This window comes from Phyllobates terribilis, unplaced genomic scaffold (assembly GCF_046119375.1).
Source record: "Phyllobates terribilis strain yellow unplaced genomic scaffold, ASM4611937v1 Scaffold_4__5_contigs__length_816908805, whole genome shotgun sequence".
NCBI lineage: Eukaryota > Metazoa > Chordata > Amphibia > Anura > Dendrobatidae > Phyllobates > Phyllobates terribilis.
Genome location: NW_027362764.1, coordinates 103,220,660 through 103,292,748, shown reverse-complemented (window position 1 = coordinate 103,292,748; position 72,089 = coordinate 103,220,660).

Here is a 72,089-nt window from a genome sequence, read left to right as displayed (position 1 = left end):
AGATCTCTATACTGTCCCCTAACATATTTGTACACATTTATTATGTCCCCCCCTCAACCTTCTCTTTTCCAAGCTGAATAGTCCTAGTTTTGCCAACCTCTCTGGGTATTGCAGTCCCTCCATTCCCTTTATTAATTTTGTTGCCCTCCTTTGTACCTTTTCAAGCTCATTTATATCCTTTCTATATATTGGGCCCATAACTGAGCACAGTATTCCAAGTGTGGTCTGACCAGTGCTTTGTACAGTGGAAGAACAATGTTCTCATCCTTTGCAGCTATACCTCTTCTGATACATCCCATTACCCTGTTTGCCCTTACAGCAGCGGCCTGACTTTGGGCACTCCAATTTAGTTTGCTATCAATCAAGATGCCCAAGTCCTTCTCCATCTCTGAATTCCCCAATGATTTCCCATTCAGTGAGTACTGGTGACTTCCATTTTTCCTTCCCATATGTATGACCTTACATTTCTCCTCGTTAAACCTCATTTGCCATTTAATGCTCCACCTACCCAGCTTATCCAAATCCCTCTGTAGGTCTGCACTGTCCTCTTTTGTATTAATTGTTTTACATAACTTTGTGTCATCTGCAAATATTGATATTTTACTATTTATCCCGTTGACTATGTCGTTAATAAAGATATTAAATAACATTGGGCCTAGTACAGACCCCTGTGGTACCCCACTAGTGACGCTTACCCAATCTGAGTATATTCCATTTATAACCACCCTCTGCCTTCTATCCTTTAGCCAGTTAGCTACCCACTTGCAGACATTTTCCCCCAGCCCCATCATTCTCATTTTGTATACCAACCTATTATGTGCCACGCTATCGAACGCTTTTGAGAAGTCGAGATACACGACATCCACTGGTTCCCCCTGATCTACTCGAGAGCTAACCTCCTCGTAGAAGTCAATCAGGTTTGTTTGGCAGGAGCGATTCCTCATGAATCCATGTTGGTTCGGGATTAAAAGATTATTAGCATCAAGATGCTCCGTAATTGCCTCTTTAATGAAGCTTTCAAAAATTTTGCCCACAACGGACGTCAGACTCACCGGCCGATAGTTTCCGGCGTCACTTTTCGCTCCCTTTTTGAATATTGGCACTACATTCGCCTGTCGCCAATCAAGTGGCACAGACCCAGTCTCAACAGAGTCCTTAAATATAAGATATAACGGTCTGTCTATCACATTACTTAGTTCCCTTAGTACCCGTGGGTGTATGCCATCAGGTCCTGGTGATTTGTTTATTTTAATGTTACTGGGGCGTTTCTGTACCCCAGCTTGGGTTAGATTTGTCATACTTAGTGGAGGATTAAGTTTGTCACTTCTCATTTCTCCTGTTAGTTCGATTTCCTTTGTGAAAGTTGTCTAAAAAAATTATTTAATAGATTAGCTTTATCCTCATCTTTCTCTATGATTTTGCCTTCCTCACTTTTTATCGGTCCAATATTATCCGATTCAATCCTTTTACTATTTATATACGTAAAGAACATTTTGGGATTTGATCTACTTTCCCTAGCAATACGTCTCTCTGTTTCCTCCTTCGCTATTTTTATTTGTTTTTTACAGGTTCTCGTTTTTTCCTTGTAACACATTAGTGCTTCCTTACTGACCGCTGATTCCTCACATTAGGCTTCAGTTTTCTGATTAGAATTAAATACACATCAAAACCATTTAAAGGGAATCTGTCAGCAGGTTTTTGCTATGTAATCTGAAGACAGCAGGAGATAGAGGTTGAAACACAGAATTCAGGGATGTATCATCTGTCAAAGTATGTGCAGTTTTTTACTAACTGTGAAGGATTTATCACTAAGAGATTAACATTGCTGGACTCGCCTGTCAACACCCCCTCATGTGATAAGTACCTCACTGTCTATGGACTTTGTACATGGAGAACCTGATGTGGGCAGAAAGCTTTCTCAGCTCTGCTTCATGTTAAATCTTAAAGCTCTGATTGTGTCAGAATGGTTGAACCCTGAAAACTAAGGAATAGATTGTTGGATTCAGCTTCTCTTTGCCTACATCATGCGGCTCTCAGATAAGGTAGAAAAACCTGCTGACAGATTCCTTTTAAGTTCTTCTGATGGTGAGGATGATGATTAAAATAGTTTTATTCCCTCAAATCCAATAATTTTAAGGATACAGCCAGGTGGTGTGATAGCAGTGCTGCTCCATCCAACTGTAGCAAGTCAATGACCACATGAATGTGAAACAAAATTGTGCGGCAACTTGGCATCATGGTGGCTGGTAGTTCCCTTTCAAACTCTACATCGTTTTACATTATGGATAGTGTTGAGCATTCCGATACTGAAATATCGGGTATCGGCCGATATTCACTGTATCGGAATTCCGATACTTAATTCCGATACTTTTATAATATCGAATACCGGAATCGGAAGTTCCCATAATGCCTGCGCTCTGCAGTGTCTCTGAAGGATGACAAGCAGGATGGCAGAGCTCAGCTGCGATCCAGCTTGTCATCAGAATGCCATCCCAGCGTGGGAGAATTCTCCTGATTGTTTAAAAGCCGGCGCGCGGTAAAAAGCCGCCGGCTTTTAAACAATCACGCAGCCCCATACTCGCTTCCCCGCAGCCTCCCACCCCGATCCTCCGCTCCCCTCGCCACCTCCCATCCCGATCGTAAATTAGGACCGGGCGGGGAGCGCAGCACCAAGGAGCGAAGGACCCGGGCGGGGAAGCCGGCAGTGAAAAGACTTCACCGCCGGCTTTCCCGTTCTGTGCTGCGCTTTCCCGCCGGTTATTTCAAATGAACAGCTGAGGTATCAGGTGATGCCGATCAGCTGTTCATTTGAAGTAGCCGCGGTGCCCTCAGAGGGTTCATGTGAGTTCATGCTTGACTGCATGAACTCACATGAACTTTCCCACGGCCGCACAGGTCAGCCTCACCTCCCGGACCCGTCATGATTAGTGTGTGCGGGGTGTGTGTGTGTGCGGGGTGTGTGTGCGGGGTGTGTGTGCGGGTGTGTGTGCGGGGTGTGTGTGTGCGGGTGTGTGTGCGGGTGTGTGTGCGGGCAGACATAGGCCGATGTGACACTACTACTCCCATCGGCCTATGTCTGTCCCCCGTCCACTCCTGCCAGCAGGATCAGCTCGATGGGAGCAGTAGTTCCCATCAGCCTGATCCTGCTATTTAAATTGCCCTACTGTGTCCCCAATAAATGTTAAATACATGTCATTGGTGGCCAGTGGTTACCTAAAAGAAATTAGTTCATACATTACCTGTCCCCGCCGATCGCCACCTAAAATAAAGTAAAAAATAAAAAACTACACCTATACTCACCAAGACACCTAATTCCCCGAAGCCATCGATCTCCTGTAATAAAATATAAAATAATAAACCACAACCTTATCCTTACCCCTCCGTAGTAGTCCACGAGTGTCCCACGAAGATCTCCAGTTCAGAGCAGCCACATAGAATGTGACCGCTCTGAACCGCTGCCGCCGCTAGAATGACGGGGCCGTAAGGGTTCACCGGAGTTCAGGCAGCGCTGCTCCGGTTAGCTCCTTTACGGCACTGCTGTATCGTGAGAAATTCCCACGGTACAGCACTGCCGTAAAGGAGGTCTCCGGAGCTGCGCTGCCTGAATGCACTCCGGTGACCTCAGTCAGTGGCTCCCGCTGCCGGGAGCGGACGTGTTCCCGGCAGCGTGAGCTTACAGCAGCCATGCACAGCTGTCACCATCTCCAGATGTGACAGCTGTGCATGGGAGATCAGCGCAGGAACGTGGACAGGTAACTATTTTTTTTTTAGTAAACTAAGAATTAAATAAAATGGTGTTTTATTTCAAATAAATTATTTTTTTCTGGGTGTAGTGTGTTTTTTCTTTTTAACACTTTGTAGGTTAGTAATGGGGGTGTCATATAGACGGCCATCATTACTAACCTGGGCTTCATGGCAGCTGGCGCTGACATGAACCCCACCACTATTACCCCCTGCCACCGCACCAGGGCAGCGTGGAAGAGCGAGGCTAAGTGCCAGAATTGGCGCATCCTATGGATGCGCCATTTCTGGGGCGGCTGACGGCTGGTGTTTCTAGCCTGGGAGGGGGCCAATATTCATGGCACCCTTCCTGAGCTATTAATATCAGCCCCCAGCTGTCTGCCTAGCCTTTGCTAGCTATTAAAATAGAGGGGACCCCACGTCATTTTTTTTTGGGGGGTCCCCCATTTTAATAGCTAGTAAAGGCTAGGTATTCAGCTGGGGGCTGATATTAGTAGCCTGGGAAGCTCCGTGGGTTTTACCCCCTTCCCAGGCTTCAAACATCTGCCCCAGCCGTCTGCTTAACCTCCGCTAGAGACTAAAATTATGGGGGATCCCACGCCATTTTTTTTTTAAATAAATCCTTTATTTTAACACTAAATGACATGTGAGGACTTAATAAAGATGCAGTCCCTAAATTATTATTTATTTTTTAATAAATTTTTCCCAAAACTTTTGACGTGGGCTTCGCCATATTTTTGTATGCCAGCCAGGTACAGCATCCAGCTTCTATGAACGCGCCATTTTCCGGGGCGGCCGCGGACTGCAATTTTCAGCGGGGGGGGGGAGGGCAAAAAGCTTGGGCCTCCCTGCGCTGCAGATTCCATCCCCCAGCTGCCTAGTTGTACCTGGCTGGACACAAAAATAGGGAGAAGCTCCACGTTTTTTTTTTTTTAATTATTTCATGAAATTCATGGAATAATTAAGAAAAAAAGGGCTTCCCTATATTGTTGTGTCCGGCTAGGTACAAATAGGCAGCTGGTGGTTGGGGGCAGCCCGTTCCTGCCTGCTGTACCTGGCTGGACACAAATATAGTGTGAAGCCCCACGTCAATTTTTTTTTAATTATTTCAGGAAATTCATGAAATAATTAAAAAAAAATTATGTGGGGCTTCGCCCTATAATTGTGTCCAGCCAGGTACAGCAGGCAGGAACGGGCTGCCCCCAACCACCAGCTGCCTATTTGTACCTAGCCGGACACAACAATATAGGGAAGCCCTTTTTTTCTTAATTATTCCATGAATTTCATGAAATAATTAAAAAAAAAAATTTGTGGCGCTTCGCCCTATTTTTGTGTCCAGCCAGGTACAACTAGGCAGCTGGGGGCTGGAATCTGCAGCGCAGGGAGACCCAAGCTTTCTGGGTCCCACCCGCTGCAAATTGCAGTCCGCAGCCGCCCCGGAAAATGGCGCGTTCATAGAAGCGCCATCTTCTGGCGCTGTACCCAACTCATCCAGGGCCCTGGTGCGGTGGCTCACTGGGTAATAAAGGGGTTAAGGCCAGCTTGGCATTATCAGCTGGCCCTAAGCCCGAAATTCATGGGGTCACGCCAATATTAGACATGACCGCCATGAATTTCTAGTAAAGTATTTAAAAAAAACACAAACACCCAGAAAAAAGTCCTTTAATTGAAATAAAGACACAATTCTTTATTGTTCTAAATTAAACCATACTTACCGCCACACCCATTCCAGCTGAAGCCAACGATCTCCTGCAATAAAAGTAAAATAATAAAGCAACCTCATCCTTACCTTTCCATGGTTCCCAGGACAGCTTCAGCTCTGCTACATCGAGATGACAGGCTGGACCGCAGCAGAACGCTGCCATCCAGCCTGTCATCCCGCGGACACTGAGAAGCGCAGGCATGCTTGCGCTCCTCAGTGTCTTTCTGTGACGTCATCCAGATGAGCCGAGGTCATGTCCAATGAACTCAGCTCACCTCATGCACGTCACTGACAGCGTGGGAAAATTCTCCTGCACTCAGCGCTTCAGCGTGAGAATTCTCCCACGCTGTCAGTGACGTGCATGAGGTGCGCCGAGTTCATGGGACATGACCTCACCTCATGCACGTCACTGACAGCGTGGGAAAATTCTCACGCTGAAGCGCTGAGTGCAGGAGAATTCTCCCACGCTGTCAGTGACGTACATGAGGTGAGCCGAGTTCATTGTCGGCTCATCTGGATGCCGTCACAGCCAGACACTGAGGAGTGGAAGTATGCCTGCGCTTCTCAGTGTCTGCGGGATGACAGGCTGGATGGCAGCGTTCTGCTGCGGTCCAGCCTGTCATCTCGATGTAGCAGAGCTGGAGCCGTCGTGGGAGCCATGGAAAGGTAAGGATGAGGTTGCTTTATTATTTTTCTTTTATTGCAGGAGATCGTTGGCTTCAGCTGGAATGGGCGTGATGGTAAGTATGGTTTAATTTAGAACAATAAAGAATTGTGTGTTTATTTCAATTAAAGGACTTTTTTCTGGGTGTTTGTGTTTTTTTTAAATACTTTACTAGAAATTCATGGTGGTCATGTCTAATATTGGAGTGACCCCATGAATTTCGGGCTTAGGGCCAGCTGATAATGCCAAGCTGGCCTTAACCCCTTTATTACCCAGTGAGCCACCGCATCAGGGCCCTGGATGAGTTGGGTACAGCGCCAGAAGATGGCGCTTCTATGAACGCGCCATTTTCCGGGGCGGCTGCGGACTGCAATTTGCAGCGGGTGGGGCCCAGAAAGCTTGGGCCTCCCTGCGCTGCAGATTCCAGCCCCCAGCTGCCTAGTTGTACCTGGCTGGACACAAAAATAGGGCGAGGCTCCACGTTTTTTTTTTTTTAAATTCATGAAATTCATGGAATAATTCAGAAAAAAAGGGCTTCCCTATATTGTTGTGTCCGGCTAGGTACAAATAGGCTGCTGGTGGTTGGGGGCAGCCCGTTCCTGCCTGCTGTACCTGACTGGACACAAATATAGGGCGAAGCCCCACATCAATTTTTTTAAATTATTTCATGAATTTCCTGAAATGATTTAAAAAAAATTGACGTGGGGCTTCGCACTATATTTGTGTCCAGCCAGGTACAGCAGGCAGGAACGGGCTGCCCCCAACCACCAGCTGCCTATTTGTACCTGGTTGGACACAACAATATAGGGAAGCCCTTTTTTTCTTAATTATTTCATGAATTTCATGAAATAATTAAAAAAAAAAAATACGTGAAGCTTCTCCCTATTTTTGTGTCCAGCCAGGTACAACTAGGCAGCTGGGGGATGGAATCTGCAGCGCAGGGAGGCCCAAGCTTTCTGCCCCCCCCCCTCCCCCCGCTGAAAATTGCAGTGCGCAGCCACCCCGGAAAATGGCGCGTTCATAGAAGCTGGATGCTGTACCTGGCTGGCATACAAAAATATGGCGAAGCCCACGTCAAAAGTTTTGGGAAAAATTAATTAAAAAATAAATAATAATTTAGGGACTGCATCTTTATTAACTCCTCAAATGTCATTTAGTGTTAAAATAAAGGACTTATTTTAAAAAAAATTGACGTGGGGCTTCGCCCTATATTTGTGTCCAGCCAGGTACAGCAGGCAGGAACAGGCTGCCCCCAACCACCAGCTGCCTATTTGTACCTGGCCGGACACAACAATATAGGGAAGCCCTTTTTTAAAAAAATTATTTCATGAAATAATTAAAAAAAAATTGACGTGGGGCTTCGCACTATATTTGTGTCCAGCCAGGTACAGCAGGCAGGAATGGGCTGCCCCCAACCACCAGCTGCCTATTTGTACCTGGTTGGACACAACAATATAGGGAAGCCCTTTTTTTCTTAATTATTCCATGAATTTCATGAAATAATTTTAAAAAAAAATGCGTGGGGCTTCGCCCTATTTTTGTGCCCAGCCAGATACAACTAGGCAGCTGGGGGCTGGAATCCGCAGCGCAGGGAGACCCAAGCTTTCTGGGCCACCCCCGCTGCAAATTGCAGTCCGCAGCCGCCCCAGAAAATGGCGCGTTCATAGAAGCGCCATCTTCTGGCGCTGTACCCAACTCATCCAGGGCCCTGGTGCGGTGGCTCACTGGGTAATAAAGGGGTTAAGGCCAGCTTGGCATTATCAGCTGGCCCTAAGCCCAAAATTCATGGGGTCACGCCAATATTAGACATGACCACCATGAATTTCTAGTAAAGTATTTAAAAAAACACAACACCCAGAAAAAAGTCCTTTAATTGAAATAAAGACACAATTCTTTATTGTTCTAAATTAAACCATACTTACCACCACGCCCATTCCAGCTGAAGCCAACGATCTCCTGCAATAAAAGTAAAATAATAAAGCAACCTCATCCTTACCTTTCCATGGTTCCCATGACAGCTTCAGCTCTGCTACATCGAGATGACAGGCTGGACCGCAGCAGAACGCTGCCATCCATCCTGTCATCCCGCAGACACTGAGAAGCGCAGGCATACTTCCACTCCTCAGTGTCTGGCTGTGACGGCATCCAGATGAGCCGAGGTCATGTCCAATGAACTCCGCTCACTTCATGTACGTCACTGACAGCGTGGGAAAATTCTCCTGCACTCAGCACTTCAGCGTGAGAATTTTCCCACGCTGTCAGTGACGTGCATGAGGTGAGCTGAGTTCATTGGACATGACCTCACCTCATGTATGTCACTGACAGCGTGGGAGAATTCTCACGCTGAAGCGCTGAGTGCAGGAGAATTTTCCCACGCTGTCAGTGACGTGCATGAGGTGAGCTGAGTTCATTGGACATGAACTCGGCTCATCTGGATGACGTCACAGAGAGACACTGAGGAGCGCAAGCATGCCTGCGCTTCTCAGTGTCTGCGGGATGACAGGCTGGATGGCAGCTTTCTGCTGCGGTCCAGCCTGTCATCTCGATGTAGCAGAGCTGGAGCTGTCCTGGGAACCATCGAAAGGTAAGGATGAGGTTGCTTTATTATTTTTCTTTTATTGCAGGAGATCGTTGGCTTCAGCTGGAATGGGCGTGATGGTAAGTATGGTTTAATTTAGAACAATAAAGAATTGTGTCTTTATTTCAATTAAAGGACTTTACTCTGGGTGTTTGTGTTTTCTTTTAACTTTGACTATGGGGTTAGTAATGGGGGTGTCTTATAGACGCCTCTTCATTACTAACCTGGGCTTGATGTCAGCTGGCATTATAAGCTGACATCAACCCCAACCCTATTACCCCCTGCCACCGCACCAGGGCAGCGTGGAAGAGCGAGGCTAAGTGCCAGAATTGGCGCATCCTATGGATGCGCCATTTCTGGGGCGGCTGACGGCTGGTGTTTCTAGCCTGGGAGGGGGCCAATATTCATGGTTCCCTTCCTGGGCTATTAATATCAGCCCCCAGCTGTCTGCCTAGCCTTTGCTAGCTATTAAATTAGGGGGGACCCCACGTCATTTTTTTGGGGGGTCCCCCATTTTAATAGCTAGTAAAGGCTAGGTATTCAGCTGGGGGCTGATATTAGTAGTCTGGGAAGCTCCGTGGGTATTACCCCCTTCCCAGGCTTCAAACATCTGCCCCAGCTGTCTGCTTAACCTCCGCTAGAGCCTAAAATTAAGGGGAACCCCACGCCAATTTTTTTTTAAATAAATCCTTTATTTTAACACTAAATGACAAGTACAGTAATCAACACTGTCACTGTACTTCATATATATGTGACTGACATGTTTCTATCTATCTAATCTATGTGTGATTCTCTATTCCTTCTATTCTAAATTGTCGGGTACAGATGCTGAATTGCCGGCCGGCTTTCTTAAAGAGACGGTGCATGAAAACACTATTATTTTTTTAAATAAATCCTTTACACTAAATGACAAGTTCTGTAAGCAACACTGTCACAGTACTTCATATATATGTGACTGACATGTTTCTATCTATCTAATCTATGTGTGAAGCTCTATTCTGTCTGTTATAAATTGTCGGGTACAGATGCTGAATTGCCGGCCGGCTTTTTTAAAGAGACGGTGCACGAAAACACTAATATTTTTTTTAATAAATCCTTTACACTAAATGACAAGTACAGTAAGCAACACTGTCACTGTACTTCATATATATGTGACTGACATGTTTCTATCTATCTAATCTATGTGTGAAGCTCTATTCTTTCTGTTGTAAATTGTCGGGTACCGGTGAATGCCGCTGATGAATTGCCGGCTTTTCATGTCATTCTACATTATTCTTAGTTGTTTTACTTCATGTAGAATTAACCTACAAGGAAAGAAAGGGTTTATTTTCATTCCGATATTTGTGTCCCATTGACTTGCATTGGTTTCCGGTATCGGAATCGGCGATATCCGATACTTTTTGGGTATCGGCCCGATCCAATCCGATACGATATTTCCTGATATCGGAAGGTATCGCTCAACACTAATTATGGATTAATATGTAATATAGTAAATTAGCTTTAAATCATATATCACTGAAAGCAGGCAGAAATAGAAATGCTATAATTATTTTTTGTTTAATACATTTCAAGCTTGAGATAATCATCAAATCACTGGCCATTTTAATTAGAGCAGAGGCATGTGAATAATAACCAGTTAAAACATTAAAATAATTACTTTTAATCATAAAGAGGATGGAATATAGCAATTAGTGAGAAAATTAAGAAAGTGAAAATAGATAGGTAGATAGATTATACAATGGTGCTTGATGGTTTGTGAACTATTAAAAAATTTCCATATTTATGCTTAAATTTTACCTAAATCTGCATCAAATTTTCACAAAATATTGGACTTTGTACTTTTTCTATTGAGAAAAATGATTCAGTATCACATGTGTGTGAGTGGATAATGGATTAGCTGATAATTTGAAGGTGAAATTAGACTCAGGTGATTTAATTATAGTTTGTACTTCACAAATCTAAAGCCAGACAGATTAAGTTCAAAGGGAGAACCAATATTACACTCCCCAGGAATGGTTGACCAAAAGGATCACTCTGAGAGCAAGACATATAATAGTCGTCTGATAACAAAGGAACCCAAGAGAATTTCTAAGCAACTAAAGGCTTCTCTCGCATTAGCTAATGTTAATGTTCATGAGTGTACTATCAAGAGGACACTGAACAACAATAATGTTCATGGCAGGATGGCCATGAGAAAGTCACTGCTCTCCAAAAATAACATTACTGCCTGCCTGCAGATTGCTAAAGAAAACCTGAAAAATTCAAAAGGATATTGGAACAATATTTTGTGAATGGATGAGATCAAAATAAAGCTCTTTAGTTTAAATAAGAAGTCTTATGTTTAGAGAAAAAATCCACTGGCTTACAGCAGAAAACTCTCATACGATCTTGAAAGATGGTGGTGGTAGTTTCATGATTTGGGTCTGTGCCAGGATAGATTCCCATTATTAATGGAACAATGAATTTTGAATTATATCAGCAAACTCTAAAGAAATATCAGCACATCTGTCCAAGAGCTGAATTCCAAGAAAACATTGGTTATGCAGCAAGATAATGTCCCAAAGGACACAAGTTATTCAACCAATGGTTAAAGAAGAATGAAGTTAAGGTTTTGGAATGGAGAATTCCAAGCCATGACCTTAATCCTATATAAATGTTGTGGAAAGACCCGAAGCAAGCATTTCATGTGTGAAAACCCACAAACATAAAACAGTTGAAGCTGTTTAAAAGAAGGGGCTAAAATTCCTCAAAGCCAATGTGAAAGACTAATCATTGATCAATAATTACAAAAAATGTTTAGATGCAGTTACTACTAAACAAAAGGGGTCACACAAGATATTGAAGCCAATGGTTTGCATACTTTTGCCATTCTCAGTCAGGTGATATTGGATCAGTTTTTTCAGTAAATAAATACAGAAATATCAAAAATTCTGAAGTGATCACAAACTTTTAAACGCTACTGTAGATAGATAATAGATGGTACTCTGATAATTCAGTCTGACCAAGCATAATCAGCCTTGTTATTAGAGATGAACAAATTGATTCAATGCTATACAAATTCATGTTGAATTTTAGGAAATTTGCCGGACCCATCAAATTTTAATCATACTAATCACCAAAAAAAAGCCAGCAACAATCTTACACAAAGAAGAATATTGCATAAGGCAGATAAGGCTCATTTGTCCTCAGGTATGGCTTTGTGGATTTCCCCATAATGCCTTGCAGTTATTACATCAAATGCTATAGCCCCGCAAATCAGGAGAGAATATTACAGCCTGTATAAAAGCCAAGGCAGAGGAATGCCACAGATATTTTGTAGTGAATCAGGACAGTGAGAATCCATGGCTCACAGTTTATGGCTTAGAAATAGACATTAGGAGAGAAAGTGTTAAAACACTGACTAATCATCATTGCATGGTGGCTCAATGGTTAGAAATGAAGCCTAGCAGTGCTGCGGTCTTGGGCTCAAATCCCACCAAGAATACCATCTGCAAGGTATTTGTTTGTTCTCCCCATGTTTGTATATTCTCCCAATTGGAGACTTTACCGTAATGAGATTCTCAGGGAATTGATTTCCTGCTAATTCAAATATTTCAGAAAAATTTAAAAAAGCTGGTGAATTTGAATTTCAAAATATTTACTCATCTCTACTTTTCATCCAATGGTGTATAAGCATTTCTTATGCTTTCTATTGTTAATCATTCAGACTTATATTTCCATAAACATACAGCTTTTGCCTATTGTAACATCCAATATTAATTGTGAGACTGTATCATCTATATTATCTCATAATTTTGAAACCTATATTCTGATATATATTTTTTGTAATGTTTTCCTACTTTATGTTTGTAAATTTTGAATATTTAGTTTTTTTGTATATGATTATGATCCAACGAAACATTCTTTACAGCAGCCACATGGACTATAGACAGGAATAGACAAGCTTTGACTGCATTATGAGCTGTGCAGAGGTCTTGGTGCAGAGAGGTTGAGGAGGTGACCTGTGACCTTCAACTTCATCTGTTATGAATAGTCGACCCTGTGTTACCTACTGTATATAGAGATGTTAGCTGTTATTGTTGTCCTGCCCGTAATGATAATGAGATGACTGCTGAATGTAAGCTGTAAAGATTAGAGACTACGGAAGTGTGAGCCTAATTTTAAGGATATTTGTCACAGAAAAAAATGACAAGATTTTTGTATATTTTTTATATAATGATATGGAAAATATAAAAAAATACCAAAAATGTTTAAAACATGTTTAACAAAACAAAAAGTATTTAAAACAATAGGTAATGCTCTAATAACACTTTCCCTTTAAAAATAAGCTTTGCCTTTGATGCATCTACAGTGTTTTTTGTTTTTGCAATGTTAAGTATCCCGAACACAGATTGTAAAATAGAGAATCAATTACAAACATGATCACATTTTTTAATCTAGATAAAAATGCCATTACATTTATACAATGTTGTAATTAATCCTTTTCTGTTTTCCTTGTCTGCATAGTACAATATAAATATAGGTTGTCTTTGACAGATTGACTTTTACAGGTGAGCAATTATAATGATAATTGTAGGTTATACAAATTGCCAGAACAGCCTTTCAACGTTGTAAAATAGAAGGCTTGTAGTTTGTATGTGTCTTGTTTTTTTGTTTTACAGCGCATCCAAATGCATTGGAGCGTGACCTAAAAATAATATCTCCACTAAACTAGCCTGCACTGCACTAGATGTAGATGTTCCAGTCACATTTTACCCTAAAGCCCTGGGTAAATAATTATGTCAGATCTCTTGGTATTATTATTTACAATGTAACATTCAGCTAATTATGTGTAAATATGTAAATGCTGTATTTTATGCTATTATAATCATCGAACATTCAGTTGTTAGGAAGACTGTTCTCTAGTTACGTGTAACATCTGTGTCTGAACATACTCTTACTACCTCTACCTTTGGGCCAGGCAGTGCCGCACTGGTACTACGGATGCTGTTGGGTCATGGTGGCGTGTTAGAGTTTAACTTTTAGATGGCTGGTATTTATTGTCCTGCCTCCAGTTCACCTGTGTTTTGCAGCAAAGAGCTGGTTATCAGTGTAATTAGCTTTCTGCCAGGCGTAATGGGCGGGGCGCCTCCCTATTTAAATCACCAGCTGTCTGTCTATGACTGCCAGTTATAGGTATACTTATTCTAGTTCACACCTGCTATTCTGCTCTGACTGCTTATTCTTGTCCTTAACATCAACATGTGTTTTGGATATTTACTTGCATCTCGATTTTGTTCCTGACTTTGACCTTCTGGTTCTGACCCAACATTCTGAATAGTCTCTGCCAGCCTGCTCCACCAGCCTGCAGCCACTCAACAGATTCAACCAAGGAGGCCCTGTGTAAATCCAGATTCCTGTAAAGGGGTTGAAGGATGAAGGCCTTGGTTCTCCAGGAACTGCAGGATGGAGTGTCTTGGGCAAAGCCCACTCGTGGAAGCCCTTTTAAGAGCTGGCTATAAAAGCGGTCTTCCACGGTGCTCCTTTTACATTTAGGCAAATGTGAGTCCTAAATATTTATGTGTATTATAAACTGTGCACAATCCTTTAATTGTCAGCCACTTATGCCGCAAATGTATTTTAATTTTACAGGAAGAAAGAAGTTACTTCCTCTCAGCCATATGCGGTAGCTTTTATGGAGTAATATCTTGGACTCCCAATCTTTCCTCTACACATTAATGGCATTAAAAATTCAAATTAGGGTTATTTATCAATTCATAAAGAGATTTTCCAACTTCCAAATGTTGGGCCAAAGAGAGGAAATGTATAAAACAATTACACATTACTTACAGTATCTCATAAATCTGCCATAGTTCCAGCATTGCTTCTCCAGGTTTGCTGCTATAATGTTGCAGCTCAGGTACTCCCTGCTGGTAAGTTCTGCAGCACTGAGATCCCTGACTAGCAAATGATACAGCCAGTCACTGATCTCAGTGTTACATTTGCTGCAATTTTCTTAGAATTTTGAGACCTTATCAATGTAGAAAAAAACAGCAAGCTGTGCTAGAGTGCTCGACCTTCCACTCTTAGTTGATATATCTGTAAAAGTATTATATATCATTATGTTATATTATTTTAATATTTTTCTTTTATAAATGGGAAAAAAAATTATACTCTGTTATGCTGGGCGGGTGTATACAATTGCATTCAACGCAGTTAGGTGAGTTTACCTGGATTTACAAGTGCACACCATGTTACTTAATAATTGTGTCCCATTTTAACAAATACTGCACATGCAATAGAAATTTGTACAAGTCCAGTATCTACAAGACATTAAATCAATTTACATAGGCCTGGCTAAAGAGCATCCATATAAATGTTCTTTCCTGATCATTGGGATGCCATGCTGGCCATTATGTCATCATTGTCATAGTTGCAAACACTGTCAACAACATGCACACTGTATGAAGACATAACAATTGTCTTAACAGTTATTTTTTACTCATACAGCTTTTGCCAGCCTGTAAGCAGGCCATTATATAAGAGAAAATTAACCTGTATCTATTTTTATTCTATATGGAGCTGCAATACAAAATTATAGACCACTATACGGGTGTCTAAAGGGGCCACAATGGTTTCCCATATACCTCAATGTTTGAGACAACAGAAGGTCTTTATTTCTCTCCAATGTTGAGTCATCACTAGTGATGAGCGAGCACTAAAATGCTCGGGTACTCGTTGCTCGGGTCGAGCAAATTGGAATACTCAGGTGTAGTGTTGAGCCACCCCCGTAGTGTTCGGGTTCGGTTCGGTTCGTCGAACACCGGGATGTTCGAGGAACTGTTCGTCGAACTGTTCGTCGAACACCTTAGAACACCGTCGAACACCGTTAAAACCAATGGCAGGCAAACAAAAACACATAGGAACACATAGAAAACACCTTCAAAGGTGTCCAAAAGCTGACAAACTGCTCAGAAGACGCTTTCTTTAAAAAAGCCGGCCGGCAATTCAGCAGCGGCATACACCGGTACCCGACAATTTAGACATGAAGGAATAGAGCATCACACATAGATTAGATAGATAGAAACATGTCAGTCACATATATATGAAGTACAGTGACAGTGTTGCTTACTGTACTTGTCATTTAGTGTAAAGGATTTATTAAAAAATATAATAGTGTTTTCGTGCACCGTCTCTTTAAAAAAGCCGGCCGGCAATTCAGCAGCGGTACCCGACAATTTATAACAGACAGAATAGAGCTTCACACATAGATTAGATAGATAGAAACATGTCAGTCACATATATATGAAGTACTGTGACAGTGTTGCTTACTGTACTTGTCATTTACTGCAAAGGATTTATTAAAAAAAATAATAGTGTTTTCATGCACCGTCTCTTTAAAAAAGCCGGCTGGCAATTCAGCATCTGTACCCGACAATTTAGAATAGAAGGAATAGAGAATCACACATAGATTAGATAGATAGAAACATGTCAGCCACATACATACGAAGTACAGTGACAGTGTTGCTTACTGTATTTGTCATTTAGTGTAAAGGATTTATTAAAAAATATAATAGTGTTTTCGTGCACCGTCTCTTTAAAAAAGCCGGCCGGCAATTCAGCAGCGGTACCCGACAATTTATAACAGACAGAATAGAGCTTCACACATAGATTAGATAGATAGAAACATGTCAGTCACATATATATGAAGTACTGTGACAGTGTTGCTTACTGTACTTGTCATTTACTGCAAAAGATTTATTTAAAAAAATAATAGTGTTTTCATGCACCGTCTCTTTAAAAAAGCCGGCCGGCAATTCAGCATCTGTACCCGACAATTTATAACAGACAGAATAGAGCTTCACACATAGATTAGATAGATAGAAACATGTCAGTCACATATATAATAAGTACAGTGACAGTGTTGGTTACTGTACTTGTCATTTAGTATTAAAATAAAGGATTTATTATTAAAAAAAAATGGGGTGGGGTTCCCCGTAATTTTAGTCTCTAGCGGAGGTTAAGCAGACAGCTGGGGCAGATGTTTGAAGCCTGGGAAGGGGGTAATACCCACGGAGCTTCCCAGGCTACTAATATCAGCCCCCAGCTGAATACCTAGCCTTTACTAGCTATTAAAATGGAGGACCCCCCCAAAAAAATGACGTGGGGTCCCCCCTAATTTAATATCTAGCAAAGGCTAGGCAGACAGCTGGGGGCTGATATTAATAGCCCAGGAAGGGAGCCATGAATATTGGCCCCCTCCCAGGCTAGAAACACCAGCCGTCAGCCGCCCCAGAAATGGCGCATCCATAGGATGCGCCAATTCTGGCACTTAGCCTCGCTCTTCCACGCTGCCCTGGTGCGGTGGCAGGGGGTAATAGGGTTGGGGTTGATGTCAGCTTATAATGCCAGCTGACATCAAGCCCAGGTTAGTAATGGAGAGGCGTCTATAAGACACCCCCATTACTAACCCCATAGTCAAAGTTAAAAAAAAAACACAAACACCCAGAATAAAGTCCTTTAATTGAAATAAAGACACAATTCTTTATTGTTCTAAATTAAACCATACTTACCATCACGCCCATTCCAGCTGAAGCCAACGATCTCCTGCAATAAAAGAAAAATAATAAAGCAACCTCATCCTTACCTTTCCATGGTTCCCACGACAGCTTGAGCTCTGCTACATCGAGATGACAGGCTGGACCGCAGCAGAACGCTGCCATCCAGCCTGTCATCCCGCAGACACTGAGAAGCGTAAGCATGCTTGCGCTCCTCAGTGTCTGACTGTGACGGCATCCAGATGAGCCGACAATGAACTCGGCTCACCTCATGTACGTCACTGACAGCGTGGGAAAATTCTCCTGCACTCAGCGCTTCAGCGTGAGAGTTTTCCCACGCTGTCAGTGACGTGCATGAGGTGAGCCGAGTTCATTGGACATGACCTCGGCTCATCTGGATGCCGTCACAGCCAGACACTGAGTAGCGCAAGCAAGCCTGCGCTTCTCAGTGTCTGCGGGATGACAGGCTGGATGGCAGCGTTCTGTTGCGGTCCAGCCTGTCATCTCGATGTAGCAGAGCTGAAGCTGTCGTGGGAGCCATGGAAAGGTAAGGATGATGTTGCTTTATTATTTTACTTTTATTGCAGGAGATCGTTGGCTTCAGCTGGAATGGGCGTGACGGTAAGTATGGTTTAATTTAGAACAATAAAGAATTGTGTGTTTATTTCAATTAAAGGACTTTTTTCTGGGTGTTTGTGTTTTTTTTAAATACTTTACTAGAAATTCATGGTGGTCATGTCTAATATTGGCGTGACCCCATGAATTTCGGGCTTAGGGCCAGCTGATAATGCCAAGCTGGCCTTAACCCCTTTATTACCCAGTGAGCCACCGCACCAGGGCCCTGGATGAGTTGGGTACAGCGCCAGAAGATGGCGCTTCTATGAACGCGCCATTTTCCGGGGCGGCTGCGGACTGCAATTTGCAGCGGGTGGGGCCCAGAAAGCTTGGGCCTCCCTGCGCTGCAGATTCCAGCCCCCAGCTGCCTAGTTGTACCTGGCTGGACACAAAAATAGGGCGAAGCTCCACGTATTTTTTTTTTAAATTCATGAAATTCATGGAATAATTAAGAAAAAAAGGGCTTCCCTATATTGTTGTGTCCGGCTAGGTACAAATAGGCAGCTGGTGGTTGGGAGCAGCCCGTTCCTGCCTGCTGTACCTGACTGGACACAAATATAGGGCGAAGCCCCACATCAATTTTTTTTTCATTATTTCATGAATTTCCTGAAATAATTTAAAAAAAATTTACGTGGGGCTTCGCCCTATATTTGTGTCCAGTCAGGTACAGCAGGCAGGAACGGGCTGCCCCCAACCACCAGCTGCCTATTTGTACCTGGCCAGACACAACAATATAGGGAAGCCCTTTTTTAAAAAAATTATTTCATGAAATAATTTAAAAAAAATTGACGTGGGGCTTCGCACTATATTTGTGTCCAGCCAGGTACAGCAGGCAGGGACGGGCTGCCCCCAACCACCAGCTGCCTATTTGTACCTGGTTGGACACAACAATATAGGGAAGCCCTTTTTTTCTTAATTATTCCATGAATTTCATGAAATAATTTAAAAAAAAAATGCGTGGGGCTTCGCCCTATTTTTGTGCCCAGCCAGGTACAACTAGGCAGCTGGGAGCTGGAATCCGCAGCGCAGGGAGGCCCAAGTTTCTGGGCCCCACCCGCTGCAAATTGCAGTCCGCAGCCGCCCCAGAAAATGGCGCGTTCATAGAAGCGCCATCTTCTGGCGCTGTACCCAACTCATCCAGGGCCCTGGTGCGGTGGCTCACTGGGTAATAAAGGGGTTAAGGCCAGCTTGGCATTATCAGCTGGCCCTAAGCCCGAAATTCATGGGGTCACGCCAATATTAGACATGACCACCATGAATTTCTAGTAAAGTATTTAAAAAAACACAACACCCAGAATAAAGTCCTTTAATTGAAATAAACACACAATTCTTTATTGTTCTAAATTAAACCATACTTACCGTCACGCCCATTCCAGCTGAAGCCAATGTCTTCTGCAATAAAAGTAAAATAATTAAGCAACATCATCCTTACCTTTCCATGGTTCCCACGACAGCTTCAGCTCTGCTACATCGAGATGACAGGCTGGACCGCAGCAGAAAGCTGCCATCCAGCCTGTCATCCCGCGGACACTGAGAAGCGCAGGCATGCTTGCGCTCCTCACTGTCTCGCTGTGACGGCATAAAGATGAGACAAGCTCATGTCCAATGAACTCGGCGCACCTCATGCACGTCACTGACAGCGTGGGAGAATTCTCCTGCACTCAGCACTTCAGCGTGAAAATTCTCCCACGCTGTCAGTGACGTACATGAGGTCAGCTGAGTTCATTGGACATGAATGAGCTCACCTCATGCACGTCACTGACAGCGTGGGAAAATTCTCACGCTGAAGCGCTGAGTGCAGGAGAATTTTCCCACGCTGTCAGTGACGTGCATGAGGTGAGCTCATTCATGTCCAATGATCTCAGCTCACCTCATGCACGTCACTGACAGCGTGGGAAAATTCTCCTGCACTCAGCGCTACAGCATGAGAATTCTCCCACGCTGTCAGTGACGTGCATGAGGTGAGCTCATTCATGTCCAATGAACTCAGCTGACCTCATGCACGTCACTGACAGCGTGGGAGAATTCTCACGCTGAAGTGCTGAGTGCAGGAGAATTCTCCCACGCTGTCAGTGACGTGCATGAGGTGCGCCGAGTTCATTGGACATGAACTCGTCTCATCTTTATGCCGTCACAGTCAGACACTGCAGAGCGCAAGCATGCCTGCGCTTCTCAGTGTCTGCGGGATGACAAGCTGGATGGCAGCGTTCTGCTGCGGTCCAGCCTGTCATCTCGATGTAGCAGAGCTGAAGCTGTCCTGGGAACCATGGAAAGGTAAGGATGAGGTTGCTTTATTATTTTTCTTTTATTGCAGGAGATCGTTGGCTTCAGCTGGAATGGGCGTGATGGTAAGTATGGTTTAATTTAGAACAACAAAGGAATGTGTCTTTATTTCAATTAAAGGACTTTATTCTGGGTGTTTGTGTTTTCTTTTAACTTTGACTATGGGGTTAGTAATGGGGGTGTCTTATAGACGCCTCTCCATTACTAACCTGGGCTTGATGTCAGCTGGCATTATAAGCTGACATCAACCCCAACCCTATTACCCCCTGCCACCGCACCAGGGCAGCGTGGAAGAGCGAGGCTAAGTGCCAGAATTGGCGCATCCTATGGATGCGCCATTTCTGGGGCGGCTGACGGCTGGTGTTTCTAGCCTGGGAGGGGGCCAATATTCATGGCTCCCTTCCTGGGCTATTAATATCAGCCCCCAGCTGTCTGCCTAGCCTTTGCTAGCTATTAAATTAGGGGGGACCCCACGTCATTTTTTGGGGGGGGTCCTCCATTTTAATAGCTAGTAAAGGCTAGGTATTCAGCTGGGGGCTGATATTAGTAGCCTGGGAAGCTCCGTGGGTATTACCCCCTTCCCAGGCTTCAAACATCTGCCCCAGCCGTCTGCTTAACCTCCGCTAGAGACTAAAATTACGGGGAACCCCACGCCAATTTTTTTTAATAATAAATCCTTTATTTTAATACTAAATGACAAGTACAGTAACCAACACTGTCACTGTACTTCATATATATGTGACTGACATGTTTCTATCTATCTAATCTATGTGTGAAGCTCTATTCTGTCTGTTATAAATTGTCGGGTACCGCTGCTGAATTGCCGGCCGGCTTTTTTAAAGAGACGGTGCATGAAAACACTATTATTTTTTTTAATAAATCCTTTGCAGTAAATGACAAGTACAGTAAGCAACACTGTCACAGTACTTCATATATATGTGACTGACATGTTTCTATCTACCTAATCTATGTGTGATTCTCTATTCTTTCTGTTATAAATTGTCGGGTACAGATGCTGAATTGCCGGCCGGCTTTTTTAAAGAGACGGTGCACGAAAACACTATTATATTTTTTAATAAATCCTTTACACTAAATGACAAGTACAGTAAGCAACACTGTCACTGTGCTTCGTATATATGTGGCTGACATGTTTCTATCTATCTAATCTATGTGTGATTCTCTATTCCTTCTATTCTAAATTGTCGGGTACAGATGCTGAATTGCCAGCCGGCTTTTTTAAAGAGACAGTGCATGAAAACACTATTATTTTTTTTGATAAATCCTTTACACTAAATGACAAGTACAGCAAGCAACACTGTCACTGTGCTTCTTATATGTGTGACTGACATGTTTCTATCTATCTAATCTATGTGTGAAGCTCTATTCTTTCGGTTCTAAATTGTCGGGTACCGGTGTATGCCGCTGCTGAATTGCCGGCTTTTCATGTTTCACTGTGAGCACTGTTCCCATCGATTTGGGCAATCACTGTAATGCCACAACCACCATGGCTGTGGCATTACAGTGAGTGGCAGACAATCCCTTCATGATTGGTGCTCTAAATAGCGCCAGACATGCAGGACACGCTTTTGGTGCACAAACAGTTATCGAACATAACCTCGAACAGCCGAATTTTTTGCAAATCGTTCGGGTTCGTCGAACAACTCGAACACCACCCAAAACAGCTCGAATTTGAGATTGGCGAACAGTTCTAGTCGAACACCGCTCATCTCTACTCAGGTGCTCGACCCGAGCAACGAGCCGAATGTAAGTCTATGGGAAACTCGAGCATTTTTCAGGCGGCTCCCCCCGGCGGACTGCAGAGGGACTAAAAATTGCCCAAATCAATGGGAACAGTGCTCAAATGACATGGGAACAGCATGGGGAACACACCTGGAAGCATCTCTAACTCCCAGATCACTGCTGTCAGCAACGTGGTCAGAGTATTATGCCACTTTTACGGACTCACAATAAAACATACAAAAATGAAACCAAAATGGATTTTCCTGGGGAATATGTTAAGGAACATCCTTTCCAGGGTAATGACTTGTATATAAGGCAAAATAAATAACCAAAAACAAAAATACTCCTCCACAACTTGGGCTATGTTAACACGTAGCGTTTTTAATGCGTTTTTGCGCTTTTGCATTGCTTTCAACCAAGACAAATGCATTCACCAGTAAATGTCTTTTTAACATTTTACCACCTTATCTGGCCATGTGGTATGTGACACATCATCAGACACATTCATACAGTGCTGAAAAGACATGGGAACAGCATTGGGAAGACCTCTGGAAGCATCTCTGACTCCCATGTCACGGCCTAAAAGTATGCCCATCATAAGTGATCCTTGGCGCATGCGAAGATGCCTCCCGCCATGCACCTGTCATTGCAGACTTGCAACAATCACCGTCCACGTCCTTGTCCCAATGCAGCGTTCAGTTGTCCCTACCCCATTCCTTGGAATGCAAGCGCAAGTATGCAGGCAGCCACCCACCCACCCACAGACTGCAATACTATACTGCCAAATTTTTGACAGCTGCTTGCACTTGAAATGTGGCCTTTTAGGCACCTGGAGGCAGAAGCTTTTCATAACCTCATACCGGCGGCGGCCGGGTGTCCATACTTGGTCCCCAGCCACCACTATATTTCCTGGTATTGGCTTCGCCTTCCACAAGCATGGGTCCCACAACATTACCCGTGCCCTCCCCAGTGCACTTACTGGGAAGGACCGCCTAACCACAAACACATGGACAGGTGTGAATGTGGCCAGGGACGGTACAGAGCCAGTCCACAACTTTTTTTGCTGAGAGTTGTATTTAGCTCGGTGAAAGGACTGGCATAGAGGGAAACCATATCTACCCTGCGTGGTCATTTCTCCCAGGAAGTCCTCTAAAGCAGCTTGCACTTGAAATGTGGCCTGAACATTACTGCTGGTACTTTTCTGTGGGAATTTGCTTGCCTCCTACCAGCCTGGAATATTTCCAGCAAACTATGGTACAACGCCATGGTATTAGCACTGCCCCCAGTACCAGTAGCGAAGCCATCTCCAATTTCCTTCTCAGGAATTTTATTTGGTAGACTGAGTGGCTGCCCAAATACATTTTCTCACAAAGGAGCTGAAGATAGAGTGGCAGTAGGTGCAAGTTTCTCCAGCCTGTTAGATATTAGAGGGTGAACGGCAGCACATTGGATAAGTGGTTAGCACTGAAGCCTTGCAGCGCTGGGATCCTGGGTTCAAATCCCAGCAAGGACAACATCTGCAAGGACTTTGTATGTTCTCCCCGTGTTTGCGTGTGTTTCCTCCTCAGTAAAAATAGAGTGCCCGGGAACCTTCCCACACACTTTTCTTAGCAATTGCTGCTTCTTGGCAGGGTTGAACGGTCCCACCAGAGAATCCTCTGGTGTGCCTTGGCTTCTACCTCAGTAGAGTTCATGATAGCGCTACCTTTGCAGCTGCTATGGGGCTCTTGAGCGGGTGAGAAAGGTTATCGCTCAGAATCAAATCCTCTGGTGGGCACAATGTTTTTCAATCTGAAACAGCTTCTCAGTGGGAGTTGTATTTCACCACAGCCATATTCTTTAGCTCGGTGAAGGGACTGACATAGAGGGAAACCGTATCTACCCCGGCTGTCATTTCTTCCTTACCAGGTTCCGCCCATTGTCACACACGACCATGCCTGGCTGTATGTTCAGCGGTGAGAGCCACAGATCAGTCTGCTGTGTTACAGCTTTCAACAACTCTGCAGCGCTGGGCGGTTTGTCAATTAAGCATTAAGCATGTTATCTTCAGCACAGCCTGTTGCCGCTTGGCCAAGGCAGTGAAGCAGTGCTGTCAGCTTGTGACTGATGTAGTCATTTCGGAGATGGAGGAGGAGGTGCATGAGCTGAACAATGTGATTACATTGAGGTTAAATTGGTGACGCTGTTTTGTATACTAAAGAAAGATCCTATTGTTTTGGTTTTTTTACGTTATTTTTTAAGACAAATGCATTCACCGGGAAATGTAATTTTAACATTTTACAACCTTATCTGGCAATGTGGTGTGTGACACATCATGAGACACATCCTGTTTTATTTATGATGGAGGGACTCTGAAAGTCATAAAGCCTATTTTTATAAGGCCATCAGACAGCCCTTACTATTCTTAAAAGGCCAGCAGTCGGCCCTCGCTATTGTTAGAGAGCCATCAGCCGGCTATGCTTTGCTATTCCCATTATTAACTAGTGGGTCTCCTATACTGTTATTGCGTTTTCCAGTGACTGCAAGGGCTGCCAAAAATTTGGATGCAACCCAATACCCCTTTGAAGAGACATAGAGGAGGGTCTCAGTAAAAAAAACTGTTCCCATTGTAAAGGAGCGGGTGGTAATGCCCATGCTGTGACTGCAAGGGCTGCCAAAATTTGGGAAAAACCCCACTAAGAATTTAAAGACACATAGAGCAGGGCCACAGTAATGACAAATTCCATTTAGAAAGGAGAGAGTCTTCTAAACAGTTATAGGGTATGCAGTGAGTCCAATGGCTGACCAATTTTAGGAAAAACCCCACTAACAAAATTAAAGACACATAGAGCAGGGCCACAGTAACAAGGTACGACATGTTCCCATTAGAAAGGAGAGGGTCTGCTATACAGTTATAGGGTATGCAGTGAGTACAACTACTGACCAATTTTAGGAAAAAAAACAACTAAGAATTTAAAGACACATAGAGCAGGGCCACAGTAACAAAAAATTCCCATTAGAAAGGAGAGAGTCTCCCATGGTGTTGGCCTATGCCGTGAATGCAAGGGCTGCCAAAAATTTGGAGGCACTTCAATGACCCTTGGAAGAGATGTGGAGGAGGACCTCATAAAAAATGTTCCCATTAGAAAGGAGCGGGCCTCCTATACTTGTAATGCCCATGCACTAAGTGTATGGGCTGACAAACATTTACCCCTGGGGGGTATACATGAACATACTGTATAAAAAAAAATTTTTATGGGCATCATAAACACCCTTTAAAAAAATTATGTGGGTGCTGCATCACAGACCACGGTCACCCTGGTGATATGGTGGTGGAGGATGAGGAGAAGGAGGACAAGAGCAAATAGCCAAAATCAGGAAGCGTATACCCATGTGTGGGTGTCAAAAGGTGCATGGGAATACACCTCCCAAGAAAAGACACTGGATTTGAGTTTATCTTACGCTGCTATCATTCGGTGGGGTTGAGAAGTCTGGCCCAATCCAGCCCTTGTTCATTTTTATAAGAGTCAGCCTGTCAGCATTTTCAGTTGACAGGCGGATGCGCTTATCAGTTATAATTCCACCAGTGGCACTAAAAACACGCTCTGATAAAACGCTGGCGGCAGGGCAGGCCAGGACCTCCAAGGCATAGAGAGCCAGTTCATTCCACGTATCCAGCTTGGGTACCCAATAATTATAAGGCACAGTGGAATCACGGAGGACGTTGGTACGGTCTGCAAGGTACTCCCTCAGCATCTTCCCAAACTTTGCACTCCTTGTGAGAGTACCCCACGCCCCAGGGCCTGTGCGATGCGAGGGTCTGAGAAAACTCTCCCAGAACTTTGACAGTGTTCCCCTGCCTCTGCTGGATTGAAGCTGTGTCTCTCTCGCCTGTACTCCTTGGTTGTCCAACGAAGTGTGCCCTCTGCCAACAGCGTTTTCAGATGGGAATTTTTTTAATAGTTCCGCAACAAGGGCCTTCTGGTACAGCCCCATTTTTGTAGACCTGTCCACCTCAGGAATAAGAGATATAAAGTTCACCTTGTAGTGTGGGTCTAGAAGTGTCACCAACCAGTAATGACTGTCACACAAAATTTTGAGAACGCGAGGGTCATGGGAAAGGCAGCGTAACATAAACTCTGCCATGCGTGCCAGACTACTAACAGGCAAGACTTCCTTGTCCTCACCAAGAGGATGACTGACCATGCTCTCCTTCTCCTCCTCCTCCTCTCTGTCCTCTGGCCCTCCGCGCTGAACAGACGGTATGACAGCTGTGCAGGTTGCACCGTCTATAGTGCATGAAACTAGCTCCTGTCCTTCCTCCTCCTCCTCTTCCTCATTGTCACCCAATCCACGTTGGGATGAGATGAGGCTTGGCTGTGTGTAATCATCTGTATGGTTCCTTGCTCCATCTCATCGTGCTCCGCCTGCAATGCATCCTCTTTGATTGTGAACAGAGAGCGTTTCAGAAGACAGAGAAGCGGGATGGCGATGCTAATGATGGCGTCATCGCCGCTCACCGTCTTGGTGGAGTCCTCAAAGTTTTGGAGGATGGTACATATGTCTGACATCCATGTCCACTCCTGAGGTCTTATGTGTGGAGTCTGAACTGAATACCGTCGGCCTTGTTGATGCTGGTACTCAACAACTGCACTCTTCTGCTCACAAATCCTTCCCAACATCTGCAGTGTAGAGTTCCAACGCGTGGGGACATCACACACCAGTCTGTGAGCCGGATGCTGCAAACGCTGCTGAAGCACGGCAAGGGCGGCGGAAGCTATAGCTAACTTTCTAAAGTGGGCACATAGGCAGCGTACTTTAACAAGCAGATCCGGCAGCTCCGGGTAGGATTTGAGAAACCGCTGAACCATGAGGTTAAGCACATGGGCCAGGCATGGTACGTGTGTGAGCTCGCCTCACCTGAGAGCCGCCACAATTGTCACACACGACCATGCCTGGCTGTAGGTTCAGTGGTGTGAGCCACATATCTGCCTGCTCTTTCAGAGCTGTCCACAACTCTTCAGCATTGTGCGGTTTTTCAGCTAAGCATATTAGCTTCAGCACAGCCTGTTGCCGGTTGGCCGAGGCAGTGCTGCAGTGCTTCCAGATTGTGACTGATGTGGTCATTTCGGAGATGGAGGCTGAAGAGGAGGAGGAGGCTGAGGAGGATGAGGTGCAGGAGCTGTAGACCGTGGGGGCAATCCCGGATTGACCTAGTGCCCGCAATCCTTTGCGTCGGGAGGACGTGTTCCATCCCAAGGTCCGACTGGGTCCCAGCTTCCACTAAGTTAACCCAGTGTGAAGTCAGTGATATGTACTGTACCTGCCCACAAGCACTTGTCCACGTGTCCGTGGTTAGGTGGACTTTACCAGTAACTGCGTTGTTGAGAGCATGGCTAATGTTTTGGGACACGTGCTTGTGTAATGCGGGGATGGCACACCGGGAGAAATAGTGGCGGCTGGGGACCGAGTACCGAGGGATGGCCGCCGCCATCAGGTTGCAGAATGCTTCCGTCTCCACGAGCCTAGAAGGCAACATTTCAAGCGCAAGCAGTCGTGAAATGTGAGAATTTAGTAGTGTGGCCTGTGGGGAATTGGCTGCATATTTGCGCTTCAGTTCCAAGGACTGGGGTATGGACAACTGAACGCTGCACTGGGACAAGGACAAGGAAGTGCTTCCTGATGCTGCTACTTGAGAGTGTGCAACGACAGGTGCAGGGCAGGAGGCGTCTTTGCATGCACCATGGACAGGGGATTGGCTTGCATGCACAACAGCAGAAGAAGCAATGGTGCCACCCATAGACACTGTTCCTGGACCCTGGGGTTCGGCCCACAAAGTCGGGTGCTTTGCTGCCATGTGCCTGATCATACTGGTGGTGGTCAGGCTGGTCGTTTTGCCACCCCTGCTAATGCTAGCCTAACAGGTGGTGCAAATGGCCTTTTTGGGGTTATCGGCAGATTCTTTAAAAAACAACCTGACTCGGGAAGACCTAACAGTTGTACTGGCAACTTACTTCCTGTTGGTGTTACAGGGAACGGTTGCCTGCCTTCTGTCTGCGGCCACCACACTGCTTCTTCCTGCCTGTTGGGGTGCTCTTCCTCCCTCCCCCTGTGTGCTGCTGTCCTCGCTCTGCATGTCCTCCTGCCAGGTTGGATCAGTTACTATATCATCCACCACCTCGTCTTCCACTTCAGCACCCTGGTCCTCCTCCTGACTTTCTGGCAATTGTGTCTCATCATCGTCCACCTCTTGTGACACTTTCCCACTGTCGCCTTCGTGTGACCGTGGCTGCTCAAATATTTGGGCATTGCTAGACGCGATCTCCTCTTGCCCCGCTTCAAGTGGACCGGGCGAGAGGCCCGAATCTATAAATGGGAAAGTGAACAGCTCTTCAGAATGTCCAAGTGTGGGATCAGTTGTCTCTGGGTACTCGGCATGGTGGGAGGAAGGAGGATCAGAGTGAGGAATATGCGGTCCAGACTCACGGCTACTGAGACTTGACCGTGTGGAAGACAGGTGGTGGTGGTGGTGGCTAAGTGACTGGAAGCATTATCCGCTATCCAATCAACAAGGTTTTGACACTGCTCTGGGTTCAATAGTGGTGTGCTGCGGTCCCCTAGAAATTGGAACAGGAAGGTCAGGCGAGAAGATGGGGGTGTTTGTTGTGGCACAATTTCGGCTTGCCCACGGCATTGTCCTCGGCCTCTGCATGCACCATTACCATCACGTCCAGTTCCCCGTCCCTTGCCACGTGCCTTGCCCGTTTTAAATGGAGGACAGTATCTTCCACGGTCACCACAAATGACTGAGTTTGGAGCAAACTTATATGTGATCCATGTGATGAAGAAAACAGACTTTTTAAATACCTGGCCTGTAGGTAAGTAGTTTGACCAGCAAACTGCTGTGAATTGCTTCACTGACACACTGAAAGAAATTTTTAATGGAGGCCAGAAATGGCAATATTTTCTGACAACGTATATGTGATCCATGTGACGGAGAAAACACAGTTTTAAATACTTGGCCTGTAGGTAAGTAGTTTGAACAGCAAACTGCGGTGAATTGCTTCAATGACACACTAAAGGAAATTTTTAATGGAGGCCAGAAATGGCAGTATTTTCTGACAATGTATATGTGATCCGTTTGACGGAGAAAACACAGTTTTAAATAGCTGGATTTCTAGCACTCTAATATGGAAAGGACCTGGCTGTATTCTGCAGTGCCAACAAGCAAATGGCACAGAAAAAATGGTGCTCTCTGGATTGCTTTTTAAGCAAATAATGAGGATTAAGATCCAAAGAAATGTATTCCTGGCCCCTGAGACCTGGGCCTTTGTATAGAAATATCTAATACCTGGCCTGTAGGTAAGTAGTTTGAACAGCAGACTGCGGTGAATTGTTTCACTGACACACTAAAGGAAATTTTTAATGGAGGCGAGAAATGGCAGTATTTTCTGACAACGTATATGTGATCCGTGTGACGGAGAAAACAGAGTTTTAAATACCTGGCGTGTAGGTAAGTAGTTTGAACAGCAAACTGGTGTGAATTGCTTCACTGACACACTAAAGGAAATTTTTAATGGAGGGCAGAAATGGCAGTATTTTCTGACAACGTGTATGTGATCCGTGTGATGGAGAAAATAGAGTTTCAAATACCTGTCCTGTAGGTAAGTAGTTTGAACAGCAAACTGGTGTGAATTGCTTCACTGACACACTAAAGGAAATTTTTAATGGAGGCCAGAAATGGCAATATTTTCTGACAACGTATATGTGATCCGCGTGACGGAGAAAACAGAGTTTTAAATACCTGGCCTGTAGGTAAGTAGTTTGAACAGCAAACTGTGGTGAATTGCTTCAATGACACACTAAAGGAAATATCTAATGGAGGCCCGAAATGGCAGTATTTTCTGACAACGTATATGTGATCCGTTTGACAGAGAAAACACAGTTTTAATAGCTGGATTTCTAGCACTCTAATGTGGAAAGGACCTGGCTGTATTCTGCAGTGCCAACAAGCAAATGGCGCAGAAAAAATGTTGTTCTCTGGATTGCTTTTTAAGCAAATAATGAGGATTAAGATCCAAAGAAAGGTATTCCTGGCCCCTGAGACCTGGGCCTTTGTATAGAAATATCTAACAGCAGCAGAAGGCAGAATTGGAATGGAGCCTCTTGTGCTATATGAATTGCAGTCTGCTATATACACTGCCTGCCTATACACCCTGCCTGCCTGATATCTCTGCTGATGAATTAGTCCTCAGAAGGACTGTTTGTTAAGATGGATATGTGTAATGTATGGTTTTTCTCCCTACACTACCTAATACACAAGCAAATCTGTCCTTGACACAGCAGCACCTCTCCTTACCCAAGCAAATGGCGCAGAAAAACGGTGTTCTCTGGATTGCTTTTTAAGCAAATAATTATTATTATTATTATTTATTATTATAGCGCCATTTATTCCATGGCGCTTTCCATGTGAAAAAGGGGTATAATATAAGAAAAATTACAATAATTGGGGGGGTTGAATGAGATGGCGGAAAGATGATGAATTCTGTTTTGTCCATGTTAAGTTTTAGAAATCTGGCAGAGAAGAAGGATGAAATAGCAGACAGACATTGTGGGATTTTTGTTAGTAAGGAGGTGATATACGGTCCAGAGAGGTAGATCTGTGTGTCATCAGCATAGAGGTGATAATGAAAGCCATGAGATTCTATGAGCTGTCCCAGGCCTAAGTTTTGATGTAGAAGAGCAGGGGTCCTAGAACTGAACCTTGGGGGACACCGACAGATAGGGGGTGAGATGAGGAGGTGGTGTGTGAGTGGGAGACACTGAATGTCCTGTCTGTTAGGTATGAGGAGATCCAGGATAGGGCCAAGTCTGTGATGCCGAGAGATGAGAGAGTCTTTGGTAATATGGAATGGTCCACTGTGTCAAAGGCAGATGACTGGTCTAGGAGGAGGAGGACAGAGTAGTGTCGCTTAGATTTGGTGGTTAGTAGGTCGTTGGTGACTTTAGTCAGTGCAGTTTCAGTAGAATGGTGCGGTCGGAAACCAGATTGTAGGCGGTCGAAGAGGGAGCAGGAGAAGAGGTGGGAGGACAGCTCAGAGTGGACATGTTGTTCCAGTAGTTTTGAGGCATAGGGGAGAAGTGATATGGGGCGATAGCTAGACACAGAGGATGGGTCAAGGGAGGGCTTTTTGAGGATGGGTGTGATTGAGGCATGTTTGAAGCATGAGGGGAAGACACCAGTTGTTAGAGACAGGTTGAAGAGGTGGGCTAGGGTTGGGATGAAGATAGTGGTAAGGTTTGGGATGAGGTGGGACGGGATTGGGTTAAGTTTACAGGTGGTGAGGTGTGATTTGGAGAGTAAAGAGGAAAGTTGATCTTCAGAAATGGTAGAGAAGGTGGTTTTGGAGGAAGAGGGTTGAGTAGGTGTGGGGAGGGGCTGTGGTGGCTTTAGGCAAAGCTTTGTCTGATGGTGTCAATCTTCTGCTTGAAGAATGAGGCAAAGTTTTCGGCTGAAATAAGAGGAGAGGGAGGAGGCACTGGGGGACGGAGGAGAGAATTGAAGGTGTTGAATAGTTGTTTGGGGTTGTTAGACAGGGAGGATATGAGAGATGCGAAGTATGTTTGTTTTGCTGCAGTGAGTGTGGACTTGAAGGTTGTGAGGGACTGTTTGAAAGCGATGAAGTGCTCATTGGAGTGGGACCTGTTCCATCTACGCTCAGCAACCCTGGATGCCCGTCGCAGTCCTTTAGTTAGGCTGGTGTGCCAGGGTTGTCTGCTGATTGTGCGAGCCTTGGTATGTGTGAGGGGGGCAACTGAATCGAGAGCTGCAGCGGTTGTGGTGTCGTATAAAGTGGCAGCAACATCTGCATCATGTAAGAAACTAATGTCTGTAAGAGGGAGGAGGGATTCAGAGAGTGAGTGTAGGTCAAGGTGTTTGAGATTTCTGCGAGGGTATGCAAGTTTGTGAAGTGGGGATTGTTGCCCTGGAGAGGAGAGAGAAGAGAATGTGAGTAGGTTGTGGTCAGAAAGAGGGAGAGGTGAGTTAGAGAGGTTAGATAGGGAACAGAGGCGGGTGAAGATGAGGTCCAGTGTGTGGCCATCTTTGTGGGTCGGTGTGGAAGACCACTGAGTAAGACCGAAGGATGAAGTGAGGGATAGAAGCTTAGAGGCAGCTGAGAGGGAAGTGTCAATGGGGATGTTAAAGTCGCCCATGAGGATAGTGGGGATGTCAGCGGAGAGGAAATGAAGTAGCCAAGTGGTGAAGTGGTCAAAGAACGTGGTGGTTGATCCTGGGGGGCGGTAGATGACAGCCAGTTGGAGGTTGGAGGGGGAGTATATACGAACACAGTGCACTTCAAAAGAGGGGAGAGTATATGAGCACGGCAGTGGGATATGGGTGAAGGAGCAGTTATCTGAGAGGAGGAAACCTATTCCTCCACCGTGTATGGGAGAGGTGGAATCCGCCATACGAAAGTGCAGCAGGAGAGGCCGTGTCAGAGGGGGTGAGCCAGATTTCAGTGATGCCGAGGAAGGAAAGTTTGTTAGTGATGAAGAGATCGTGAATGTAGGAAAGTTTGTTGCAGACGGAGCGAGCATTCCATAGAGCTCCTGTTAGGGGGACTGGGGAAGCAGGTGCTGGGCGGATGGGTACAAGGTTAGAAGGGGTACGGGAGTTTGGGATAGATCGTGGTTAGGAGGTGGAAGTGATTGCAGGGATGTGGTGAGTAGAGATGAGCGTTGTTCTACTCGAACTGTTCGCCAATCTCAAATTCGAGCTGTTTTGGGCGGTGTTCGAGCCGTTCGGCGAACACGAACAATTTGAGAAAAATTTGGCTGTTCGAGGTTATGTTCGATAACTGTTCGTGCACCAAAATCATAACTGGATTTTTTCTCAGTAATGATGAAAATTAATGTTAATACGCAGTTTGAGTGTACAGCGGGGTGGGGGGAGGGTCAGGGGATGGATCTCTGCAGGAACAATGAAGATCTCCATTTTTTTTTTCTCTTTCCCGCATTTACAGTGGGGAGGTGCAATCTGTCAGCCTATCAGCAGCGCACACACGGAGCGAAGTGCTTTTTTTCACACAAGCAAGGGCATGTGTCATTGGAAGTGTATGTCACATGTCCTTGCCCTATAAGACCAAGCCATTTTCCCCGTCGCCACCATTTTCTCACTGCTGCAGCTGCGTGTTAGACGGCACCGCTGTTGCTGTGTGCGCTATACCTTGTTAATTTCAAGCCAATTTTCGCACAAATCTACAGATAGCTTGGGAGTAGGGAATAGTTGTGATTGCAGTCCTTTTAAGGACTAGGTTACAGCATTTCCTACGACTTTTATCAGGCAGGTCTGTGCTCTTAAATAGATAGATTGTGGGAGTAAAGACTAATTGTAATTGGAGTCCTTTTCAGGACTAGGTTACATCAGTTCCTATCAGTTTTTGCCAGGCAGGTCTGTGCCAGTGCTGTGCAAGTTTTTTTCACAGCATTTGGCTGAATCTAGCAAAGCTAATCCTTTTTGGCCTATTGCAGAGTGTGTTAGTCAGTGGAGTAGCCTATCTGTGTTGCAAGATATACCACCTGTGTATAGAATACCAATTTTTTTACTGCACCTAGTGAAGTAAAATCTTTTGGGCATAGCATCATTCTATTAGTCCATCTATACTGACCTCCATCAGGTTGCAAATTGAATATAATTTTTTTCTACATCTAGCTCTGAAAAAATATTGGGCTTCTAGCTGTGTGTGGGACTTGTTGTATTAGTCCATCTATACTGACCTCCATCAGGTTGCAAACTGCATATATTTTTTTCTTCATCTACCTCTGAAAAAATATTGGGCTTCTAGCTGTGTGTGGGACTTGTTCTATTAATCCATCTATACAGACCTCCATCAGGTTGCAAACTGAATATATTTTTTTCTGCATCTACCTCTGAAAAAATATTGGGCTTCTAGCTGTGTGTGGGACTTGTTGTATTAGTCCATCTATACTGACCTCCATCAGGTTGCAAACTGAATATATTTTTTTCTGCATCTACCTCTGAAAAAATATTGGGCTTCTAGCTGTGTGTGGGACTTGTTCTATTAATCCATCTATACAGACCTCCATCAGGTTGCAAACTGAATATATTTTTTTCTGCATCTACCTCTGAAAAAATATTGGGCTTCTAGCTGTGTGTGGGACTTGTTGTATTAGTCCATCTATACTGACCTCCATCAGGTTGCAAACTGAATATATTTTTTTCTGCATCTACCTCTGAAAAAATATTGGGCTTCTAGCTGTGTGTGGGACTTGTTCTATTAATCCATCTATACAGACCTCCATCAGGTTGCAAACTGAATATATTTTTTCTGCATCTACCTCTGAAAAAATATTGGGCTTCTAGCTGTGTGTGGGACTTGTTCTATTAATCCATCTATACAGACCTCCATCAGGTTGCAAACTGAATATATTTTTTTCTGCATCTAGCTCTGAAAAAATATTTGGCCTTCTAGCAGTGTGTGGGACTTTCTCTATTAGTCCATCTATACTGACCTCCATCAGGTTGCAAATTGAATATAATTTTTTTCTGCATCTAACCCAGCCAATAGTTTTGGCCTAATACCACGCCACTCAGCTCTGCTCGGTTCCCATCCATTGATTTTTTGTGCAAACAACTCCAGAGTTGTTAATTAGTTAACCACCAAAATGAGTGGAAAAAGGCCTGCTGCTGGTGGAAAGGGGAATAGGCGTGTTGGGAAGGGGAAAAAAGGTTGTGTCCGTGGGGTAGGTGTTAAAGCAACAGTAACATCTGCAGAAGAAAGACCATCTTCCAGCCAAACTAAAATGTCTACTTCTTTTATCGGACAATGTGATAAGATCCCTTTCTTACGGCCACGCCAATCGCTACAAATTCCAGATGAGGCACAAAAACAGCAGGTGCTTCAACGGATATCAAGTGCTCCTTTAAGTGGGCTCTCCTCCACATCAACTTCAACATCACAAATACTCCAGTCCTCAAAGGTGTCACCCCAATCGCACTTGCTTCCTCACAGCTCCCAAATCTCCAGCTGCCCATCTCAGTATGAGGTAGAACAGATGGTTGAGTCTGCAGAGCTGTTTACTCATACTATAGCCTGGGAATCAGAGGTCGACTCCAGCGCTTCTGTGAATCCAGACGAGGAAATGATCTGCACTGATGCCCAGAATCTTTATGAGTCGGATCCAGGACCAGACGCAGAAGGTTCTGACCATAATGTAGACCCTCATTCCCAAACTGTAACTCCTGTTGGTGGAGACAATGAGGAAGACGATGATAAGACTCAAATACCTGATTGGAGCGACAACTTTAGTTTTTTGTCAGGGCAGGAACAGGTTGGCTCTGAGGACGACGGGTGTGATAACGCACAGGGTGATGATGATGAGGTTGGAGATCCCACTTACTGTCAACCCACAGTCAGCCAAGAGATGAGGTCAGCAGAGGAGGTGGAGGAAGATGCTAGTGACGACGAGGTCAGGTTGCGCCTTCCTGGACAGAGACGTAGTACTGGAAGCACGTCAACAACTGCATCCTCAAACACAACTCTGCCTCACACCACAAGTCGTGGTGGCTCTTCAGGTCGCATGGGTGCTAAGCCTTGCATAGCCTGGGCATTTTTTCAGATCGATAAAGATGACCCAACTCGTGTTATCTGTAACATTTGTCAGCAAAAGCTAAGTAGAGGCCAAAAAATACATAGTTTGAGTACTTCATGCATGAACCGGCACATGGACATGAAGCATAAGTTGCAGTGGGAAGCTCAGTGTGCTACAATGCGGCCTAGCCAGCCGGGCCAACCACCGTCTGCCATATCTTGTGCATCCGCGGCCTCTTCATCCTCTGTGACTGGGGGGACAGCAGTCACACCTGTTTTGGGGCGCAGACCTACCACCTCTTTACCCGCAACAGCCAGCGTGATTGGCAGGTCATCATTTTCTTTGGAGGTGGTAACACCAGCTGGTGTTGAGCGCTGTCCGACATCGATAGCACCACCTTTGGATCAAGGCAACCTAACATGTCCGCCTGCATCTTCCTCACAGACCGGCAGTTTGCCGGGGACACCCTTATCAACCCCGTCTAAGCACAATAGCCAGCCCTCGGTCCCTCAGATGTGGACAAGTAAAAGACCATTTCCTCCTAGCCATGAGAAAGCTAATAGGTTGAATTTCACCATCTGCAAGTTCTTGGCTACAGAAATGCTGCCTTTCCGCCTGGTGGACACAGAGGATTTTCGAGACCTTATGTCCGTCGCAGTGCCCCAGTACCAGATGCCCAGTCGGCACTACTTCTCAAAGAAAGGTGTGCCTGCGCTCCACCAGCATGTCGCACACAACATCACCGCTTCTTTGAGAAACTCTGTGTGTGACAGGGTGCATTTCACCACAGACACTTGGACGAGTAGGCATGGACAAGGGCGTTACATGTCGCTGACTGGGCACTGGGTAACTATGGTGACAGCAGGACAAGGGGCTGCTGTCCAAGTCTTGCCGTCCCCACGAGTTGTGCGTCAATCCTCTTTATGTCAAAGTTCCTCCACTGCTTCTGCCTCCTCAACCTCCTCTCGGTCTTCCACCTGCACCCAAAGCCTGTCTGGTCATGCCACAAGCTTTCTAACTGCGCAGAAGGGATCCTGCACACCTCCTTACTATGCTGGCAGTAGGGCTCAACGTCATCAGGCGGTTTTTACATTGAAATGTCTGGGAAATGTGAGTCACACAGCTGAGGAGTTGTGGTCAGCTCTGGAGAACCAATTTCATGAATGGTTGTCTCCACTGGACCTGAAACCAGGGAAGGCCGTGTGCGACAATGCTGCAAACCTGGGTGCGGCCCTTCGCCGGGGCAATGTCACATACGTGCCTTGCATGGCTCACGTGTTGAACCTGGTTGTCCAGCAATTTTTAGCCCACTATCCCAGACTAGATGGCCTTCTGCAGAGGGCATGGTCGCTGTGTGCTCACTTTCGCCGTTCGCATCACGCAGCTCAGCGACTTACATCTCTACAGAAGTCGTTGGGCCTGCCACTTCACCGGCTAAAATGCGATGTGCCTACCCGGTGGAATTCAACTCTGCACATGTTGCAGCGACTGTGGCAGCACCGACAAGCCCTGGTGCAATAGGTTCTGACGTATAGCCTGGGCCAACGAGATACAGAGGTGGGGCAAATCACGCTGGAGGAGTGGTCTCAGATCAGGGACCTATGCACCCTTCTGCACAGTTTTGAAATGGCGACGAAGATGTTTAGTGCTGACGATGCCATTATCAGCATGACTATTCCGGTGATTTACATGCTGGAGCACATGTTAAACAGAATTCGGAGTCAGGTGGTGGCACAAGAGGAGGTGGAGGAAGTAGAGGAGGAGGAGTTGTATGCGGAAGGGCTAACATCTGCAAGGTCCAGACGGTCGGCAGCACCAAGGCGGCAGGCATGTGAGGGTGGGGGAGATGGTTTTACCAGGGCGCATGGTAGCAGCCAAACTAGTGAGGAAGGTGCAGGAGCCCAGGAAGAAGTGGAGGACGAACTGATGGAAGACTCATCAGATGAGGGAGACCTTGATCACATTTCTGTTGTGCGAGGTTGGGGGGAGAGGACAGAGGAAGGAAGCATGATTGTTACCTCGCCACCAACACAACAGGGACTTGGTGCTCCTGGATGCGCAACACACATGAGTGCCTTCTTGCTGCACTACCTGCAACATGACCCTCGAATTGTGAGAATTAGAAATAATCTTGACTACTGGGTTGCCACACTGTTAGATCCCCGTTACAAAAGTAAATTTGCAGAAATTATTCCTGCCATAGAAAGGGATGCACGCATGCAGGAGTATCAGCAGAGACTGTTGCAGAATCTTACATGTGCTTTTCCACAAAATACCAGTGGTGCACGTAGTGAATCTCACAGTTCCAAATTGCCAACCGTGGGACCGTCAAGTGTACAGCACTCAAACCGTAACAGAACCACAGTATCTGCTGGTAACATCAATTTTGCGGAATCATTTCACCACTTTTTTAGCCCATCCTTTGCAAGGCCACAGGAGACAAGAAGTCTGACACATAGTCAACGCCTAGAGACGATGGTACAGGAGTATCTCCAAGTAAACATTGAAGCCACGACTGTGTCACTGGACCCTTGCTCTTTTTGGGCTTCCAATCTGGATAAATGGCCGGAGCTAGCCACTTACGCCTTGGAGATCTTGTCATGCCCCGCAGCCAGCGTTCTGTCTGAACGTGTGTTCAGTGCTGCTGGTGGTGTGCTGACAGATAAGCGCACGCGGCTCTCCACTGATAATGTAGACAGACTCACGTTCATAAAGATGAACAAATCATGGATCCGAAACGACATTTCTACCCCTGTGTCTTCCTGGGGAGAGTAAAAGCTTGATGATTGGTTAAAATCACCCTACCAACCGTTTTAAGCTTTCAAATTACTAATCATGTTTATCTGTATCTTGGCTGGAAAATAATTTGGGCTTTGTAGCAGTGTGCAGCACTGATTCTATTAGGCCATCTATAATAAGCTACACCAGATTTAAAATTACTAATCATGTTTATCTGTATCTTGACTGGAAAATAATTTGGGCTTTGTAGCAGTGTGCAGCACTGATCCTATTAGGCCATCTATACTAAAGCTTCACCAGATTTAAAATTAATAATAATTTTTAGCTGCATCTAGCCCGGAAAATAATTTTGGGGCTCCGAGATGCGCAAGACACATAAGTGCCTTCTTGCTGCACTACCTGCAGCATGACCCTCATATTGTCAGAATTCAAAGTAATCATGACTACTGGGTTGCCACACTCTTAGATCCCCCAAACTTTTCGATCAACCTTTTCATTTTAATAAAGACCAAAAAAATGGTCATTTTTGAAATTATAAGCATTAGCAGGTTGTTAGAAACTGAAATCAAACAGTTTTCAACTCAAAACTTTATTCTAGGTGATGTTACATTTTCACATAGGACCCCTTGTTCGAAAGGAGCTTCTGAACTCTCTCGTCCATTGAATTTGTCAGGTTTTGGATGGTTTCTGCTTCAATTGTTTTGCATGAGGACAGAATACCCTCCCAGAGCTGTTGCTTAGATGTGAACTGCCTCCCGCCATCATAGACACTCCTTTTAATGATGCTCCAAAGGTTCTGAATGGGGTAGAGGTCAGGGGAGCATGGGGGTCACACCATAAGTTTGTCCCCTTTTATGCCCATATCAGCCAGAGATGCAGATGTTTTATGTGCAGCATGAGATGGTGCATTATCATGCAGAAAAATGATCTTGCTGTGAAATACACGGTTCTTCTTCTTGAACCATGGCAGGAAGTGCTGTTTGAGAAAATCCACATACATTATGGAGTTCATCTTTAGCGCCTTCAGGGACCCTAAAGGGGCCGACAATCTCTCTCCCCATGATTCCAGCCCAAAACATTACTCCACCTCCTCCTTGTTGGCGCTGTAGCCGTGTTTGCGTGGGGTGTCCATCAACCAGCCATCCTCCACTCCATCCATCTGGACCATCAAGCGCTGCACGGCACTCATCCGTGAACAAAACAGTTTTGAAATCAGTCTTCATGTAATGTTTGGCCCACTGGAGCCGTTTCTGCTTGTGTGAAGTGGATAGAGGAGGTCGACAGGATGGCGTATGCACAGCTGCAAACCTCTGAAGGACCTTGCATCTTGTTGTTCGGGGGACGTTGGAGGCACAAGCAGCTTCAAAAACTTGTCTGCTGCTATGACAAGGCTTTTTTGCCGCTGCTCTTTCAACCTGACGTAATTGCCTGTAGGAAAGAGTCCTCAATTTGCCCTTATCAGCACGCACACGTGTGTACTGTGAATCAGCTACATACTTCTTGATTGCCAAGACACTTCATCCTGATTAGTGTTGAGCCACCCCCGTAGTGTTCGAGTTCGGTTCGGTTCGTCGAACACCCGTGTGTTCGCCGAACTGTTCGTCGAACTGTTCGTCGAACACCTTCGAACACCGTTAAAACCAATGGCAGGCAAACAAAAACACATAGAAACACATAGAAAACACCTTCAAAGGTGTCCAAAAGCTGACAAACTGCTCAGAAGACACAACTAACACATGGAAAAGTGACAAGTACATATAGTCATGCGAAAAGAAAAGAGGTGGAGGAGTAAAAGGAGGGGGAGACACAGATATAGGCATGTCATGCCCTTCTAAAATCCAAAAAGTGAGAAGCCGAGACGGCCAGTCCGCTCCTGCCCGTGCCACCTCCGTGTCGCCGGGTTTGTGCCAGAGCCGCGGTGAACCCTGACGGCCAGCCCCCCTCTCCCAATACTGGTGCCTGTCCGCTGGTGGGTCGAGAGAGCCCTCCTGTGGTGGAGGCAGCTCTAAGCTTTTTAATTTAAATTGTCCCTCTAATTTGAATGAATACACTTTAAATCCATTTACAAGGATCTATTGGAGGGCAAGTCTCATGCCAGCAGCCGCGTAATTCCAGCTCCAGTAGCGTCCACTAAAGCTGCTGCAGCTAAAAAGCTTTTATAAGGATCGAGCTCGGCTGTCCACCGCAAGGCATCCTACTGCCAGTCCCAGCCCCTATGCCTTGGGGTGCCTCCTGATGCTCTTCACTGAGTATCCCGTGGTCCCGAAGCATTTCCTTTGAAAAAATTAAGTGTCCAAACTACAGGTGGTGTAGCTTGCTTAACAGCCGGGATAATCCGCTGACTAGCAGACACTGCTACTAGGCACAAAGTATTTCCTGGGCTAGATGCAGTTAAAAATTTGTAAGTAGATACTCTCGTTGGATGCTGAGAAAGCATTCCATAGAGTCTCCTGGCACGCCATATATGATTCTCTTAAAAAGCTTGGGGTAGGGGTCTAGGGGACCCTTTTATAGCCAAAATCACGGCCCTGTATCACAATACGTCACCTAGGCTGAAGATAAATGGAACTGTAGCACCGAGGGCTCGGTTGCTACAGAGGTATTGCACCTCACCCAGAGGTGTGATATCTCACTCTCAGATAAGGATGGAGTGTGGATCAGGACCCGACACCTGCATGCATTACACCACATTGCCGTGGGGCAGGGCGACCAATATGCCCCTGAGATGGGCACGACAGTCCCTGTCCCTGGCTGGAGTGGGGGGAGGGAACACTGAGGAAGGGGAACCCTGCAGTGCAGGAGCAGGGAGGAAGCAGTTCCTGGGTGCATTGAGAAGGGAGTATAAAAGGTGGGCACCATCTTAGTTCAGTACAGAGAAGTCTGAGCAGAAGTGGCAGGGAGCAGGGGCTCTGCATGAGCTCTGCTCCGGAGGCGGGCCTAGTAACAGAGGCCCAGGCCTGCAAGAGGGAGAAGGAAGGAAGAGGAGCGGAGAAGGCTCCAGGAACGAGGAATGAAGGGATCCCAGGGGTGCGGACGGGCGAGTCGCCACCGCACGCCCGAATCCACCTGCGTGGAGGGGTCAGGCCAAAGGGGGAGACCGGTCCCCGAACTAGTGGAGGCATCAAACGACCCTCAGCTAGAAACCGGAGGCTCTGACATTTTATGTGGCGCAACCCCTTGCTCCACCCGCTAGGAAGGCACCACATAGGGTCAGGGAAACTGGCGCCAAGTTTACCAAGAGGAGGCCCGAGGCAGCCGGACAGAAGTGTTGGTAAGAAAGGCCAGACAAAGGACACACAAAGGGGGTCCTGTGAAGCGCTCCAAAGTTATCTGGGAGTTGTCTGAGCCCCTCACCTGGTGAGCACAGTAAGACGTGGGCAGCCGTTACCTGCAGACGTGGTCTGGATAATAAGAACTGTGAGTAAAGGCCCTGAACTGCATCACTTACTCCGTGTCGTTACTGCTGCTGCCCTGCACCATCACCCCCATCCTCCGCATACACTGCCCTGAGGCTATACTCCTCCCGTGGGGAGTTATGCTACGCTCTGCTGCACCCACAACACCAGCCTTAGCGGTCTGCCCTGTAGCGGCGGTTCACTCTGACCGCAATCCACGGGTGGCGTAGTCGGACATTTAAACATCAAAACCACATAAATAGTTCCGCCACTGGTTTGACCGCCCTGAGCCACGGAACCGGATCGCCGCCACGAAGACTACAACCACCAGCATCCACCAAAAAGGGTCCGGCTCCGGGTGTCCCAAGGCCCAGGGGGTGCGTCAGAACATTTTCATCACCTTTCACAATCACCAATGGGACAAGGCAGGGATGTCCTCTGTCCCCTCTCTTATACATCCTAGTGACGGAGCACCTGCTCTCATCAATTCGCCATAACCCCAATATTAGGTGGATTGAGGTGGGAGGCACCGAGTACAAGTGCTCTCTATTTGCTGATGATATCCTAGTATATATCACTCAATCACATATATCCATCCCTGCTGTTATGGCTGAAATAGATCACTTTGTTACATGGTAAAATTTTAAAATCAATGCAGCGAAGTCTGAGGCCCTCGATGTCTCCCTCCCTAAATCCATATAGGATTCCATCCAGTCCAACTTTCCCTTTGCCTGGCCCTCACAGGGTATCAAATACTTAGGAATTCCTATTCATAGAGACCTCTCCCATCTATGTTATCTTAATTTTGGGCCCTTTATTGAACAATTCCATACAGACCACGGTTGGCAAGTTAGAACTGTAAGATTCACTACGTGAACCACTGGTGTTTTGTGGAAAAGCACATGTACACCGCGTTCCAAATTATTATGCAAAAAGTGTTTAGGAGTGATAAGGGAAGAATTTATTTGTTTGTCAGTTAAACTCATTGATGGTGATGTGTGTCAGGGCTCTTTATATCACTGTAAGCAATTGCAGACACCTGTGCTAATTAGTTTGGCAGGTGTGTCCAATGAAAGGCAAGACTACTTAAGAAGGCTCTCTCACATTATTAAGCAGCCTACATTTTCTGCCAAAATGGGAAAGAAAAAGGATGTGTCGGCTGCTGAGAAGCAACAAATTGTGGAGTGTTTAGGTCAAGGCATGACTACAATCAACATTGTGCGATGATCAGGATGAAGTGTCTTGGCAATCAAGAAGTATGTAGCTGATTCACAGTACACACGTGTGCGTGCTGATAAGGGCAAATTGATGACTCTTTCCTACAGGCAATTACGTCAGGTTGAAAGAGCAGCGGCAAAAAAGCCTTGTCATAGCAGCAGACAAGTTTTTGAAGCTGCTTGTGCCTCCAACGTCCCCCGAACAACAAGATGCAGGGTCCTTCAGAGGTTTGCAGCTGTGCATACGCCATCCTGTCGACCTCCTCTATCCACTTCACACAAGCAGAAACGGCTCCAGTGGGCCAAACATTACATGAAGACTGATTTCAAAACTGTTTTGTTCACGGATGAGTGCCGTGCAGCGCTCGATGGTCCAGATGAATGGAGTGGAGGATGGCTGGTTGATGGACACCCCACGCAAACACGGCTACAGCGCCAACAAGGAGGAGGTGGAGTAATGTTTTGGGCTGGAATCATGGGGAGAGAGATTGTCGGCCCCTTTAGGATCCCTGAAGGCGCTAAAGATGAACTCCATAATGTATGTGGATTTTCTCAAACAGCACTTCCTGCCATGGTTCAAGAAGAAGAACCGTGTATTTCACAGCAAGATCATTTTTCTGCATGATAATGCACCATCTCATGCTGCACATAAAACATCTGCATCTCTGGCTGATATGGGCATAAAAGGGGACAAACTTATGGTGTGACCCCCATGCTCCCCTGACCTCTACCCCATTCAGAACCTTTGGAGCATCATTAAAAGGAGTGTCTATGATGGCGGGAGGCAGTTCACATCTAAGCAACAGCTCTGGGAGGGTATTCTGTCCTCATGCAAAACAATTGAAGCAGAAACCATCCAAAACCTGACAAATTCAATGGACGAGAGAGTTCAGAAGCTCCTTTCGAACAAGGGGTCCTATGTGAAAATGTAACATCACCTAGAATAAAGTTTTGAGTTGAAAACTGTTTGATTTCAGTTTCTAACAACCTGCTAATGCTTATAATTTCAAAAATGACCATTTTTTTGGTCTTTATTAAAATGAAAAGGTTGATCGAAAAGTTTGGGGGATCTAAGAGTGTGGCAACCCAGTAGTCATGATTACTTCGAATTCTGACAATATGAGGGTCATGCTGCAGGTAGTGCAGCAAGAAGGCACTTATGTGTCTTGCGCATCTCGGAGCCCCAAAATTATTTTCCGGGCTAGATGCAGCTAAAAATTATTTTTAATTTTAAATCTGGTGAAGCTTATTATAGATGGCCTAATAGGATCAGTGCTGCACACTGCTACAAAGCCCAAATTATTTTCCAGTCAAGATACAGATAAACATGATTAGTAATTTGAAAGCTTAAAACGGTTGGTAGGGTGATTTTAACCAATCATCAAGCTTTTACTCTCCCCAGGATGACACAGGGGTAGAAAAGTTGTTTCGGATCCATGATTTGTTCATCTTTATGAACGTGAGTCTGTCTACATTATCAGTGGAGAGCCGCGTGCGCTTATCTGTCAGCACACCACCAGCAGCGCTGAACACACGTTCAGACAGAACGCTGGCTGCGGGGCATTACAAGATCTCCAAGGCGTAAGTGGCTAGCTCCGGCCATTTATCCAGATTGGAAGCCCAAAAAGAGCAAGGGTCCAGTGACACAGTCGTGGCTTCAATGTTTACTTGGAGATACTCCTGTACCATCGTCTCTAGGCGTTGACTATGTGTCAGACTTCTTATCTCCTGTGGCCTTGCAAAGGATGGGCTAAAAAAGTGGTGAAATGATTCCGCAAAATTGATGTTACCAGCAGATACTGTGGTTCTGTTACGGTTTGAGTGCTGAACACTTGACGGTCCCACGGTTGACAAGTTGGAACTGTGAGATTCACTACGTGCACCACTGGTATTTTGTGGAAAAGCACATGTAAGATTCTGCAACAGTCTCTGCTGATACTCCTGCATGCGTGCATCCCTTTCTATGGCAGGAATAATTTCTGCAAATTTACTTTTGTACCGGGGATCTAACAGTGTGGCAACCCAGTAGTCAGGATTATTTCTAATTCTCACAATTCGAGGGTCATGTTGCAGGTAGTGCAGCAAGAAGGCACTCATGTGTGTTGCGCATCCAGGAGCACCAAGTCCCTGTTGTGTTGGTGGCGAGGTAACAATCATGCTTCCTTCCTCTGTCCTCTCCCCCCAACCTCGCACAACAGAAATGTGATCAAGGTCTCCCTCATCTGATGAGTCTTCCATCAGTTCGTCCTCCACTTCTTCCTGGGCTCCTGCACCTTCCTCACTAGTTTGGCTGCTACCATGCGCCCTGGTAAAATCATCTCCCCCACCCTCACATGCCTGCCGCCTTGGTGCTGCCGACCGTCTGGACCTTGCAGATGTTAGCCCTTCCGCATACAACTCCTCCTCCTCTACTTCCTCCACCTCCTCTTGTGCCACCACCTGACTCCGAATTCTGTTTAACATGTGCTCCAGCATGTAAATCACCGGAATAGTCATGCTGATAATGGCATCGTCAGCACTAAACATCTTCGTCGCCATTTCAAAACTGTGCAGAAGGGTGCATAGGTCCCTGATCTGAGACCACTCCTCCAGCGTGATTTGCCCCACCTCTGAATCTCGTTGGCCCAGGCTATACGTCAGAACGTATTGCACCAGGGCTTGTCAGTGCTGCCACAGTCGCTGCAACATGTGCAGAGTTGAATTCCACCGGGTAGGCACATCGCATTTTAGCCGGTGAAGTGGCAGGCCCAACGACTTCTGTAGAGATGTAAGTCGCTGAGCTGCGGGATGCGAACGGCGGAAGTGAGCACACAGCGACCGTGCCCTCTGCAGAAGGCCATCTAGTCTGGGATAGTGGGCTAAAAATTGCTGGACAACCAGGTTCAACACGTGAGCCATACAAGGCACGTGTGTGACATTGCCCCGGCGAAGGGCCGCACCCAGGTTTGCAGCATTGTCGCACACGGCCTTCCCTGGTTTCAGGTCCAGTGGAGACAACCATTCATGAAATTGGTTCTCCAGAGCTGACCACAACTCCTCAGCTGTGTGACTCACATTTCCCAGACATTTCAATGTAAAAACCGCCTGATGACGTTGAGCCCTACTGCCAGCATAGTAAGGAGGTGTGCAGGATCCCTTCTGCGCAGTTAGAAAGCTTGTGGCATGACCAGACAGGCTTTGGGTGCAGGTGGAAGACCGAGAGGAGGTTGAGGAGGCAGAAGCAGTGGAGGAACTTTGACATAAAGAGGATTGACGCACAACTCGTGGGGACGGCAAGACTTGGACAGCGGCCCTTTGTCCTGCTGTCACCATAGTTACCCAGTGCCCAGTCAGCGACATGTAACGCCCCTGTCCATGCCTACTCGTCCAAGTGTCTGTGGTGAAATGCACCCTGTCACACACAGAGTTTCTCAAAGAAGCGGTGATGTTGTGTGCGACATGCTGGTGGAGCGCAGGCACACCTTTCTTTGAGAAGTAGTGCCGACTGGGCATCTGGTACTGGGGCACTGCGACGGACATAAGGTCTCGAAAATCCTCTGTGTCCACCAGGCGGAAAGGCAGCATTTCTGTAGCCAAGAGCTTGCAGATGGTGAAATTCAACCTCTTAGCTTTCTCATGGCTAGGAGGAAATGGTCTTTTACTTGTCCACATCTGAGGGACCGAGGGCTGGCTATTGTGCTTAGACGGGGTTGATAAGGGTTTCCCCGGCAAACTGCCGGTCTGTGAGGAAGATGCAGGCGGACATGTTAGGTTGCCTTGATCCAAAGGTGGTGCTATCGATGTCGGACAGCGCTCAAGACCAGCTGGTGTTACCACCTCCAAAGAAAATGATGACCTGCCAATCACGCTGGCTGTTGCGGGTAAAGAGGTGGCAGGTCTGCGCCCCAAAACAGGTGTGACTGCTGTCCCCCCAGTCACAGAGGATGAAGAGGCCGCGGATGCACAAGATATGGCAGACGGTGGTTGGCCCGGCCGGCTAGGCCGCATTGTAGCACACTGAGCTTCCCACTGCAACTTATGCTTCATGTCCATGTGCCGGTTCATGCATGAAGTACTCAAACTATGTATTTTTTGGCCTCTACTTAGCTTTTGCTGACAAATGTTACAGATAACACGAGTTGGGTCATCTTTATCGATCTGAAAAAATGCCCAGGCTATGCAAGGCTTAGCACCCATGCGACCTGAAGAGCCACCACGACTTGTGGTGAGAGGCAGAGTTGTGTTTGAGGATGCAGTTGTTGACGTGCTTCCAGTACTACGTCTCTGTCCAGGAAGGCGCAACCTGACCTCGTCGTCACTAGCATCTTCCTCCACCTCCTCTGCTGACCTCATCTCTTGGCTGACTGTGGGTTGACAGTAAGTGGGATCTCCGACCTCATCATCATCACCCTGTGCGTTATCACACCCGTCGTCCTCAGAGCCAACCTGTTCCTGCCCTGACAAAAAACTAAAGTTGTCGCTCCAATCAGGTATTTGAGTCTTATCATCGTCTTCCTCATTGTCTCCACCAACAGGAGTTACAGTTTGGGAATGAGGGTCTACATTATGGTCAGAACCTTCTGCGTCTGGTCCTGGATCCGACTCATAAAGATTCTGGGCATCAGTGCAGATCATTTCCTCGTCTGGATTCACAGAAGCGCTGGAGTCGACCTCTGATTCCCAGGCTATAGTATGAGTAAACAGCTCTGCAGACTCAACCATCTGTTCTACCTCATACTCAGACGGGCAGCTGGAGATTTGGGAGCTGTGAGGAAGCAAGTGCGATTTGGGTGACACCTTTGAGGACTGGAGTATTTGTGATGTTGAAGTTGATGTGGAGGAGAGCCCACTTAAAGGAGCACTTGATATCCGTTGAAGCACCTGCTGTTTTTGTGCCTCATCTGGAATTTGTAGCGATTGGCGTGGCCGTAAGAAAGGGATCTTATCACATTGTCCGCTAAAAGAAGTAGACATTTTAGTTTGGCTGGAAGATGGTCTTTCTTCTGCACCTACCCCACGGACACAACCTTTTTTCCCCTTCCCAACACGCCTATTCCCCTTTCCACCAGCAGCAGGCCTTTTTCCACTCATTTTGGTGGTTAACTAATTCACAACTCTGGAGTTGTTTGCACAAAAAAACAATGGATGGTAACCGAGCAGAGCTGAGTGGCCAAACTGTGGTATTAGGCCAAAACTATTGGCTGGGTTAGATGCAGAAAAAAATTATTTTTAATTTGCAACCTGATGGAGGTCAGTATAGATGGACTAATAGACCAAGTCCCACACACTGCTAGAAGCCCAAATATTTTTTCAGAGCTAGATGCAGAAAATTTTTTTATTCAATTTGCAACCTGATGGAGGTCAGTATAGATGGACTAATAGACCAAGTCCCACACACTGCTAGAAGCCCAAATATTTTTTCAGAGCTAGATGCAGAAAAAAATTATTTTTAATTTGCAACCTGATGGAGGTCAGTATAGATGGACTAATAGACCAAGTCCCACACACCGCTAGAAGCCCAAATATTTTTTCAGAGCTAGATGCAGAAAAAAATTATATTCAATTTGCAACCTGCTGGAGGTCAGTATAGAAGGACTAATAGAACAAGTCCCACACACTGCTAGAAGCCCAAATATTTTTTCAGAGCTAAATGAAGAAAAAAATTATTTTTAATTTGCAACCTGATGGAGGTCAGTATAGATGGACTAATAGACCAAGTCCCACACACTGCTAGAAGCCCAAATATTTTTTCAGAGCTAGATGCAGAAAAATATTATTTTTAATTTGCAACCTGATGGAGGTCAGTATAGATGGACTAATAGAACAAGTCCCACACGCTGCTAGAAGCCCAAATATTTTTTCAGAGATAAATGAAGAAAAAAATTATTTTTAATTTGCAACCTGATGGAGGTCAGTATAGATGGACTAATAGACCAAGTCCCACACACTGCTAGAAGCCCAAATATTTTTTCAGAGCTAGATGCAGAAAAAAATTATTTTTAATTTGCAACCTGATGGAGGTCAGTATAGATGGACTAATAGAACAAGTCCCACACGCTGCTAGAAGCCCAAATATTTTTTCAGAGATAAATGAAGAAAAAAATTATTTTTAATTTGCAACCTGATGGAGGTCAGTATAGATGGACTAATAGACCAAGTCCCACACACTGCTAGAAGCCCAAATATTTTTTCAGAGCTAGATGCAGAAAAAAATTATTTTTAATTTGCAACCTGATGGAGGTCAGTAGAGATGGACTAATAGACCAAGTCCCACACACCGCTAGAAGCCCAAATATTTTTTCAGAGCTAGATGCAGAAAAAAATTATATTCAATTTGCAACCTGCTGGAGGTCAGTATAGAAGGACTAATAGAACAAGTCCCACACACTGCTAGAAGCCCAAATATTTTTTCAGAGCTAAATGAAGAAAAAAATTATTTTTAATTTGCAACCTGATGGAGGTCAGTATAGATGGACTAATAGACCAAGTCCCACACACTGCTAGAAGCCCAAATATTTTTTCAGAGCTAGATGCAGAAAAAAATTATTTTTAATTTGCAACCTGATGGAGGTCAGTATAGATGGACTAATAGACCAAGTCCCACACACCGCTAGAAGCCCAAATATTTTTTCAGAGCTAGATGCAGAAAATTTTTTTATTCAATTTGCAACCTGATGGAGGTCAGTATAGATGGACTAATAGACCAAGTCCCACACACTGCTAGAAGCCCAAATATTTTTTCAGAGCTAGATGCAGAAAAAAATTATTTTTAATTTGCAACCTGATGGAGGTCAGTATAGATGGACTAATAGACCAAGTCCCACACACTGCTAGAAGCCCAAATATTTTTTCAGAGCTAGATGCAGAAAAAAAATATTTTTAATTTGCAACCTGATGGAGGTCAGTATAGATGGACTAATAGAACAAGTCCCACACGCTGCTAGAAGCCCAAATATTTTTTCAGAGATAAATGAAGAAAAAAATTATTTTTAATTTGCAACCTGATGGAGGTCAGTATAGATGGACTAATAGACCAAGTCCCACACACTGCTAGAAGCCCAAATATTTTTTCAGAGCTAGATGCAGAAAAAAATTATTTTTAATTTGCAACCTGATGGAGGTCAGTATAGATGGACTAATAGAATGATGCTATGCCCAAAAGATTTTACTTCAATAGGTGCAGTAAAAAAATTGGTATTCTATACACAGGTGGTATATCTTGCAACACAGATAGGCTACTCCACTGACTAACACACTCTGCAATAGGCCAAAAAGGATTAGCTTTGCTAGATTCAGCCAAATGCTGTGAAAAAAACTTGCACAGCACTGGCACAGACCTGCCTGGCAAAAACTGATAGGAACTGATGTAACCTAGTCCTGAAAAGGACTCCAATTACAATTAGTCTTTACTCCCACAATCTATCTATTTAAGAGCACAGACCTGCTTGATAAAAGTCGTAGGAAATGCTGTAACCTAGTCCTTAAAAGGACTGCAATCACAACTATTCCCTACTCCCAAGCTATCTGTATATTTGTGCGATAATTGGCTTGAAATTAACAAGGTATAGCGCACACAGCAACAGCGGTGCCGTCTAACACGCAGCTGCAGCAGTGAGAAAATGGTGGCGACGGGGAAAATGGCTTGGTCTTATAGGGCAAGGACATGTGACATACACTGCCAATCACACATGCCCTTGCTTGTGTGAAAAAAAGCACTTCGCTCCGTGTGTGCGCTGCTGATAGGCTGACAGATTGCACCTCCCCACTGCAAATGCGGGAAAGAGAAAAAAAAATGGAGATCTTCATTGTTCCTGCAGAGATCCATCCCCTGCCCCTCCCCCCGCCCCGCTGTGCACTCAAACTGCGTATTAACATTAATTTTCATCATTACTGAGAAAAAATCCAGTTATGATTTTGGTGCACGAACAGTTATCGAACATAACCTCGAACAGCCGAATTTTTCTCAAATTGTTCGTGTTCGCCGACCGGCTCGAACACCGCCCAAAACAGCTCGAATTTGAGATTGGCGAACAGTTCGAGTAGAACAACGCTCATCTCTAATCCTGATCATCGCACAATGTTGATTGTAGTCATGCCTTGACCTAAACACTCCACAATTTGTTGCTTCTCAGCAGCCGACACATCCTTTTTCTTTCCCATTTTGGCAGAAAATGTAGGCTGCTTATTAATGTGAGACAGCCTTCTTAAGTAGTCTTGCCTTTCATTGGACACACCTGCCAAACTAATTAGCACAGGTGTCTGCAATTGCTTACAGTGATATAAAGAGCCCTGACACACATCACCATCAATGAGTTTAACTGACAAACAAACAAATTCTTCCCTTATCACTCCTAAACACTTTTTGCATAATAATTTGGAACACAGTGTACATGTGCTTTTCCACAAAACACCAGTGGTTCACGTAGTGAATCTTACAGTTCTAACTTGCCAACCGTGGTCTGTATGGAGTTGTTCAATAAAGGGCCCAAAATTAAGATAACATAGATGGGAGAGGTCTCTATGAATAGGAATTCCTAAGTATTTGATACCCTGTGAGGGCCAGGCAAAGGGAAAGTTGGACTGGATGGAATCCTATATGGATTTGGGGAGGGAGACATCGAGGGCCTCAGACTTCGCTGCATTGATTTTAAAATTTGACCATGTAACAAAGTGATCTATTTCAGCCATAACAGCATGGATGGATATATGTGATTGAGTGATATATACTAGGACATCATCAGCAAATAGAGAGCACTTGTACTCGGTGCCTCCCACCTCAATCCACCTAATATTGGGGTTATGGCGAATTGATGAGAGCAGGTGCTCCGTCACTAGGATGTATAAGAGAGGGGACAGAGAACATCCCTGCCTTGTCCCATTGGTGATTGTGAAAGGTGATGAAAATGTTCTGACGCGCCCCCTGGGCCTTGGGACACCCGGAGCCGGACCCTTTTTGGTGGATGCTGGTGGTTGTAGTCTCCGTGGCGGCAACCCGGTTCCGTGGCTCAGGGCGGTCAAACCAGTGGCGGAACTATTTATGTGGTTTTGATGTTTAAATGTCCGACTACGCCACCCGTGGATTGCGGTCAGAGTGAACCGCCGCTCCAGGGCAGACCGCTGAGGCTGGTGTTGTGGGTGCAGCAGAGCGTAGCATAACTCCCCACGGGAGGAGTATAGCCTCAGGGCAGTGTATGCGGAGGATGGGGGTGATGGTGCAGGGCAGCAGCAGTAATGACACGGAGTCAGTGATGCAGTCCAGGGCCTTTACTCACAGTTCTTATTATCCAGACCACGTCTGCAGGTAACGGCTGCCCACGTCGTACTGTGCTCACCAGGTGAGGGGCTCAGACAACTCCCAGATAACTTTGGAGTGCTTCACAGGACCCCCTTTGTGTGTCCTTTGTCTGGCCTTTCTTACCAACCCTTCTGTCCGGCTGCCTCGGGCCTCCTCTTGGTAAACTTGGCGCCAGTTTCCCTGACCCTATGTGGTGCCTTCCTAGCGGGTGTAGCGAGGGGCTGCGCCACATAAAATGTCACAGCCTCCTGTTTCTAGCTGAGGGTCGTTTCCTGCCTCCACTAGTTTCGGGGAACCGGTCTCCCCCTTTGGCCTGACCCCTCCACGCAGGTGGATTCGGGCTTGCGGTGGCGACTCGCCCGTCCGCACCCCTGAGATCCCTTCGTTCCTCATTCCTGGAGCCTTCTCCGCTCCTCTTCCTACCTTCTCCCTCTTCCAGGCCTGGGCCTCTGTTACTAGGCCCGCCTCCGGAGCAGAGCTCATGCAGAGCCCCTGCTCCCTGCCACTTCTGCTCAGACTTCTCTGCACTGAACTAAGATGGTGCCCACCTTTTATACTCCCTTCTCAATGCACCCAGGAACTGCTTCCTCCCTGCTCCTGCACTACAGGGTTCCCCTTCCTCAGTGTTCCCTCCCCCCACTCCAGCCAGGGACAGGGACTGTCGTGCCCATCTCAGGGGCATATTGGTCGCCCTGCCCCACGGCAATGTGGTGTAATGCATGCAGGTGTCGGGTCCTGATCCACACTACATCCTTACCTGAGAGTGAGATATCACACCTCTGGGTGAGGTGCAATACCTCTGTAGCAACCGAGCCCTCAGGGTGCTACACTTCCATTTATCTTCAGCCTAGGTGACGTATTGCGATACAGGGCCGTGATTTTGGCTATAAAAGGGTCCCCTAGACCCCTACCCCAAGCTTTTTAAGAGAATCATATATGGCGTGCCAGGAGACTCTATGGAATGCTTTCTCAGCATCCAACGAGAGTATCTAATTACAAATTTTTAACTGCATCTAGCCCAGGAAATACTTTGTGCCTAGTAGCAGGGTCTGCTAGTCAGCGGATTATCCCGGCTGTTAAGCAAGCTACACCACCTGTAGTTTGGACACTTCATTTTTTCAAAGGAAATGCTTCGGGACCACGGGATACTCAGTGAAGAGCATCAGGAGGCACCCCAAGGCATAAGGGCTCGGACTGGCAGTAGGATGCCTTGCGGTGGACAGCCGAGCTCGATCCTTATAAAAGCTTTTTAACTGCAGCAGCTTTAGTGGACGCTACTGGAGCTGGAATTACGCGGCTGCTGGCATGAGACTTGCCCTCCAATAGATCCTTGTAAAAGGATTTAAAGTGTACTTATTCAAATTAGAGAGACAATTTAAATTAAAAAGCTTAGAGCTGCCTCCACCACAGGGGGGCTCTCTCGACCCACCAGCGGACAGGCACCAGTATTGGGAGAGGGGGGCTGGCCGTCAGGGTTCACCGCGGCTCTGGCACAAACCCGGCGACACGGAGGTGGCACGGGCAGGAGCGGACTGAACGTGTTGGCTTCTCACTTTTTGGATTTTAGAAGGGCATGACATGCCTATATCTGTGTCTCCCCCTCCTTTTACTCCTCCACCTCTTTTCTTTTCGCATGAATATATGTACTTGTCACTTTTCCATGTGTTAGTTGTGTCTTCTGAGCAGTTTGTCAGCTTTTGGACACCTTTGAAGGTGTATTCTATGTGTTTCTATGTGTTTTTGTTTGCCTGCCATTGGTTTTAACGGTGTTCGAAGGTGTTCGACGAACAGTTCGACGAACAGTTCGGCGAACACACGGGTGTTCGACGAACCGAACTCGAACACTACGGGGGTGGCTCAACACTAGTGGTGAGGAGGGCCGGGATGTGGAGAGATGTCGCCGGCAGTAAGGAGGAGCAGAGAAAGCGTTAGTAGGTGGGAGCAGGAGAGGGCATGAGGTGGCTGTCTGTGTTTGGAAACGAAGGATTGTATGTTGAGGAATAGCTCTGAGGAGGAGGTGAGATGGGTGGGGAGAATGGAGGGAGAGATGAAGAGTTCCTTACTAGGTGTATGGATTAGGGGTGGTTGTACGAAGTGAAGGATTAAGGGGGTGAGAGTGAAAACAAAGACAAACATTGTTTACTGTGACAGAGTATCCAGTTACCTTCAGTTCCCTTCAGGTTCAATTCAGGATTAATTCAAATTTCTCACACTTCAGCTAATGGCCACACTTAAGGTAATGGCAACAGACTAAAGTCTGACACAGACTCCTGGCCCACAATATATTTGTAACAGAATGCATTCAGCTGTGAACCAGAGGGGAGTGGTCTGTGCTCATCTTGATCAGCTGATTAAGGCTGAACCAGATGCTGGATAGTCAAAAGTTAAGTAAACAAGGTCATAAATGAAAGTGGGGGCTAGCTGCTGTAGCTTGCAGCACATACCATTAGAAAATAGGAGCAGAGAGGTATAGAGAAATCTGCATGGAAGTCAAGATGGGAAAGCTGGGTCACATACCATTAGAAAATAGGAGCAGAGAGGTTAATGAGCATTAAGATCCAAAGAAAAGTATTCCTGGCCCCTGAGACCTGGGCCTTTGTATAGAAATATTTAACAGCAGCAGAAGGCAGAATTGGAATGGAGCCTCTTGTGCTATATGCACTGCAGTCTGCTATATACACTGCCTGCCTATACACCCTGCCTGCCTGATATCTCTGCAGATGGATTAGTCCTCAAAAGGACTGTTTGTTAAGATGGATATGTGTAATGTACGGTTTTTCTCCCTACACTACCTAATACACAATCAAATCTGTCCCTGACGCAGCAACAGCTACACTGTCTGATCCAGATTGACTGTGACGAGCATGGCGGCCCCAAGTCTGAAATAGACCTGATGATGCTGTGCGGCCAGGCAATCGCTGTAATGCCCACAACCAACATGGCTACAGCATTACAGTGCGTGGCAGGCAATCCCTGCATGTTCATTGGCTCTCTAAAGAGCGCCAAACATGCAGGGAGGGGAACCGAGTTCCCGCCCGAGCAACCCGGAAATACTCGGGCGAGCACCGAGCAGTAGCGAGCATGCTCGCTCATCACTAGTCATCACTAATTTTATCACTGGCTTTAAAACAGGGATTCCAAGAACATCAAAAGAAAAAAATCCCTGTGTCATACACCGCCACTCCTTGGCCAACAACTTGAGGTAGATTCATTGTCAGGGCCGGCGTCAGCACCCGGCGCACCAGGGCAAGTGCCGGGGCCCTGAGCAGGTGGGGGGCCCACTTTCCGTCATACAACCCGCCGTGCTATGGGACCCGTGAGCGGAGGAGAGCAGTGTCAGCTCCCTCCCCCCCCCTTGCTCAGGGTCCCGTCAGCCGGCGCAATACTTACCTCTCCCAGTGCCACTGCAGCAGGTCCTGTCTCTTCCGTGGCTTCTGCACTGTGACGTCTCAGGTCAGAGGGCGCGGTGACAACTTTACACCGCGCTCTCTCCTGAGCCATCACAGCGCAGAGCTGGAAGACACCGGCGCGCTTGAGGAGTCCGTAGCAGCGGCAGCAGGTGAGGTGAGTATTTGATTTTTTTTTATTGTATGGAGTCATGGGGCATTATATGGTGGGGTGGGTGGGGGGGTGTGGTGTCCTGTATGGGGCATTATAAGTTAAGGGTGGTGTGACATCCTGCATGGGGCATTATAAGGGAGTAGGGGTGTGACATCCTGAATGGGACATTATAAGGGAGTAGGGAGGGTGTGTGACATCCTGCATGGGGCATTATAAGGAAGGGGTGTGTGACATCCTGCATGGGGCATTATAAGGGAGGGGGGGTGACATCCTGCATGGGGAATTATAAGGGAGGGGGGTGTGTGAAATCCTGCATGGGGCATTATAAGGCAAGTGGGGGTGTGTGACATCCTGCATGGGGCATTATAAGGGAGTAGGGGTGTGACATCCTGCATGGGGAATTATAAGGGAGTAAGGGGGTGTGTGACATCCTGCATGGGGCATTATAAGGGAGGGGTGTCTGACATCCTGCATAGGGCATTATAAGGGAGGGGGGTATGTGACATCCTGCATGGGGCATTATAAGGGAGGGGGGGTGTGACATCCTGCATGGGGCATTATAAGGCAGGTGGGTGTGTGTGACATCTTGCATGGGGCATTAAAAGGGAGGGGGGGTGACATCCTGCATGGGGCATTATAAGGGAGGGAGGGTGTGTGACATCTTGCATGGGGCATTATAAGGGAGGGGGGGTGACATCCTGCATGGGTCATTATAAGGGATGGGGGTGTGACATCTTGCATGGGGCATTATAAGGGAGGGGGTGACATCCTGCATGGTGCATTATAAGGGGGGGTGACATCATGCATGGGGCATTATAAGGAAGGGGGGGTGACATCCTGCATGGGTCATTATAAGGGGGGGTGACACCCTACATGGGGCAATATAAGGGAGGCGGGTGGGACATCCTGCATGGGGAATTATAAGGGAGGGGGGGTGACATCCTGCATTGGGCATTATAAGGGGGGGTGACATCCTGCATGGGGCATTATAAGGGGGGGTGACATCCTGCATGGGGCATTATAAGGGAGGGGGGGTGACATCCTGCATGGGGAACTATAAGTGAGGGGGGGTGACATCCTGCATGGGGCATTATAAGGGAGGGGGTGTGTGTGACATTCTGCATGGGGCATTATAAGGGAGGGGGTGTGTGACATCCTGCATGAGGCATTATAAGGGGGTGACATCCTGCATAGGGCATTATAAGGGAGGGGGGGTGTATGACATCCTGCATGGGGCATTATAAGGGGTGCGTGTGTGTGACATCCTGCATGGGGCATTATAAGGGGGGGTGACATCCTGCATGGGGCATTATAAGTGGGGGGGTGACATCCTGCATGGGGCATTATATGGGGGGGAGTGACATCCTGCATGGGGCATTATAAGGGGGGGTGACATCCTGCATAGGGCATTATAAGGGAGGAGGTGTGACATCCTTCATGGGGCATTATGAGGGGGGGTGACATCCTGCATGGGGCATTATAAGGGGGGTGACATCCTGCATGCTGCATTATGTGGGGGGAACAGCCTGTGTGGGGCATTATTTGGGGGGACAGCCTGTATGGAGCATTTTATGGGGGCCAGTATTCTGTATGGAGCGATTCGCCGGTTTCTGAGCTATTGTAGAATTTACAATAGATATCACTCATGTAATGTTAGAAGTGAAATCTTTGGCCTTGTACTATATATATATTTCTCTGCGGTATCTGTGCATCATGAATCGTGGTATGTGTTAAAGGGGCCCACTGAGACTCTTTCGCCCAGGGCCCACAAAAACCTGTAGTAGGCCGTTTATTGTTATTGTTTTATATGTAGACTAGTGATGAGCGAGCATGCTCGCTACTGCTCGGTGCTCGCCAGAGCATCTCACTGCTCGAGATGCTCGGCGCTCGCCGAGTATTTCGGGGTTGCTCGGGCGGGAACTCGGGTCCCCTCCCTGCATATTTGGCGCTCTTTAGAGAGCCAATAAACATGCAGGGATTGCCTGCCAAGCACTGTAATGCCAAAGCCATGTTGGTTGTGGGCATTACAGTGATTGGCTGGCCGCAAAGCGTCATCAGGTCTATATCAGACCTGGCGCCACCATGCTCGTCACAGTCACTCCGGATCAGACAGTGCAGGGAGAGCTGCTGCGTCAGGGACAGATTTGATTGTGTATTAGGTAGTATAGGGAGAAAAACCGTACATTACACATATCCATCTTAACAAACAGTCCTTCTGAGGACTAATCCATCTGCAGAGATATCAGGCAGGCAGGGTGTATAGGCAGGCAGTGTATATAGCAGACTGCAGTGGATATAGCACAAGAGGCTCCATTCCAATTCTGCCTTCTGCTGCTGTTAGATATTTCTATACAAAGGCCCAGGTCTCAGGGGCCAGGAATACTTTTCTTTGGATCTTAATCCTCATTATTTGCTTAAAAAGCAATCCAGAGAACACCCTTTTTTCTGCGCCATTTGCTTGTTGGCACTGCAGAATACAGCCAGGTCCTTTCTATATTAGAGTGCTAGAAATCCAGCTATTTAAAACTGTGTTTTCTCCGTCACACGGATCACATATACGTTGTCAAAAAATACTGCCATTTCTGGCCTCCATTAAAAATTTCCTTTAGTGTGTCATTGAAGCAATTCACCACAGTTTGCTGTTCAAACTACTTACCTACAGGCCAGGTATTTAAAACTCTGTTTTCTTCGTCAAAGGGATCACATATACATTGTCAGAAAATACTGCCATTTCTGGCCTCCATTAAAAATTTCCTTTAGTGTGTCATTGAAGCAATTCACCGCAGTTTGCTGTTCAAACTACTTACCTACAGGCCAGGTATTTAAAACTCTGTTTTCACCGTCACACGGATCAAGTATACGTTGTCAGAAAATATTGCCATTTCTGGCCTCCATTAAAAATTTCTTTCAGTGTGTCAGTGAAGCAATTCACCGCAGTTTCTCCATCACACGGATCACATATAATTTCGCTCCAAACTCAGTCATTTCTAGTGAGTGTGGAAGAAACTGTCCTCCATTTAAAATGGGCAAGGCACGTGGCAAGGGACGGGGAACTGGACGTGATGGTAATGGTGCATGCAGAGGCCGAGGACAATGCGTGGGCAAGCCGAAATTGTGCCACAACAAACACCCACATCTTCTCGCCTGACCTTCCTGTCCCAATTTCTAGAGGACCGCAGCACACCACTATTAAACCCAGAGCAGTGTCAAAAGGTTGTTGGTTGGATAGTGGATAATGCTTCCAGTCACTTAGCCACCACCACCACCACCCTGTTTTCCACACGGTCAAGTCTCAGTAGCCGTGAGTCTGGACTGCATATTCCTCACCCTGATCCTCCTTCCTCCCACCATGCCGAGTACCCAGAGACAACTGATCCCACACTTGGACACTCTGAAGAGCTGTTCACTTTTCCACTTATAGATTCGGGTCTCTCGCCCGGTCCACTGGAATCGGGCCAAGAGAAGATCGCGTGTAGCGATGCCCAAATATTTGAGCAGCCACGGTCACAAGAAGGCGACGGTGGGAAAGTGTCACAAGAGGTGGACAATGATGAGACACAATTGCCAGAAAGTCAGGGGGAGGACCAGGGTGCAGAAGTGGAAGACGAGGTGGTGGATGATATAGTAACTGACCAAACCTGGCAGGAAGACATGCAGAGCGAGGACAGCAGCACACAGGGGGAGGGAGGAAGAGCACCCCAACAGGCAGGAAGAAACAGTGTGGTGGCCACAGACAGAAGGCAGGCAACCGTTTCCCGTAACACCAACAGGAAGGAAGTTGCCAGTACAACTATTAGGTCTTCCCGAGTCTGCTTTTTTTTTTTTAAAGACTCTGCCGATAACCCCAGGGTACCACCTGAGGAAGATAGTTTACTATCGACATGCGTTGTGGAAAGGTCTCATTAAATTAATTTTTTAGCCCTAAAAATTTTTTCACCTCTAGTGTTCATTCTTTTAGCGCCCTATAGACCGCTTTTTTATTTTATTTTATTTGGATAACCCCAAAAAGGCCATTTGCACCACCTGCCAGGCTAGCATCAGCAGGGGTGGCAAAATGACCAGCCTGACCACCACCAGCATGATCAGGCACATGGCAGCAAAGCACATGACTTTGTGGGCCGAACCCTAGGGTCCAGGACAAGTGTCTGAGGGTGACACCATTGCTTCTTCTGCTGTTGTGCATGCAAGCCAATCCCCTGTCCATGGTGCATGCATAGATGCCTCCTGCCCTGCACTTGTCGTTGCACACTCTCAAGTAGCAGCATCAGGAAGCATGTCCATGTCTTTGCTACAGCGCAGCGTTCAGTTGTCCATATCCCAGTCCTTGGAACGCAAGCGCAAATATGCAGCCAACGCCCCACAGACTACACTACTAAATTCTCACAAATGCGCTCGAAATGTTGCCTTTTAGGCTCGTGGAGACCAAAGCATTCCGCAACCTGATGGCAGCGGCCATCCCTCGATACTCGGTCCCCACCCGCCGCTATTTCTCCCAGTGTGCCGTCTCCGCATTACACAAGCACGTGTCCCAAAACATTAGCCGTGCTCTCACCAACGCAGTTACCGGTAAAGTCCACCTAACCACGGACACGTGGACAAGTGCTTGTGGGCAGGGATGGTACATCTCGCTGACGGCACACTGGGTTAACTTAGTGGAAGCCGGGACCCAGTCGGACCTTGGGACAGAACACGTCCTCCCGACGCCAGGGATTGCGGGCCCTAGGTCAATCAAGGTTGCCCCCACGGTCTACAGCTCCTGCACCTCATCCTCCTCAGCCTCCCCCTTCTCTTCAGCCTCCATCTCCGAAATGACCACATCAGTCACAAGCTGGAAGCACTGCAGCACTGCCTCGGCCAAGCGGCAACAGGCTGTGCTGAAGCTAATATGCTTAGCTGAAAAACCGCACAATACTGAAGAGTTGTGGTCAGCTCTGAAAGAGCAGGCAGATCTGTGGCTCACACCGCTGAACCTACAGCCAGGCATGGTCATGTGTGACAATGGCCGGAACCTGGTGGCGGCTCTGAGGCGAGGTGAGCTCACACACCTACCATGCCTGGCCCATGTGCTTAACCTCGTGGTTCAGCAGTTTCTCAAATCCTACCCGAAGCTGCCGGATCTGCTTGTTAAAGTACGCTGCCTGTGAGCCCATTTTAGAAAGTCAGTTACAGATCTGCCGCCCTTGCCGTGCTTCAGCAGCGTTTGCAGCTTCCGGCTCACCGACTAGTGTGTGATGTCTCCACGTGTTGGAACTCTACACTGCAGATGTTGGGAAGGATTTGTGAGCAGAAGAGGGCAGCTGTTGTGTACCAGCATCAACAATGCCATCGGTATTCAGTTCAGACTCCACACATAAGACCTCAGGAGTGGACATGGATGTCAGATATATGTACCGTCCTCCAAAACTTTGAGGACTCCACCAAGACGGTGAGCGGCGATGACGCCATCATTAGCGTCACCATCCCGCTTCTCTGTCTTCTGAAACGCTCTCTGCTCACAATCAAAAAGGATGCATTGCAGGCGGAGCACGATGAGATGAAGCAAGGAACCATACAGGATGATTACACACAGCCAAGCCTCATCTCATCCCAACGTGGATTGGGTGACAATGAGGTAGAGGAGGAGGAAGAGGAAGGACAGGAGCTAGTTTCATGCACTATAGACGGTACTACCTGCACAGCTGTCATACCGTCAGTTCAGCGTGGATGGCCAGAGGACAGAGAGGAGGAGGAGGAGAAGGAGAGCATGGTCAGTCATCCTCTTGGTGAGGACACGGAAGTCTTGCCTGTTAGTAGTCTGGCACGCATGGCTGAGTTTATGTTACGCTGTCTTTTCCATGACCCTCGCGTTCTCAAAATTTTGGGTGACAGTGATTACTGGTTGGTGACACTTCTAGACCCACGCTACAAGGAGAACTTTCTATCTCTTACTCCTGAGGTGGACAACTCTACAAAAATGGGGCTGTACCAGAAGGCACTTGTTGCGGAACTATTAAAGAAATTCCCATCTGAAAATGCTGGCAGCAGAGGGCACACTTCGTTGGACAATCAAGGAGTATAGGCGAGAGAGACACAACTTCAATCCAGCAGAGGCAGGGGAACACTGTGAAAGTTCTGGGAGAGTTTTCTCAGACCCTTGCATCGCACAGGCCCTGAGGTGCAGGGTACTCTCACAAGGAGTGCAAAGTTTGGGAAGATGCTGAGGGAGTACCTTGCCGACCGTACCAACGTCCTCCGTGATTCCGCTGTGCCTTATAATTATTGAGTATCCAAGCTGGACACGTGGAATGAACTGGCTCTCTATGCCTTGGAGGTCCTGGCCTGCCCTGCCACCAGCATTTTATCAGAGCGGTTTTTAGTGTCGCTGGTGGAATTATAATTGATAAGAGCATCCGCCTGTCAACTGAAAATGCTGACAGGCTGACTCTTATAAAAATGAACAAGGGCTGGATTGGGCTAGACTTCTCAACACCACCGAATGATAGCAGCATAAGATAAACTCAAATCCAGTGTCTTTTCTTGGGAGGTGTATTCCCATGCACCTTTTGACACCCACACATGGGTATACGCTTCCTGATTTTGGCTATTTGCTCTAGTCCTCCTCCTTCTCCTCATCCTCCACCACCATATCACCAGGGTGACCGACAGCATGGGCATTACCACCCACTCCTTTATAATGGGAACATTTTTTTTTACTGAGACTCTCCTCTATGTCTCTTCAAAGGGGTATTGGGTTGCATCTAAATTTTTGGCAGCCCTTGCAGTCACTGGATACGCAATAACAGTATAGGAGACCAACTTGTTAATAATGGGAACAACAAAGCATAGCCGGCTGATGGCTCTCTAACTATAGTGAGGGCCTACTGCTGGCCTTTTAAGAATAGTAAGGTCCGTCTGATGGCCCTATAAAAATAGGCTTTATGACTTTCAGAGTCACTCCATCATAAATAAAACAGGATGTGTCTGATGATGTGTCACACACCAAATTGCCAGATAAGGTTGTAAAATGTTAAAATGACATTTCCCGGTGAATGCATTTGTCTTAAAAAATAAAGTAAAAAAACAAAACAATAGGACCTTTCTTTAGAATAAATAACAGTGTCACCAATTTAACCTCAATGTAATCACATTGCTCAGCTCATGCACCTCCTCCATCTCCGAAATGACTACATCAGTCACAAGCTGACAGCACTGCAGCACTGCCTTTGCCAAGCGGCAACAGGCTGTGCTGAAGATAACATGCTTAATGCTTAATTGACAAACCGCCCAGCACTGCAGAGTTGTTGAAAGCTGTAACACAGCAGACTGATCTGTGGCTCTCACCGCTGAACATACAGCCAGGCATGGTCATGTGTGACAATGGGTGGAATCTGGTGACTGAGAAATGACAGCCGGGGTAGATATGGTTTCCCTCTATGCCAGTCCTTTAACCGAGCTAAAAAATATGGCTGTGGTGAAATACAACTCCCACTGAGAAGCTGTTTCAGATTGGAAAACATTGTGCCCACCAGAGGATTTGATTCTGAGGGATAACCTTTCTCACCCGCTCAAGAGCCCCATAGCAGCTGCAAAGTTAGCGCTATCATGAACTCTCCTGAGGTAGAAGCCAAGGCACACCAGAGGATTTTCTGGTGGGACCGTTCAACCCTGCCAAGAAGCAGTCCTTGCTAAGAAAAGTGTGTGAGAAGGTTCCCGGACACTCTATTTTTACTGAGGAGGAAACACACGCAAACACGGGGAGAACATACAAAGTCCTTGCAGATGTTGTCCTTGCTGGGATTTGAACCCAGGATCCCAGTGCTGCAAGGCTTCAGTGCTAACCACTGATCCAGTGTGCTGCCGTTCACCCTCTAATATCTAACAGGCTGGAGAAACTTGCACCTACTGCCACTCTATCTTCAGCTCCTTTGTGAGAAAATGTATTTGGGCAGCCACTCAGTCTACCAAATAAAATTCATGAGAAGGAAATTGGGAATGGCTTCACTACTGGTACTGGGGGCAGTGCTAATACCATGGCATTGTACCATAGTTTGCTGGAAATATTCCAGGCTGGTAGGAGGCAAGTAAATTCCCACAGAAAAGTACCAGCAGTAATGTTCAGGCCACATTTCAAGTGCAAGCAGCTTTAGAGAACTTCCTGGGAGAAATGACACGCAGGGTAGATACAGTTTCCCTCTATGCGAGTCCTTTCACCGAGCTAAATACAACTCTCAGCAAAAAAAGTTGTGGACTGGCTCCGTACTGTCCCTGGCCACATTCACCTTTCCATGTGTTTGCTGCTAGGCGGTCCTTCCCAGTAAGTACACTGGGGAGGGCAAGGGTAATGTTGTGGGACCCTTGCTTGTGGAAGGCGGAGGCGATACCGGGAAATATAGTGGCTGCTGGGGACCGAGTATGGACACCTGGCCGCCGCCGGCATGAGGTTATGAAAAGCTTCCCCCTCCACGAGCATAAAAGGCCACATTTCAAGTGCAAGCAGCTGTCAAAAATCTGGCAGTATAGTATTGCAGCCTGTGGGTGGGTGGCTGCCTGCATACTTGTGCTTGCATTCCAAGGAATGGGGTAGGGACAACTGAACGCTGCAGTGGGACAAGGACGTGTACGGTGATTGTTGCAAGTCTGCAACGACAGGTGCATGGCGGGAGGCATCTTCGCATGCGCCAAGGATCACTTATGATGGGCACACTTTTAGGCAGTGACCTGGGAGTCAGAGATGCTTCCAGAGTTCTTCCCCATGCTGTTCCCATGTCTTTTCAGCATTGTATGCATGTGTCTGATGATGTGTCACACACCACATGGCCAGATAAGGTTGTAAAATGTTAAAATGACATTTCCTGGTGAATGCATTTGTCTTGGCTGAAAGCAATGCAAAAGTGCAAAAACGCATCAAAAAGCAGCTATTGTTAGAGAGCCATCAGCCGGCTATGCTTTGTTGTTCCCATTATTAACGAGTGGGTCTCCTATACTGTTATTGCGTATGCAGTTACTGCAAGGGCTGCAAAAAAATTGGAGGAACTCCAATGCCTCTTGCAAGAGATGTAGAGGTCAGAGAGCCTCCTAAAAACAGTGTTCCCATTATTAGGAAGTGGGTCTCCCATAGTGTTTGCCTGTGCAGTGATGCAACGGCTGCCAAAAATTTGGAGGAACTCCAATGTCCCTTGCAAGAGACGTAGATATGTTGATATGGTACATATGATGGAGATGTGGTGGAGGATGAGGATGCAGAGAAGGAGGAGGAGAAGGGCAAAGAGACAAAATCAGGAATCATAGAATCATAGAATGGTAGAGTTGGAAGGGACCTCCTGGGTCATCTGGTCCAACCCCCTGCTCAAAGCAGGATTCACTAGATCATCTCAGATAGATGTCTGTCCAGCCTCTGTTTGAAGACGTCCATTGAAGGGGAACTCACCACCTCTCGTGGCAGCCTGTTCCACTCATTAATCACCCTAACTGTCAAAAAGCTTATACCCATGTCTGGGTGTGAAGACAGAGGTGCATGGGAATAGAGTTAGACCTCCCAAAAGAAGACACTGGATTTGAGTTTATGTTATGCTGCTATCATTCGGTAGTGTTGAGAAGTCTGGCGCAATCCAGCCCTTGTTCATTTTTATAAGAGTCAGCTTGTCAGCATTCTCAGTTGACAGGCAAATGGGCCTATCGGTTATAATTCCACCGGCGGCACTAAAATCCCGCTCTGACAAAACGCTAGCGGCAGGGCAGGCCAGGACCTCCAAGGCATAAAGAGCCAGTTTATGCCACATGTCCAGCTTGGATACCCAATGATTATAAGGCACAGAGGAATCACGGAGGACATTGGTACGGTCGACAAGGTACTCCCTCACCATCTTCCCAAACTTTGCACTCCTTGTGATAGTAACCCCCGCCTCAGGGCCTGTGCGATGTGGGGGTCTGAGAAAACTGTCTCAGAACTTTGACAGTGTTCCCCTGCCTCTGTTGGATTGCATAACAACTGTGTTACAGCGTGGCAAATCAGGGATGCTCATTGGCGGACCCGATTTTTTGGCCCCAACAAGCCTGAACCCCAAACACGAACCCGAATTTGAAATGCCAAACAAATTCGCTCAACATTACTAATGTTGTGGGACACGTGCTTGTGTAATGCGAGGAAGGCTCACTGGGAGAAATAGTGGTGGCTGGGGACCAAGTACCGAGTGACGGCCGCCTCCATCAGGTAGCGGAAAGATTCCATCTCCATGAGCCTAAAAGGCAACATTTCAAGCGCAAGCATTTGAGAAATGTGTGAATTTAGTAGTGTGGCCTGTGGGGCGTTAGCTGCGCATTTGCGCTTGCGTTTCAAGGACTGGGGTAGGGACAACTGAACGCTGTTCTGGGACAAAGACGTGGACGTGCTTCCTGATGGTGCTTGTTGAGAGTGTTCAATGACAGTGCATCTTGGCATGCATCATGGACAGAGGATTGACGCACGCACAACAGCGGAACAAGCAGTGGTGTCGCCCGCAGACACTGTTGTTGGACCCTGGGGTTCGGCCTACTTAGTCGGGTGCTTTGCTGCCATGTGCCTGATCATGCTTGTGGTGGTCAGGCTGCTAGTTTTGCTACCCCTGCTGATGCTGGCCTGGTAGGTGGTGCAAATGGCCTTTTTGGGGTTACCGGCAGAGTCTTTAAAATACAACTAGACTCGGGAAGATTTAACAGTTGTACTGGCAACTTCCGTTGTGTTGATGTTACGGGGAACGGTTGCCCCCCTTCTGTCTGCGGCCACCACACTGCTTGTTCTTGCCTGTTGGGGTGCTATGCCTCCCTCCCCCTGTGCGCTGCTGTCCTCACTCTGCATGTCACCTTGACAGGTTAGGTCAGTGACTTCATCATCCACCACCTCATCTTCCACTTCCGCACCCTGGTCCTCCTCCTAACTTTCTGGCAATTGTGTCTCATCATCATCCACCTCTTGTGACAGTTTCCCACCGTCGCCTTCGTGTCACCATGGCTGCTCAAATATTTGGGCATCGCTACATGCGATCTACTCTTGCGCGGCTTCAAGTAGACCGGGCGAGAGGCCCAAATCTATAAATGGAAAAGTGAACAGCTCTTTGGAGTGTCCAAGTGTGGGATCAGTTGTCTCCGGGCACTCGGCATGGTGGGAGGAAAGAGGATCAGGGTGAGGATTATGCAGTCCACACTCACTGCTACTGAGACTTGACCGCGTGGAAGACAGGGTGTTGGTGGTGGTGGCTAAGTGACTGGAAGCATTATCTGCTATCCAACCAATAACCTTTTCACACTGCTCTGTGTTCAATAGCGGTGTTCTGCAGTCCCCTATTAATTGGGACAGGAAGGTCCAGCGAGAAGATGTGGGTGTTTGTTGTGGCACAATTTCAGCTTGCTCACGGCCTCGGCCTCGTCCACTGCATGCACCATCATCACCATTACGTCCACTTCCCTGCCCCTTGCGACAAGCCTTGCCCATTTTAAATGGAGGACAATATTTTCCACGTTCACTACAAATGGCTGGATTTGAACCGCAGTGATATGTGATATGTGTGACGGAAAACCACAGTTTTAAATAGCTGGCCTGTAGATTACTATTTTTCACATTGACCTGATGTCAATAACTTCACTGAAATACTGCAACAAAATTTAAATGGAAGCCAAAAATGGCTGAATTTGGAACGCACTTATATGTGATATGTGTGACGGAAATCCACAGTTTTAAATAGCTGGCCGGTAGGTTACTATTTTTCACATTGACCTGGTGTCAATAACTTCACTGACAAACTGCAACAAAATATACATGAAGGCCAGAAATGGCTGAATTTGGAGCGAACTTGTATGTGATACGTGTGACGGAAAACCACAGTTTCAAATAGCTGGCCTGTAGGTTACTATTTTTCACAGCGACCTGGTGTCAATAACTTCACTGACACACTGCAACAAAATTTAAATGGAGGCCAATATTTTCCACGTTCACTACAAATTTCTGTATTTTTATGGCTATAATATGGAAAGAATCTGGCTCTATTTGTGGCGCCCCTGAGGGTTCAGTCGCCACAGGGGTACTGCACCTCAGACCGAGGTGTGGTATCTCCTCTCCGAGGTAAGGAAGGAGCACCTCTCAGGACTCAGCCATCCATCCAACACTACACCACTCCTGTCCTGAGGGGGGCTTTAAGGCACCATAGTGCTGCCCCAGCCGGGATAGAGGAGATGGGGGGAACCAAAAGATAGGGGGAACCATGTAGTGGGTGAGGGTGGAGGACGCACTTTAGGTTACACCACAAAATTCATATTTAATAACCAGTCATCTTGGGCTTATGGTCTTTGATTGTGATCTTCATCACTGAACGTGGCTTTCTGTGTGAACCTGCAGCTGATAGAAGATACACGGTCCTCGTGCTCTGGCCTTGAGGCGAGGAGCAGGCTAGAGTTAACGGTTGTCTCTACCCGGTCAAGGTCCCTACCCAAGAAGGCCTGGAGGGGAGCAGAGGAGACAAGCTCCACAGGCAAAAGGATCCCAGGGGGATGCAGACGGAGCGGTATACGCCACCTGTCCTCACTATTCTGGCCTGGTCAGAGGAATTCCTGCTGCAAAAAGGGTACCGGCCCACGATATCTGACTCTGTCACTTCAAGTCTTAGTCGGAGAAGCCCGGAGGCTTGGAGGATCCCTTGTTCTGTGCATAGTCCAGAGGGAGACCCGGCCTTAGTACATGTACCACATACGGACAGGAGAGGACCTAGTGGGAAAGTCTAGGAACACTCTGGTGTGGGGGTCCTGATTCATGCACCCGAACTACCCGCAGTGTGCTGAACCCCTTCCTGATTGCCGCAGCGCGCCGTGAGGAGCAAGGAGAAGCCTTGTAGCTGACACCTAACAACGTGAGTAAAGCTTGGAAGACTGCATCTATTGCCTCCGGTTCCTTATTGCAACGCGGCACCGCACTACACCGCACCACATCTCCTACTACTACTCCCCTGATCCGTATTCTCTGCCCTGAGGCCCTGCTCCGCCTGTGGGGAGTAGTACCATCTGCTGCTGCCACGACATCCCGCCTCAGAGCACTGAACGCAGTGCTGGTGGAGGATCACCAGGCACCACAGGTGGCGTAGTCATTTAATCCACTCGATTAACACCAAACCTTGAAAGCACATTAAACCTTTTATGTGACGGCCCTGGGCACGGAACGGGTCCAGGCCACGGCTGCAACCCCCCAAACATCTGACCCGGCTCCGAGTACCCCCATCTCCCAGGGAGGGCTGTGAGCGTCACAACCTTGGCGTAGTCGGCAGGATCCTGTGCCCGCAGCAACGGAAGAAGTTGTCCCCATTGCTACCGGGTACTGTGTGCCCAAGTAGAACGGACGCCATTATGTGCAAAAAGGACAGCAACCTAGCACCTCCCATCGTGGGCCTGGCTCCCCAATGGCGCAAAAAGTGCAGACCGCCCCCTGCAGTAGAGGCACTCTGCAAGGTAATGTCCGTCAAAGCGGATGGGATGTCCCTGGGAGTGCCCGTCAGCCAGCCGCCCTGGAGCCGCCCCGAAAAGAGGAGGAGATGAAGGCAACAACAAGGTGTGGCTGCAACAATCCTAGACACTCCGCACCCTGCAGCAGGGATGGACGCCGCCGAGGAGAGTTCCGCCGAGACCTCCAGAGCTAGTCCACGAGCTGCCGCCTTCCTAAGAGTGAAGGGAATATGTCTAACCCAGGAGGAGGTCGAGTTCCTCCGAGGAGAAACCCTGGACTTGACCCGGAGGGTCGAGGAGGCCCAGAGATTGGTCGCCGCGGAGTGGAGGGAGTCGGTGCTGCAAAGGATCCAGGCCCGCCGCCAAAGCTCCTCATGTCGATCCGTGGAGGCCGCAGCCCAGGCGGAGAAAACCCAGGAGGCCGTGCGTGACCCAGGACTGGGTAAGACGGAAATCCCCAGCCCGCGCACGGAACGCACTGTATCCCTCATTGGTGTCCTGCCAGCACCCCCGTCCCCGGCCGCCATCATATGGGAGGAGATATCGGCTCTGGAGGCTGAGGCCCAAGCCACCGCCGTCACAGGAGACCTGCTGTGCCTCCCGACTCCTGTCCGAGGGAGTCCTGAGTTTCACGGGGAATCCATCTGCCCCAACCCGGACTGGTCCGTACTTACAGAGGACCTGCAGCAACCTCTGATGTCGCCACTTCCTGCGCCCCCGGTTGCCTGCCCGGCAGCGGAAGAGATGGCCTGGGACTACCAGGGGGGGGACCTGATGGGTTTCCCCCAGGAGACCCAGGCTGATGCACGGAGGAAGGAGTTCTGTAAAAAGCAGCTCCTCCAATACGACAAGGAGCGACGGGAGAGGAGGATCTGCTGCGAGCGACTGGAGGTGCGCTCCAAAGCCGCGAAGTCCAAGGCCCGCCAGGCAGAGGCCGCCCGTGCAAGCCCTCGGGAGGAAGGGCTGATAGTCCGATTTCACCAGGAGGCGGGATGGGGCTTCATACGGAGTCCACAGTTTGAGAAGGACGTCTTCGTCAGCCGGCGGGACGTCGAGCCACAACTGAAAGAGGGACACCCTGGTCGGAACCTCTACATGGGCGATTTAGTATCGTACACTCGCCATCATGGAGTGCGTGGCTGGTACGCCCTGGACGTCCACAGGGTGTTCAGCGGTGACGCCCCCACGCGCCTGCCGGTGGAGGATCGGTCGGACTCCGTAGGGAGAAACGAGCCTTTTCCCAAGTGGGGATACCTGGACTAAGCATCCCCGGAGGTTGCACATCCCTGCTGTTTAATTACTGTTTTATGTTCATTATGTTATTTTTCCTCCCGGTTTAGAGAGACATTTGTCCCTGCTGACTGGCAGTAGACAGACTCTTCTATTTCTTGTATATAGTTTATGCATCCATTTAGGTGCTCTCTATTGGTTTTATGCAAAACCGCTCTACTACCTCAGACCTCAGAAGCAAAAACCTGTCTGGAGTGGCCAACTCGGGATCTCCATGCCCTGCAGCTATCCCAGGGCCCACGTTGAGAGTTTGGGACAGGTACCTCATGCTGCTGAACTGACTACTTTTCTACTTTTCTAAAATCTGTCTATGTGCATAATGTCTCTGTGATGTTTTTATACCTTTGTACTATTTAAAGTTTGTAACGTTTAAGAAAAAGTGCCTCCCATAATGGGAAGATTGTTATGTTGTTACAAAAGCATATAAAAGTCTGTACCAATGCTTTGCTCTCTTTTCAGCCCACGGACATGCTGTGTTTCACCAGGGGGGATTGTGGCGCACCTGAGGGTTCAGTCACCACAGGGGTACTGCACCTCAGACCGAGGTGTGGTATCTCCTCTCCGAGGTAAGGAAGGAGCACCTCTCAGGACTCAGCCATCCATCCAACACTACACCACTCCTGTCCTGAGGGGGGCTTTAAGGCACCATAGTGCTGCCCCAGCCGGGATAGAGGAGATGGGGGGAACCAAAAGATAGGGGGAATCATGTAGTGGGTGAGGGTGGAGGACGCACTTTAGGTTACACCACAAAATTCATATTTAATAACCAGCCATCTTGGTCTTATGGTCTTTGATTGTGATCTTCATCACTGAACGTGGCTTTCTGTGTGAACCTGCAGCTGATAGAAGATACACGGTCCTCGTGCTCTGGCCTTGAGGCGAGGAACGGGCTAGAGTTAACGGTTGTCTCTACCCGGTCAAGGTCCCTACCCAAGAAGGCCTGGAGGGGAGCAGAGAAGACAAGCTTCACAGGCAAAAGGATCCCAGGGGGATGCAAACGGAGCGGTATACGCCACCTGTCCTCACTATTCTGGCCTGGTCAGAGGGATTCCTGCTGCAAAAGGGGTACCGGCCCACGATATCTTACTCTGTCACTTCAAGTCTTAGTCGGAGAAGCCCGGAGGCTTGTAGGATCCCACCGGGTAACGGACGGAGCGGAGTCGCCTCCCGTACCCTTGTTCTGTGCATAGTCCAGAGGGAGATCCGGCCTTAGTACACGTACCACATACGGACAGGAGAGGACCTAGTGGGAAAGTCTAGGAACACTCTGGTGTGGGGGTCCTGATTCATGCACCCGAACTACCCGGAGTGTGCTGACCCCTTCTTGGTGGCCGCAGCGCGCCGTAAGGAGCAAGGAGAAGCCTTGCAGCTGACACCTAACAACGTGAGTAAAGCTTGGAAGACTGCATCTATTGCCTCCGGTTCCTTATTGCAACGCGGCACCGCACTACACCGCACCACATCTCCTACTACTACTCCCCTGATCCGTATTCTCTGCCCTGAGGCCCTGCTCCGCCTGTGGGGAGTAGTACCATCTGCTGCTGCCACGATATCCCGCCTCAGAGGACTGAACGCAGTGCTGGTGGAGGATCACCAGGCACCACAGGTGGCGTAGTCATTTAATCCACTCGATTAACACCAAACCCTGAAAGCACATTAAACCTTTTATGTGACGGCCCTGGGCACGGAACGTGTCCAGGCCACGGCTGCAACCCCCCAA